This window comes from Vicugna pacos, chromosome 15 (assembly GCF_048564905.1).
Source record: "Vicugna pacos chromosome 15, VicPac4, whole genome shotgun sequence".
NCBI lineage: Eukaryota > Metazoa > Chordata > Mammalia > Artiodactyla > Camelidae > Vicugna > Vicugna pacos.
The window spans coordinates 4,902,407-4,972,679 of NC_133001.1; the positions used below are offsets into that span (position 1 = coordinate 4,902,407).

Here is a 70,273-nt window from a genome sequence, read left to right on the forward strand (position 1 = left end):
GTTTTGGAGATTTCTGCTTTGCTAAAGAGAGCTATTTGGTCTCATTCAATATCCACCAGCCCTCTTTCCTGGAGATTTGCGGGCTACTTGTCCCTGCAGTTTCTCAGTCCAGAATTTACTGCTTCCATAAGCGACTTCAGCTAACTGGATTTATAACGGATCGCTCCCACCGTCTGGAATCTGCTCGTTTTGCACAATCCATTTGTAAGTGGTCATTCCCACAATTGCTGTATCTGTAGGAGCCACTGTACTTCCTTTTGTCTCTCAAGTTTGTAAAACAGTCAAAGGAACTTTTTCTTTGAAATTTTATTTTTTTAAAATTTTCTTATGAGTTGGATATTACAGAACCGAGAAACATATGTATTTGGTTATTGAATAATTTCTCTTTTGTCGTATTTGATTGTGTCACTCCAGTTAAAATAAAACCACCCTGGTGAAATGACAAGGCAGTTTCTTTGCATCTGTTTATCTGTCACAGGACCCGGAAAGGTCTGCCACCTCCTCTAAAGGCCCTTTGAAGCAGTTATAACGATACCTCCATTTCAAGGATCGTCTCCTCCACGCGCAGGAAGAGCGCCCTTCCCGGGGGTGGACGGCACTGATCTGTGCGGTCAGGCTGTGCACGTTCCCCTTAAACACAATCCACGCCAGAAGCACAGGCCCAGATGCTGGGAGCGGTTTTAAAGAAACCCAAATATATATTATGAAATGATTGATTTGACCAAACAAATGGGACTAAAAATTTTAAATGTGTAGAAAGTACACATGAGGAAAAAAATATCAAAAACCCTCCCTCCCTTTGACTTGAGAGAATGGAGTTCCATGAACTCACTGAAGATGTTGACTACTCTGAGCAGCGCGCTACGGCCCGGGACAAGTCAGTCACAGGCACCGCGACACAAAATTCATCTATTAAGTCTGATCGACAGTTCATGTAGATGTTGCTAAAACAGCAAGCCGATGCGACTGTGTAAACAGTAATAAAGTGCTTTGAGTGACCAGGCAATACCCATCTTATTGGTAAGAATGTGGCGCTCTAGCTGAGCTGCCTTTATAAGAAAAATGGCAGAACATAAATCATTTCGCAGCAGTGAAGTTCTAAATAGGAGGGCACTAACACAGCACTGAAATGAAGACTGGTTTCTCACCTAGAAACCAAGCAAGGCTAGGCTGAGGGGGTCCGTGAGATCTCAGACATCACATGCAAACATATTTATGCATATGCATTTGTGCATTTTTGTGGGATATGGATTCATATTCCATATGTTAGATTTCTTATCCCATGTTTGTTAGATTTCAAAAAAGTCCATGCAGGCCTCCTCATCACCCCAAGCCCCCGCTCTCCAACCCCCACCACACACACACACACACACACACACATATAAAGAACTTCCGTCATGGTAACACCCTCCCGGGAACAGTAAGGGCTTTTTAATTTCACCGTAGAAAAAAAGTATTAATATTACAAGCATGCCCACAGAAATACCAGTAATTGAAAAAATTCTAATGTCTCTAAATCAGCTCAGACTTCTTTTCATTGACTACGACTAAGAAAACATGCAAGGTTAAGAAATCGTATTTATTGCTTCTTTGGTACAACCAGAGGTGTTACCTCAAACCTTTAAAATAAATAGCCTCATCAATAAAACTTATGATTGGCAGGATATTAAAATTCCTTTTTTGCTTTCACATAGAAGAGCCCGAAATATTAACAGGTGGGAGATGCAATACAGTTTGAAAAAATCCACGCCGACTGTGAAAACCACCACAGCTGTAAGGAAGTCACTCCATGTGGTCCAGCCTTCCCTGCAACTCCCGAGAGCGCACACTGACGGGGAGTTTGAGCACCGATTCTATCATCCCTAGTGGGGTCTCCTGGTACCTAGTCTGGTAATCCCCTACAGCGCTGAAACAACATCCAAATAAAGAAGGAAAGTAACTACCGCAGCTGAGGCGTCCAAACCGTTGTCCTTGTTTCCTGGCGCAGTGGTCCGCAGCGTGTATAGCACGCTAAGGCTTACGGTCCCGGGGACAGGACTGTAAATTTGCTTCAAGGGAGGGGTTTTGTTTGTGTCACTGACGGCTCTGCTGGCTCCCGTCCACAGGAAAGGGAAGAGGATTTCTGACTGTCAGGTGGGTCTTCCGGAATAAACCTGAAGGTGAGGCACTGTCCGCTTGCCCTCGCTTCGGGCAGTGCTTCTCTCCCAAGCTTCCTCTCCAAGTGTGGTTTACGCCGACAGCGGCGCAGCGCTAAGCCTTTCACTAGTCAGGACCTTCGCTAAATGCCCGCTGACCAGCCTGCACGGTGCAGGAGGCTGGCTCGCAGAAAGCAGGAGGGCCGGGAGGTCCTGGGGGGCCAGGCACACCAGGGAGGCCCGCCACCCCTGAGGGGCCTCGCCCACCATCCCGGCCATTCCTCCCATAGCTGGCAGGACCCGGGTCACCTGAAACACACAAAAAGTTGCACACATGAGCAGGACACCCCTCGTGGCTGCAGACTGGCAGGAGGCACTGGACCTCCCACTGTCCAGCAGCGTGTACAAATGGCCTTAATACATGTTTTTGTAGGGGGCAGGGCATAGCTCAAGTGGTAGAGCACATACTTAGCATGCACAAGGTCCTGGGTTCAATCCCAGGTAACTCCTCCAAAACATAAATAAGAAACCTAATTACCTCCTCCCCTCCAAAATAATTTTTTAATGCTTTCTTAAATGATAGAGGATGACTAAAGATGATGATGGACGAAGATGATGATCCTTAAAGCTATTTGTCTGAGGTTTTGCCCTGTAAAAGTGGCCAGAGGGAAAAACTAGCCTTCCCATAACAGCTTATCAGCTTCTGGTGAGCCCTGACCTGGGCTCCAAGGTGCTCGGAGACTATTCTGTGGGAACCTAATTTTGGGGTGACACTAAGTCACATTCAAGTTACTCAAGAACTCCATTAACAAATATCTAAAAACTGCTTTTCAACTCTTGCGAAGAGAAAGCCCAGATCCAGAGTGTTCTCATTCTGCCTTGCTGGCCTCATGGGTGTGTTAGCTACACTAGCTGCCTGATGATTTTACAGTTTCCCAAAATTTCAAGGACCTATAAAGTGTTATTGCCAAACATTTCGTTTTTCTTAAAGTGAACATCGGTGTCATTCTCTGTGCTAACACTAGAGGGCAGTCGCGTTACACTGATGAAGGCTCAACGTGCCAGGACCCTTCCGAGGGCTCTAATGACGCTGCGGAATCACAGGGGCTGTGCATACAGGCTTAAAAAAACACGGATACATTTTCAGCATTAATTAGAGAATTTCTTACATGTCTCACTTTGTCCTGAGCTAACTTTTGTGGTGTTAGACAAAGCACACATGTTTAAGGAATTGGGGTATTTAGTGGTTTGCTCACTTAAGATCCCCAGGACTGAATAAAACAGTGGAAATTGGACAGCTGTGGAAATAGGATAAATGACTACTGCTAGACTTAAGCTTCAGAGGTGCCCTTTGCATTGCGGGATTTTTTTCCCACTCAACATTCACAAGCACAGCTCACCTAACTGCAGATTTTGCACAAGAAATCTGGCCCCGTGGCCTGGTATGGTGAACACCACGTTCCTGGTGGTCCACACACGACTGTCACTTAGCTGACCCCTCTCCCCGGTGTTTAAATGCACAAAGAGAAGTCAAGACCCATCCTTAAATATGTTTTCCTAAAATCCCCAGGGTGCCAAGGAACTGGTCCCCAGTGGACAAGTTTGGGGCAGCAGGCAAAGAGTAACTCTTGATGGGACAAGTGACGCCACGGAAGGTTCTGGTGAGAGATGGAAGGTAGGGGCAGGGATCGGGGTCTAAAGCCCCACAGATCCCGCTCTGTGCGTTCTGCACAGCTCTGTGGGAGGCAGAAGAGGAATCAAGACACTGAGAAGCTATGGGACACGCCAGTCAGATGATGCCTCAGATGGCAAGACCAGCTCATCATACACCCGCCCAGCCTGCCCATCCTTTCATCCACAACGTGAACCTGGACATACGCACATCTGCCTCTGTCACTCACCCGAGACCTTTGTCGGGGCCTGGGACCTGTGTTACGTCTGTCTCTCTTCAGATATAAAAGGAGGAATGACAATAGCGGTAAGAGCTAAATTCGCAGAACGTCTGCTACAAGCCAGGCACCATTCTAAGTGCTCTACAGGTACGAACACACCCACAGGTCCTCCCGAATGAGGCCGGACAGTAGGTGCGGTTATCCTCTCCCCCGTGCAGAGAAGATGCGAGCGCACTGAGAGGCAGCGCAGCTGAAAGTAAGTAAAAGGGCAGCCGGGCTCGAGTCCGCACTTCTCACCTGTCTGCCCTCCTCCCTCTGGCCGCGGGAAGCTCACTCATGGTTTCTGTTGACGTTAACACAACAGAGCACGAAGGCCAAAATGACAGTCCACACAATGGTGATAACGATGCCCTGTGGTCCGTATTCGGCAACGGACCATCACAATCCCAAAGGGCACGTAATCTTTAACACTGAACCAACTATGGGGTAAGGAGGAGAGGCAGAGAACTAAACTGTCCAGAAAGAATGAAGGAATTCTGATCACTGGATAGATAGTAAAGGTGTCAGTGCCATTTTTTCAAATTCATCAGCTATATTAGCACTAAGAAGGACCAAATGGTCTTCTCACTCAACAGGCTGAGTCCCAAATCTAACAACAGGGACAACAAAGAAGGTCGCAGAATACTCTGTTCTGCAGGCTCTTTCCTCGACATGAGATGTATATGTATCTAGAAGGTTCTGGACAAGGTCCTGAACAGGGCCCTGCTGAGGGTTCCCTCAGGTCCTGAAGTCCCATCCGTTAGGTTTGGGAGAGACCAGAAAGCACATTTAATCCCATTTCAAGCTCTAACAAGGAAATGAAGAATGGCCCAGCCTCTCTGAGGACAGTGAGCTGGTGACACGATCTGCTGTGACCTAGCACTATGCATTTGTGGGGCGGAGCTGGAGATTTCGCGGAGGGAAGGTCTGAGGGGTCGGGAGTAGCAGCATCTTCCCGCTGAGCGACAGCCAGGAAGAGGCCACCAGGGCTGAACCAGGGCCCAGCTCTGCCCACCACCCACCTCCACACACAGAAGTGGGTTTGCTACGTTACTAGCAGCACCACGCATGAACCCGGACTGCGCAGGGGCGGTGGCCAGCAACCGCCCTAAGCACGTCAGATGGGCTGCCTCCTTCCCTTTCATTCTCAGAATTACGCTCTCTGGGAGATGGGACTCTTGACTATCATCTCTTTGGTAAGTGGGGAAGCTGAGGCACTGAGCAGTTAAGAACTTGTCTGGTGTCAGGAAGCCAGTTAGTGACCGTCAAGATGTGAGCCAGGCGTCTGGACTGTGGGGCCCAAGCTCCCAACAGCCCCGTTTCAGAGCACTCGCTTTAGGGGAGAAATGGCCCCCAAAACCCTTGCTCAGGGACTTGATGGGTTGGGAAACTGACAGCTGAGCATCTTTTCGTGCAGACAAGGGGATGTGAGCTGACAGAAAGCCGAAGCCCCAGCTGGGGCCTCCGGAGAAGTGAGCCAGTGTGCCAAAGCCCTGGGGAAGTGGCATGCTTCGGAAAGCAAGCCGTAATTTAAAAAAATAATAGTAATAATCTGTAATCTGGGGCAGGGGAGGGTACACTCAGTGATAGAGTGCATGCTTAGTGGGGTTCAATCTTTAGTGCCTTCAAAAAAAAATAATCTGCTACTCCGATTTTTCACTAAGTGACGCCAAATATCCTCTCAATGAAAATGTAACCAAAGCCCCCAAAAGGAAGACCAGATTTCCGAGTGGGACCAGGAAGAGAGGGACACGGGCTGGTAAAAGGCAGAAAGGAAACCCAGAAGGGAAGGTGTCGGAGTCCTGAGATGGGGAGTCCATGGAACTTTTTAACAAATCAGATTTAAGTATTAACTCCAAGAGCGGCCATAACAAAATTTTTTTCATCAAGGAGACAAGATTAGGGCCAGGGAGAGCTGCCAGTGATGAGCTTGTCCTACCTTACCGTCTGCCCACACACGGATGGACTGATGTGCTAAAAAAAGCTCATCAGCGAAGCCCCCTCCCGGCACCGCACAAACCCCAGGTGAGTGGGGGGTGCAGGTGGGAAATAGCGCCCCTCGTGGCGGCCAGGGGCACTGCGCACATGCGAGAGGCTCTTCTTTAATCTCCCCATTCTTAAACTTAAAACGTGGCTCATCCACAGGTTTTTTTTTAAACTAAGGGTCACCAGAAACAATCATATGTTTTTGATAAAGTAAAACCTTGTAAACCGTGCACGTTGCTGGTCCAAGAACAGTTAAGTGATTTGTTAACAAAATGGGAGGAGAAATTGTAAGGCTCTTGTGGGATTTATAACCCACAGATAATTAAGTAAATTGCAGTGATGCTATTGCATCAGCTTTAAAACCTCCTATTCCTACTATTGATAAAGGAGAGGAGCACTCAGCAGTCTCTTTCCTCTTCTCTCTTCTAAAAGTCCATCAATGAATCCAGACTCTATAGTAAAATCTTCTCTTGGCCTCATTTAACTCCAACCACATTTTCTTTCCTTTTCCAATAGTAAAAGCCTCCCTAGTGATTCCAATCACAATCATCGATTTGTGAAAACGTCTTGACAGGCCCATGAATCAGTCTTAGAAAAGCAGTGTTTGAGCTCTCTCCAAATGTATTTGTATTTTTTAAAAAAAATCTTTTAAATGAGAAAATCCCAAGGTGCAATGAAATGGATAATCAGAAAGCAACGATGTTTGGGGTGGCAGTTATAACCTTGATTGAATATGCAAGCCATCGGCAGAATTAGAGAACCATCTTTTCTTTCTCTAGATTTTCTTTGACCGAGTTTTCCAAATCCACTGTGGGAGTGTGGACCACCCTCCTTCCTCCTTCAGCACAAGCCCCCTCCCCTGATTTGCCTCCCCGGGGCTTCGGGGACCTTCCTGAGGCACGGCCCCACAGCGATCGGGGAGTTTGCTGGGAGGCTGCGTGCCATTCACACTCTCAGGCTTCTTCTGTGGTTGGACCTGGAAGCCATCGCCCAGTGGACGAGCAAGCGGCCATCGAGACTCCGGCCACAGAGCAACCAGTGTGGAAGGAGAACAGACGCCCAAGGTGAGAATCTGGGCCCTTCACACAGAGGCTACTTTGTCACCTCAGCTGACCCAGCTGGGTATGTACTTGTGTGTGGCTTTTGGTGGCCAGGGTTAGAAATGTCCAAGTTTATTTTTGCATGTGGACTTCCGGACCGTCTGTACGTTTGAAGGAGAAGCATTTAAAATAAATTTCAGTTAACTCCCTGGGCAACACAAACAATTGAAACTTGGTTTCATTTTCCTGTCGCTCTTTTTAAACAAAGAGGAAATGAGCAGCTGGGGTAGAAATTCACTCAATTTCGTAACAGGTGCCTTGTGGCTGGACTTTGACACTATTTTTTTCAGTATTTATTAAAGAAAGTTACGTGTCAGGTGGGCAGAGGGTATAGCTCAGTGGTAGAGCATGTGCTTAGCATGCATGAGGTCCTAGGTTCAATCCCCAGTACCTCCATTTTAAAATAAAATAAAATAAAATAAAAAGTAAATAAATAAATAATAAATAAGCAAGCCTAATTACCCCTAAAAAATAAAGTGCTGTTTCAAGCCCTGACATGTATTCTCACTCGAAGAATTCAGACATGATTTACAGATTATCTAACTCTTCATTGAAGTTGGTCTTGAAAAATTGATGCTAGCCATTATTATCACGTGATAAACTCAAGTAATCAAAGAGCAATTCTTTGAAATATTATTCTAGCCAGACTACCCACTTGCTACCAATTTCCCCACCTCATACTTACTTGGGAGACCTGTAGCTCTGGGCACATCTTTGGGACATCTTCCTGGAAGGCCATGATCACCCCTTTCTCCCATGTCACCTGGATTTCATTAGAGAAATGTTATTTTTCTATGTATCTATAAAAATAAAGTTCCATATTTTTCAACTTAAAGCAAGGCCTACATTCAGAAATCAAAAAGTTATGATGTTGCTACAAACTAGATTGTAGTAAGTACGTAGCAAGGGAAAAATCAAGTTAATTATTTTAAGAGGTCTAAGGGGAAAAATCAAATGATTATATCCCTAGATGATGAAAAGACACCAGACAATTAAACATGCGTTCCTGATACAACATTCAATAAAATAAGAAGCTAGCTAATTCCTCAGCATGATAAAGTTTATCTGTCTCAACCCCTTGCTGGTGTGATGCTTCACGTGAAACACAAGCAGCAGCTCCACTCCAGTCAGGATGTTATAAAGACGCCTACTTTCTTACTATTATTTATTATTTGGTGTAAGTTACCCTTGTTCTCGGTGAGGCAGGAAGCCCCATAAAAAGACCAGCAGGACCCCCAGTCAGGGCCACTACTCTCCTGCCAACACCATCCAGTTCCCTGGCCCAGAGGCTCTATCTCACTTTTTGCCTCTGAAATGGCTTACTTACCCCTAAAATTCTATTGGTTCCCTGAGCTCACTTCTGATTGATTACTTCCTTCACTCCTGATTGGTTATTACTCTCACTTCTGATTGGTCCACTTCCCTAACTTCTGATTGGTCCATTTGTAGTACTTCAGTCACATGGAGCTCACTCCTGATTGGTTATTTCTCTCACTCCTGATTGGTCTATTTCCATAAAGCTTGTTCCTGGTTGGTCAACTTCTGTTATACTTTATTTACATATGATGTTGCAAAGTGTAAAACTGGCAGCCTATAAAGGCCTGTGCAAACCTACAGACAGAGTCCAGAGCTTGGAGTGTTAACTCCTCTGGGTCTGCTGGCATAATAAACCTGAGTTCTCCAACTCTCCGAGTGCTGCTTGGTTTCTCGCCTGGATCCAGGTTGCTGTCACAATTGAGCTGTAACACATTTTTCTGCAACATCAGGTGATATGACTGTTGATCTTACACCCTAGAAAACCAATTCAAAATCTACGAACAATAAGAGAATTCAGTAAAGGAGCAAGGTACAAAATTAATATATGGAAATCAATAATTTTCACATATACAAACAATCAGGAATAAGATGTAGTGAAAAAAAGATCCCATTTGTAATAGCAACTAAATTATTAAATAACCAGGAATAAGTTTAATCAGAAATATGCAAATCCAACCTGGAAAAAAATTTAACAGAAGATTAAAAACAATCTAAGTATCAACTGAAGGGTTAAATATATGGTGGTACTTTTTTATAGAGTAGAATGCTATGCACCTGTGAAGAAGAACCAGGAAGCTCTTTGACATGATCCCCAAGACATTGTTAAGTGAAAAAAGCCAGGGCCAGACCACTTACTAAAGGACAATACAATTTATTGAAATGATATAAGAAAAAATATGCATTCATTGATCATCACAGATATGGATATTTAGGAAGCTAATAATAGTGATTACCTAATAGAAAGGATAAAGGAATCGTGGGAGATGGGGCTGGGAGAGACACGCTTCACTGAATATCTTTTTATACACTTTAAAATTCATGAACAATGTACATTTAGTATTACCAAAAATGAATTAATGAATTTTTGAAATTTAGAGGGTGCTGTCACAAGGGAGTACATTTCAATTCTGCCTCATTATTTACAGGGAATAAAGGAAATCTGGATTGCAACCAACCATGTGTCTTTGCAAGACAGCTGACTGAATTCGGGGATCCAGCAGCCACAGAACAAAGTTGAATTAAACTGGCCCCTGCAGAGACCAAACCCACAACCTTGGCCTCATTAACAAAGTGCCTCAAAACCTTAGTTAACTGGTCCTAAATGACTTCTACTGCTCCTGGTAGGAGGCATTACCTGTTTCCCCACCAGTATAGTATTATATTGTTATTTTACTACATTGTTAGAAGATGCAATGGCATTTTGCAACAAATTCTATACATAATCATTTTTTCCAAATATTCATATCAGCTCAACCTCATCCAATGTTATCAGGTTCGTTATAATTTTAAAAACTAAGCCACATACACAACAAAAATAGAGTATCTGTACAACCATATGCACATTTGTCAGTCAAAAATCTCAAATTATGAAATGAATCTTTAAATAGTAACCATACTTCAATTTTTAGCTGTGAATTTCCTTGTGTGAAGATTTTTTACCATGTCAACCACCTTTTCAAGACAAAGTTTTATAAGTATTGTGTAAGGATTTACAGCTCAGCTTGAACTCACACGAACTAGTTATTTTTTACACTCATCACCAATACGGCCTTACTGCATTAGGAAGCTAAGACAACTAGCATTTTTAAAACTAACAGCTTAAGCTCTCTAGTTAACTTAGCAATTTAAATGTCATATCACTGCAAATCTCAAGGCTGGCCATAGACTGTGCCTCATTTTCTGAAGAGATGAGATGAGCAGAGAAAGTTAAACTGCAGCTTTCACAGGGATGGTGCAATAGGGAAGAACAAACCTGACTCCCTATGAGATCTGTTCCCTTAGCTCTAGCCCTGTGCTCTGTGTCCTGGGCTGAGCCATGCTGGTTCTGCACCTTTTGTAAAAGCATGTTGCCTAGAGCCTGAAATAGACAGGAGAGCCCACTCTCCAGGCTCTGACCTTTAAGGATGAAACACTCTTCCATTCAGATAGAGATAAAAAGTTGAAGAACAGAGAATAACATTTGTCAGAGGCTTGAGACAAGGCATAGCGACATATCTACTTGACTCACACTAAAAAATTCTAAACATACCCACAGCCTCACTCAGAGACTGAAAACTACCCCAAACCATGAACATTTAAAAAGTACTTATGACATGAAAGACTGACGTGATCCTAAGCAAGGTGAACACTGGGCCAGTCGGGGGTCTCTCGTGTTTCTGCTCCAGTGTCACATGACATGAACACACATGAAACAGACACACAACAAGTCTGTGGCTCCAACGCGTTTGTGTAAAAGCGTGTAAAGCATGATGATGAAAGCCAAAATACACATCAACACGACTTAAGCTTTGAGTATGATCTGAGGCCTGTTTCTACGAGTTCCTATTAAAAATGTTCTGCTGTGTTTTTCAGAGTAAGTTTTTAGAAAGAAAACAGTGATTTGATTAAGACATAGCCTGAACTATTAGTAAAACTTATCTATGTAGCAATGTCTCTGGAAAAAGGCTCTCAAAGCATCTCCATGGAAACCAGCACCTACACCATTCCTTCTTTATTAAGTGGGGGGGAAAAAAGGCAACAAGAGACAATGAAACACATCTCTGATCAGAGGAACAGTTAAGTTTCAAATGGTGGAGTGTTTATTCTCAAGAAAAATTTGATCTGTAACCTTTGGGTAGTAGAACACTACGTGTTTTCAACTAAATAGGACTTTTAGTGTATGTGATGGACAAGAAAGATTCAGTCCACTTATCAAGAATCTTACATTTCCAAATTGTGACAGTATTGACTGATAAGAGTCCATCTGATTATTCCTTTCTGTCCACGCCCCACATTTTAAGAAGTAAAACTGAGAGAAGATACTGTTTTAAAGGAACCCAATGCCAAGAAAGGTATGGAGGAGGGTGGGGAGAGAAAGTTCTTTAGGAAAAAAAAAAAAACTCTATCACATCCAGATTCTAGGCTATGTCACAAATACTGCAGGAAGAAACAGTCCCTTATATGATCAAACTATGCCTAATGAATGAACTTACTGCTAGAGATCCTTTCCAGGTTCCAAATATAGAAACAGATTTTTCTTCCTTTCAAAATAAGGTTCACCTGCTAGGGCCAACCCAGCCCAACCCAGACACAACTCCATGCTCCAGTTCCAAGCATCCCAGGAAGTTTCCAGAACAGGTCCCCTTTATTTCCAGTGCTTCTCAGCCCTGGTTGCACACTGAAATCCCCTGGGGAATACTGTGAAAGCCCAATGTAAATCAAAACCTCTGGGAAGGGGACCCAGACATGGATGTAGCCCAGGCTGGAGAGGCAGCCCTCTGCAGACTCTCCCAGGGAAGCAGGTAGACAGACACTTTCCTTTCTTAGGGAATAAGGTGGGACTTCAGAAGCGGTCTTTACTAAGTCAAAGTTAAGCTCTGTCCCAAATATGGAGACTTCACTTTAGCCACAGAAGAGAGGGCTGGCAGCCCTACAAGATGCTCCTTCTCAGTGGGAAGATGGGTGACGTCCCCCACGGACACTGCTGCCCTCACTGCAGGGTTTCTGATTCAGTGAGTCTGGGCCAGCAGGAGAACTGCTTTCCTAACAGGTCTCTGATGATGCGGACGCAGCGGGGGCTACTCTTTGGGAACCACGGCTCAGCAGGGAACTCAGGAAAGCATGGGCTCCGCCACAACACAGACAACTAAGCCAGCAGTCCGCCCGCAGCGGTGGAGTTTCCTCGAAGAGTTGACACAGGAAGCAGGGCCCGACCCTGGGGAGAGCACCTCTGGTCAGAATTCCTGAACTGAAGGTAAAAGCAGGACCAAGGTGAGTGGCCATGGGATTCTTTCAAACACCCGGTTCTCTTTAAGATGCACTCTGAGCTCTCTCCATGTTTGATTGTGTTCAGCCTCTGAAAACTTGGAAATCTGCCAGGTTGACCCGGGGCCCCATTAACACACCGCTCTGCGCATGCCAAATAGGAAATAATGAACAACGCTGTTCCAGCTGAGGGTGCAGTGAGCCGAACGTGTCAGCAATTCACAGACAGATCCCAAAATGCAGCTGGCTTGACTTCTGACCACTCACACCATAATGTTTATCCCTAATTGGGGCACCCCTGTTTAAAAAACACACATCCTCTCTTGATTTTGGTGCCATGTCTTTCTGAAGTTCCCCGGAGAGCTGTCAGTCCCTCCTTGTGATACATAAACTCCTCGCTCTCAGTTCTCTCTGTAAATTACCCGGCACACTCCCACCCCAAGCTGACAGACTTACTCAGCTCAACTAGCAAACACCACTGGGGGCAGCCAGCCCTCCTCCAAGTTCTGCGGAATACCTAACCCATTCATAAGCCTATTCCCCTGCAAAATAACTGGTCTCAGGGGCTTAGCTTGCTTTCAGTAAATGGAGAAGAAACAAACTCTCTCACAGTCTCTCATACCTTAAATAAGGAATAAAGTTAGACTGAATTTCAGAGCTGAACAAAAAAAGTCCCTCAAATCTGACAGCCAGTGTCACTCTTTAAAAGAAGAGGGAGGCAAGAAAGTGGGGGGTGGGGGAGGTCACGTTAACTCCTGATGTGACCTTTCTGACGTCCTAACAAACTGTTGGTTTAAGTTAACACGCACAAATCTTCAAGGGCTGGTTGCCATCTCAGAACAACTCTATGATGATTCTAGGGGGTCTCGATAAAAATAAAAACCTGAATGATCCTTTACCAGATCCCATGAGGTTTATTTTGAACTATGGTTAAGGCAGACTGTAACTGAAAAACACTGGCACCAAAAGGCAAGGGACCTTAATTCTGGTGTTTGGTCTACTGTTGTCATACACCAAGGTAGAGAAAATATCAAACAACAGTTTTCCAGTCCTGACCATCACCACTGTGAAAAGCGAGCAATCCATCTTACCGCGCAGACGGCTGGCGCTTGCTAGGACACGTGAATTCATCTGAAAAAGGGCAGTGTACGTCCCTGGTTCCACGGGGGCAAAATGCCTTACCTTCAGGTCCCCTCAAACCGAGAGCCCCTAGGGGACCCTTCATGCCTGGGAGGCCACGATGTCCCTTATGGCCAGGAAAACCATTCTCTCTGGGGGTCCTAGGGGACCGGGGGGTCCAGGTGGCTCAGGGAGGCCAGAGGCTCCCGAGTCGGGACGCTTGAGGCTAGCAGCCATCTCAGCAAAATGCCCTAGAAGATAATAAACAAAAGAGCCCAGAATAGTCAGACACATGCAAGTGATTCAAATGAAAAGAGAGGTATTTCAAGTGTGTCTTTTTCTCAGCGTGTCACCACAGCTTCAAAACCGGCGGTGAGAAATAAGTAAAGCGGGGTCATTTTTTTCACAAGCTTTCTGCCAGGAAGCTTCACTGGGGATACTTTTCTATTCAGCCCTCCCTGGATAAACCTGGTCCTGCTGCTTTGAGACACGGGGGAGGGAATAAAAGTCCTTAAACTGCAGGGCTCTGGGCTAAGCGGTGCTCCTCAGGGGTGAGGGTCTCACCTGAACCTGCTGGTTATCTGAAAGCCAGGAGGAAAGTGAGTTTCTCAACATGGGTAGGGAGTGGATGTCCAGGAGCTTTCTGAAAGCCAAGGACATCATCCAGAATTAGTACCAAGACACCCTTTGAGACCCAGGCTTACATTTTTAGCTTGAAGATACTTAAGTCACATGAAATATCCAGAGAATTCATGACTTCCTATTAATAATCCTTCTCAGAAGTTTTTTCATGCTTGGAACAGACACCAGACATTAGTGCTCGCTCCCTAAGAATGGGCAGTCCGTCTGAAAAATTAATAACTGCATAGGCTTTTCCAGGAATCATTAAAGAGACTAAGAACCATCCACAGTAACCATGGAGAACAGGAAAACGGTCCCATTAAAATGCTCTCAGGGAAATATTCTAGTGCAGTGTTTTTAAAAAGCTTTTAGAGTGTGAAGGAGAATATAAATTGGAAACCCATTTTTTAACCAAGATTTTAAAGTTGTTCAAATACGAGTGTCCTATGCTGGCCTTCTTTAGGTAAGAGTTAGCATAAAGTCATAATATTCTCAGTGTGAAATATTTAAAATTGAAATATCGTTTCAAGATAAAATGTCGACAGCAGTGGTTTTCAAATACAGAGGTGATGATTCCATTCTGGAAAACTTGATGAACCTACTAGATAAACTTACTACCTTATGAATGTACGAAAGAACATGATAATTAATAGCATTGCCATAGTTACAGATGAATTTGGAAAAAAAGGCTAACATGCAAAAATATATCACTACTTTAGTAAAATTCTAGTTATTGATTTTCTACATCCATGGTACCTGAGTAGAAGCAATGTCCTTATGCTTCCTAGAGGCACAGAGTCTGCCAGTTACTTCTCACATAATCCACAGAGAGAGTCTAGGTCAGTGCCAGGTACACAGCAGGTGGTAGGATGTTAACAGGAGAAAGGTTCTGAGAATTTGTGTTCCAAAGGGGAAAAAAATGTGTGTCTGTGTGTGTGTGTGTGTGTGTGTGTGTGTGTGTATGAGGTGTACTTTCTTGTAAATCAACCCCATTGGCAAAAAAAAAAAAAAATCCAGGCTAACCCCAAAAGGTAATATTTTTCTTTGAGGCTATAAGCTATTGCAAATGGCAACAAATTGGATAAAACAGAATTGAAATTAATGTTATTCAAAATCTCCCACCTTTATGTCTGTGAGTCTTATGGTTACCAAAGGGGAAGGGGTTGGGAGGGATAAATTGGGAGTCTGGGATTAGCAAATACACACTACTATATCCAGAACAGATAAAGAACGAGGTCCTACTGCATAGCACAGTGAACTACATTCAATATCTTATAATAACCTACAATGAAAAGGAATCTGAAACAGAAGATATGTGTAACTGAATCACTATGCTGTATACCAGAAACTAACAAAAACATTGCAAATCAACTACATTTCAATAAAAAAAAAACTCCCACCTTTAAAGCATACAAAATGTCAAGCCATTCTGACGTATTTGTCTTGCATGACTCTCATGCAAACCTGCTTAATGTGCTGATCTGTGGGTGCTCTACCCTGGGACGGAAAAGAAAACAGACCGTTGTATACGGAACCATAAAGGGGACACTGTTAGATGAGCAAGTGTCAGACTTGGCAAGGAGCCAGATCGTCTGGATTTACAAGGGAAATGGCCCAGCTGCTGAGGAGCTGAGGTTTCGTCCTGCCCAACTGCCCCTCTGCCCCCACCCGGTACTGTGGGATGGAGTTGCCAAAGGGAACCCCAGGGACTGCCCATCACTCACTGGAGGGCCCTGGATACCAGGCAGGCTGGTGGCACCCTGGTCTCCCTGCACGCCTCATGGTCCAGGTGGTCCTCGAGGTCCTTCCTCTCCAGGAAGCCCCCGGCTTCCTTTAGGCGCCCTCAAGCCAGACTCCCCAGGGTTACCTGCCTGGAACACAACAGCGCACTGTAAAACTGGGCCACGCACAGGGAATGTGTCTGCTTAATACCAACACAGGCACTGACATGAAGCTGCGGGTTGACTTAAGCTCCATTACCTAAGAGGTATTTGCTCAGAGGCTGCGAATCCTCCAGGTAAAGACACACAAGGCCACACGACAATGCTGCCATCTCTTAAAATTCCAGTTCAAGTAAACTTTTTAAAGATCTGTCTTTTTGGTATGGTTATTATTTCAAAATGTTAATTGGAACAATCCATTTTGAAACCACATTCTTCATACTTTGATCCACTTCTAACAGCAAGGTAGTTTTTAATGAAACATGTTAACTTTTCCTGGCCACCAAAAGACCGCTGAGTTCACAAGACACGTTACGTGGTAGATCAGCAATACAGAAAGCATCAAATAAATATATTTCCAAGAACGTAAGTCATTTAGCCTTTATAATAGTCTCTGGAGCATTTGGAGAAGTCACATGTGTCTGGGAATTATCAAATACTAGCAGGAACTAAATCGATGTATTTAAAATACCCAAACAAAAAGTGAGAGTCCATAATTTAAGTGCTGAGGAAGTTAAAAATCTAAATATTAAAGATGTTAAAAAAATAAACCAATTATTTCTTTAGCACAAAAGCATACACCAATTAGATTTTTCTTCTGAAAGCAGACTACTAAAAGCATTTTTAAAGTCCTCATCTACAATGATTGCTTTAAAGGAGACTAAATTTATTCACTTGTTGTTAAACCACCTCTAGTGGAATTTGTGGCATACTAGTTCTGGTGTACAACTGTTCACAGAATAAGAATGAGAGATAAAAGGGCAGGAGGCATCGAGGGAATGCTAGTGCTCAAGACATGAATGTTCATAAAACAATGCAATCCTGCTTCTGTTTCATATGCAACATTCGTCTAGAAAAAGCCTGCTCTTTCCAACATTCAAATGTTTTAAACTAAAGGAAAAAAGGTGGTGAAGCAATGCTTTCCCTAGACACATCGAAATGAAGCTCAGGGAGTGTGCTTTTTCCCAATCTCTCTTTATGCAAAAAAACAAAACAAACAAACAAAAACCCTGACACTCATCAAGTCAACCTGTCAAAATTGCTTCTTTGAATAAATTACGGCTTAAAAGACTTCCTGAAAGTCAGGGTCAGTGGGGAGAGCTGAGGATGGAATGAAGGCGGGGGACCTGTCAGGTGACTAGGATGCAAAACCACAGCAACTTCTAAAAAAATAAAATAAAACCCAGAGAAGAAACCAAATGAATTCAGAATGCACTAAGAACTGGCAGACACATAAGAAGGAATGTGAATGGTCTTTAGGAGAAGAGAGGGACTTTCAGTTGACAGCCAGTGGCCTCAGGAAACAGAGACTTCAGTCCTACAACCACTAGGATATGAATGAGCTCAGAAGTGGGTTCTTCCCCAGAGCCTCCAGATAAGAGCTTAGCCATCCAATATCCTGTTTTTGGCTTTTCAAGATTCCAAGCAGAGTCCAGTTGAATCAACCCCAACTTTTACCTGCAGAATTGAGATTTAGTAAATGGCTTTGCTCTAAGCTGCTAAAAAGAAAGAAGAAGAGGGAGGAGGAGAGGAAGGAGGAGGGGGAGGTGGAGGAGAAGAAGAGAGAAGAACAGAGGAAGAGGAGAAGAAGGGGAGGAAGGAGAAGAAGGAGGAAAAGGAGGAGGAGGAGGAGAAGAAGGAGGAAAAGGAGAAGAAGGAGGACAAGGTGACCACGACGATGATGATGGCGAAGGAGAAGGAGGAGAGGAAGAACTAGAACTAGGAGAAAACAAAGGAGACCAAATTTGAGGGTGATACCTGGCTGGCAATGTCTGCAATATTGCTAGAACAAGGGGCAGGCAGTTTCGATGAAGATGTCAAGGGCCAACATGGCCAGGACATCACAGGGGTCCCAGGTCTTTGGGAAAGAATTTATCAGTTGAGGAGTGGGCTGCTGAAATAGAACCCGGGGAACAGACCTCACCCACTTGCCAGGTTTGTCCGGGCTGAAGTCACTGAGGAAAGGGGAAGCCTTTCTCTTAGCAGCCATTTCCCCTGATGCAGGGGCTGTACTTCAGTTTCATCGGTGTTACTTGGGAAGTGTCGGGAAAGACAGGGCAGGAAGGGTGGCGATAAATCAAGAACTAACTCCTAGTATTATATCCAAAATTAAATGAAATGAACTCATTTGACATCTGCAGTGCTCACCCACATTTTTCTTTTATAACTTGAATTATCACCGTTGGACATCAGTGATTATTTCTAGACAGTAAAGGAGGATTTCCATTCCCAAATTCTACCCAAGTTCATTCTTTACATTGTTCTCAGTCCTCAGCCATGTCTGTCAGGGAGTCCTAGGCACAGAGGTGTCACCTGAAGCCCGAGATTGTCACAGGGCGTTTAGAAGCAGCATGCAAGCAGCTGAAGTGACACAGTGTGATCATTTCCATCTCAGTGCTGCGTGATCAGCCCAGGGCAGCGCACTGGGACCCAGCCTGGGCGGGTCCCTCTGGAGAACATTGGGCTGAGGATGGTGTTAAGCGCTTAAGTAGGAGGCACTATTCTAAGGAAAGAGGAAGAGTGCTCCAGGCTGGGAGAAGAGCACACGGCATGAAGAAACATTTAGCTGAACTGCAAGCAGATAAAGCTCCAGAGAGGTCGGAGATGACCCTGGCGAGGCAGGGACCGCTTTGCTGAAGGCTTTGTGTGCACTTCGCTAAGGCTGTGGTTTTACTCTATGAAGTGTTGTTCCTGAAGGGTTTTAAGCAGAGGAGGGACAGGCTGTGGGCTTTACCTTTTTTTTATCTAGACGACACTGGCGGCCGTGAGGATAATGTGTTGCACAGGGACAGAAGGGCTTTGGTGGGGAGGGGGTGGTGGATTCCAGAAACAGGAGTGACTTGGAAATTAATGGATCCTGCTGGTAGCGACACTTGAGACTGAAGTCAGCTTCATCCTTTCTCCTTATATTACCCTAAATTTCTTACTGTAATAAATCTGCACAACTTTTAGCAAATCATCAGAGGTCTGCTACTGATTCTCTAATTCTGAACTCATCTCATCTCTAGGGACATCAGCTGAGTTTCTGTAGAGTGATCAATTGAATGAGGTGACCATTTTCTACCTCTAATAATTATCTGTATTTTCTTAAGCACAGTGCCTGTGACTTACTTCTGCAACTAGAATACGCAGGAGATTAAGAAAATTACTGAAATATTTGCAGTGATATCACTGACAAGGAAATTGAGTTATCCTCTCTTCACTGCTAAGCACAGTTCAGTTCTTGTAAAAGTGACTTATTATGGAACAAATTACAACATATACTCAGTGAGCCACTTAGGAAAAAAAAACTTCCCTTGGCATGGTTAGGTCAAAATGCAGTTCCATTTACACTGTTGTAAGGTTTTTTTTTTTTCCTTTGCACTAATTCATTACTTAAAAAAAATAAATTTAGACATTAATTTCCTTAAACGTAAGTCCTTTTAGAATTGAATTTTACAGAATGATTTCATAAAGCAGAACACTCTATTTTCTACAGTTTTATTGATATTTTTATTTTTATACCGTAACTGTTTGTTATACTTACAGATCCCTTTGGGCCAGGTAACCCTATATCTCCCTAAATCAATAAAACCCAATTATATTAGAAGAGTGTATTCACATCTGATAGTTCAGTAAAAATATTTCAGAGGGATTGTGCTGCTGAAGTCTACAGAACACCACAAACAAAAGAACCCTGGCCCCGCAGAAACACATTAGATTCAAAATCTCGATTCTGGTCCTAGTTCTGCTACTTAACTTTATGACCGTGTGTGAGCTTTGTAACCTCCCAGCCGTGGGTGACCTTGTCTGCTAAATACCAGGGTTGAATAGGAGCTCTCCAAGGCTCCATCCAGATCTAAAATGCTAGGTGTTGAGAATTAAATGTGTAAGTCAAAAAATATTAAACTACCATGTTGTTATATATAACACAATAGATATTTAAACCAGGTGGCTTCAGTTTTGAAACCCTAACAATATTTTCAAACTTGTCCCCAAAAGTCTATCCGAATAAATATGCATGCTTTTATGCCTAAAAAACAAACTTGAATATCTCCCACCATTGGTTCTAGGTATGAATTCAGCTTGTTTTAGCATATCAGTGCATCTCCACTACAAAAGAGAATAATTTAAAACATCCTCTTAGTGGAGAGGGTATAGCAGAGGTCCTGGGTTCAATCCCCAGTACATCCATTAAAAAAATAAATTAAATAAATAGATAAATAAGCCTAATTACCTCCCCCTCAAATTTTTTTTTTTAAAAAGTCCTCTTAGCTTATAAAATGAACAGTTTGAATAGAAAATAGAATTAGAATAATCCTTTTGTCATTCACTTAATTGTTAGGAAGCTCAGCCTAATTCAGATGTCACACTTATAGTAACTCTAAATTCTAAAAATCTGAATCAAGCAACATTACCAGAGTTTTCTCCTGTGCTAAAAGCTCTCTGAAAAGATTTTATGAGAACTCTGTCACCTCCCCACCCCAAAGCACCCAGTGTGCTTCCACACCAGGTCACGTTACATTGTGTCAAAACCAGGCAGCTGAGCCCGCAGACCCAGCAGTGCCGGCGGCAGCAGCAACTTGCTCTCATTCTCACTGCCTTCCTGGAGATGCAGCTGCAGCCTCCTCTGGGGGTGGAAGTCACTTCTTTGGAGGGTTTTAGACTCAGGAGAATGGCCACCAGGGTCACACTCGTGAGCCACAACTTTCCAACTGTAACAAAACTTTCCTTTTCTTTCCATGATAAACACTGTTCATAGACTTTCTACAGTCATGTAAGAATCACCTTGAATGTCTAGATGGAAAGTGACTGAAAATTTGCCCCCTAAGGGGAACACTTTGCCCTCCAAGTGCTTCAGGCTAGGTCTATTGATCTGCGGGTGTTTCCCTCTGCTTTACTTGGTCTTGGCTACAATTCTAGGGGGTCATCTGCCAGCTATATAAGCAACATCTTAGCCTTTAAAGAAGTCAGCAAGGATAGCAGTGTCAGCGAGAAGAAAACATGTATGCTTCTAATAGAGTTAAAATCAGGGAGTCTCCATCAATAACCAGAAAAAAAGCTCTTACGAGTTCACCCTTCTCCTGCTTCACCTTCTTCCCCAGAGACACCCTAAAAAGTAAGGCTAAATGTCACATTGTTTAAAATTCTTAGTCCCTTGGCTCAATTTTCACCAGCCAATACTGCTAAGCATTCCTAAGCCCCCACAGCGCCCCCTAGATCATGCAGAAATACACAGTGCTTTCAGCGGCTTTCCAATCTAGCTGTCAGAGGCTGTTCCCAACCAGAAAACAGCCTGGAGAAAACCAGGAGGTGAGGCTGAGTTTCTGCTGAAGTTAAGGATTATTGACTGTACCAGCAATTTTGTAATTAGGGAAGGGTTAGAAAGGGCTCTGACAGCAGAAAGCAAAGAACAGAGGGAGGTCTAACTCTAATTCACCTGCATAGTTTATTTGCTAAGGTCTTGGGTAAAGAAAAAAAAATGGTATGGCTCATGAGGGCATGATCAGCCTGGAGTAAACCAATTCAGTGAATAAGAGAGACAGGACCACCCTCTTCAAAGGCAGACAGTGTGTAGTCTTGAAGGCAAAGCCTTCATTAGCTCCAGCTTGTAAAAACAGTAGATCAAGCTACAGACCAAATGAAACCCTGGGCGTCACTCACAAAGCACATTCAGAGAAACTGCCCACAAATCGGCCAGTGCTGGTGAAATTCATCAACGCACATTAAACCCTGTATTTCACACTATTCGGACGATGGAGCCTACCTGTTCACCCTTTGGACCAGTTTCGCCAACCGAAGAGAAATGCCATCTTCTCACCACCTAGCAAGTGTCAGGAATGACCTGGAGAAACAGACAACTGTCCAAAAACTCACTGGCCACTTGAAGTGATCTCTGACCACATTCAGGTAAAATGTGGCAAGTAGGAATGTAAATTTACAACTAAATAGGAAGTGTGACTACAGCTAAAATTTTTACTTTACTTGGCTTTTATTTCTTCCCTTCTAAAAAGTTATTGCATTAGTAGATGTCTGGCTTCTTAACCTCCACTCTCAGTACTTTAGGATATCTTTCTGGATAGATCTCTATGATAATTCCTAGAAAAATTCTCCACTGGGCCCAAAGCAAGCCTGGTTTCTCAACATAGCAGAAATCAGCCTTCCAAACAAGGAACCTTCTGGACAGCTTGAGAGCTTACCCCTGTCACCTTTCATTCTTGGAAGTCCAGGGGGGCCAAGAACGCCGGGGAGGCCAGCGCTACCGAAAGAACCCTGAAGGACAAACACAGAGTCCCCAGAAGCACAGTTACTGCAACAAAGAAAACACACAAGCCAGACACGGCCTCAGGTGTGTTGACTCCTGTCTGAAACAAATGTGCTGGGCTCGGTTTAATCCTGCTCCTCCAATCTGCCACATTCTCAGGAGAAGAGAGCCCATCCCCTCTCCCACCACCCCACCTCTGAGGTCTTCAATTCCATGCTTTACGCACCTTCCCAACTGTGGGCTCTTTCAGTTGAGTCCCTGGGATGAGGACAGCCCCACTCGCTGTGTAAACAAGCCTGCCTGAGAACAAGGCAGCATTCACACACAGTCCTTTCCAATTCCAAGAACCAGCAGAGGCCACACGGAGCCCTCCACATCTCCCCAGTTTTAAAATAAATGCTACCAGCCACGTAGATTGAAATACCCTCTGGGGGTCTCCTAGATTTAACTGGAAATCTCACATTTACCTTTTCACACACTCACCCAGGAAGAGAAATCAAGGGTGATGAAATCACCCTCTGTAACTTGTTTTTCTCTCCTGGCTTTTTTTTTAAATTTGTTGCATTTTATAGGAAGCAAATAAGCTGCTGGAGACTAGAAATATTACTGACCAGTTTACCTGGTGGTCCTGGGGGTCTGACTGGCCCTACTTCACTTCGACTGCCCTGGAAAAACACAAACACGATGGTCAACTGGACAGTCTACCAAAACGCACATGTGTAATCCCTGCGTCAGTAAAATAACATTCGACCTAGGTTTTTGTTTAAGTATAAAAGTCATCAAGGTATTCTCCCCATCCTCAACCGAAGGAGAACCTTTATATAAAATGCCTGCAGCCCCCTCAGTGTTCATCCTTCCATAAATATTCGAGGGCTGTTCACTGTGGTACAGACTTTTCAACAGAAGTCACATCCCATACCCCTACAGGAAATGGCAATCAGGAATTTCCAGCGTCTAAATCACAACCTCACTTAGATCATGGTTATTTTGTGTACATGTTTTATCCTCTCGTTTAGACTTACGTGTTTGAGGTATAGAAATATTAAAACTTTGAATTCTACTTTTATGTCTAAAACACAGAGCAAATTTCAGGTCTACAGTAGGCTTTAAAGCAGTATCTGACAAATGATCTTGAACCTCAAAAGAGTGAAAAAAGAGGCACAGGACAGAGATGTTTCCCTATAAACTACTACTTCAAAAAGACACAGATAGTAGAAATGTGTCAAGTTTCTGAAATTAAAAATGATTCATTCTATTCGTGCTTGTTCTAAACATGCCTTAAAAGGTTAAACATATTTTGGAAAGTACAATTTATAATGAAGATATACCAAAAGCGACACTTTTGTGAGCCAATTTCAGTTTTTTATTGGAAACTCCAAGCCCTCTGAGTAAAGGAAACACATGAACTCTTCCATTTTTTAACCTGAGAACTTCATACACTTCTATGCAGGCTGATAAAAGCTCGTTTATTATTTCAAAAGACTATGAAAGTAGTCTTTTGAGTTTGTTTTCCTTGTAAAGGACATAACAATTTCATATTAATGCTTAATATTTGTAAATGCTTAATATTTGTAAATGCTTCTGATAAGATTATCCTGACCTGACCCATATGCTAGTCATTTATCTATAAATAGAAGGAAATGTCAAGACCCATAAGCTTTCCAAAGTTTCAACTGCTCTAAAGGATTAAGAAGTGTTTGTCAAGTTGTAAGTCTCTCACTATGAGCTGTCATTTCATGGCAGTTGATTCTTATGACTTACAGGTGATTTAAACAAGATGCTCTTGAATGCTTTTCAAAATCTTTTATATACACGTTCCTGCCTAATATATGAGCCTGGATGATGACATTGGTCCTTAACCCTCGTGAGCAGCTTAGGAGCCAGAAGCCACGCCTGACAAGGATGGATGCTGGGAAGATGTCAGTCACATGGAAACCAACCTTGGTGACAGATTCTTCAGTCTGTCTCTACCCATAAAGACTGGGTTCCACCGCATTAATTCAACCCAGCACTTCAAAGTTCAAGACAGAGTTTCTCCAGTATATCTTCTCTGCTGGCATTTCCAAATAATTTCTGAACTGCATCATGACTGAAATCCTAAATGTCACTGTGCTAATGTGACTTTAATCCACAGAACAATTAATCGTCCTTGGCAGGAAACATCATTAATCAAATCAAAAAAAGAAAGCAAAGTTCTTTGCACAACCTCAAGTATTCATTACTAAACAAATGAACTGTTATGCCATCGATTCCAAAATAAAAATGATTAATATAGTTTTTTTCTCTTCCACAAACCAAAGAGCTAAATTAAAATAAAGGATTTTATAACCTTTCATTCACTTTGGGAGAGATTAATTTTCTTCCTAGTCAAAGGCATAGATTTACTCTGCTGGAATCTCATTTTCTCCATCTTTCATGAGCTCTTACTATTCAGTTCAGAAGTCTTTCCCAACCCCTGGCAGGCCCTTGGTAACACCTATGAATGGCTCAAAACCCAGTTTAGACAGCCTGCCCTGCTGAACTTCTTCAGCCACGACACTGCCACACACACAGGACCAGGGAAAAGACCGGTGAAGTCATGGGCATTTACTCTGCCATCACTGCACACAGACAGCATGTGGGTCTTCATTTTTATTTCACTTCTATCCTATAATCCTTGGCTAGTATTTCTATAGAAATCAACTTGCTGTGAAAAAGGGGAATGCTTATTTTCACAACAATAGTCAACTAGCTACGAAAAAAGTATTAGGACAAGATTTTTCTGATGGCCATCTTATGATTTCTATATGTTCTAAAACCATGCATATTCTTTCTCTAAGTTCTGGAATCCCACGTGGAACTAAGGTGAACATGAGGAATCAAGACATAAATAATAATCTCTGAAAACGTACATCCAATGAAATACGTCCTGCCAGGAGCAATTCACCATAAACTGGCAACCACAAGTGTGCTAAATAAATGATAAATCTCCTATGTTTCAATAGCTGTGGTGAAACCATATTCTCAGATGTGGGCAACAGAGGCTGGTGGGGAAGTGGTGATCCTGCCCAGTGGCTAATATTTACAAATTCCAGGACAAAAGTTTTGATCTTTAACAAGAGAATTGGAAGGAACCAGGAAAAAAGGTAAAATCGTATTAAAAATGTGAAGACCATAAGAAATGCTCTATTTTTCTCTTGGATGCTCTGTGTCACCATGTATATCCCCAACATGTTCAGACACATCTGCCAACATTCATCCCTATTTCAGAAGCCAATCAAGGCTTTTTTAAAAAAAGATGCAGACCCTCTACCAGTGATTCCCAACTCTGGCTGTGCACTGAAATCCCCTGGGGAGTTTTCAGAAATACATTTCACTGGTGTCTTCCACCCCTCCTCTCTCTCTCTCCCTCCACAGCCCATCTCTTTGCCCTGATCCTGATTCAGCAGGTCTGGGGTAAGACCCAGGGATTTGTTGGGGCTGATGTTCTGTTGGTGTGTCTTCACTAGCTCCACTTAGACTTTTGTTAAATGCTTGTTGTGAAAGTTCCATAAATACTGACATTCAAAATTTGTGAAAGATGTTGTGTGCCGTTAGAATTTGCCAAGCTAACTTCAAACAAAAAACATTCAGCAGAGACTTGACTTGTGGAGGCATCAGAGGGTGGAGAGGAGGACATGGACCCAGAGCCCTGTGGCCAGGTCTGAAGTCTGGCTCTGCCATGCAGCAGGGAACTCCAGGCTCACAACTCAGTCTCTCTGGGCCTTAGTTTCTTCATCTGTAAAATGTGTTTTTTCGAGGATTACGTAGTCACATGATGCACTTAGAACAATGTCCAGCTCATAGCAAGCACTGCAGACGTGGTAGTTATGTTTACCCAAGGTTTTATTTATTCTATCCAAGGAACAGAGAAATCAATCAAAATCACGTGATTTAAAATTTGTTTTGTTTTGTTTTGTTTTCTGGAGGAGGTAATTAGGTTTATTTATTTGTTTGTTTACTTAAATTTAACAGACGTATTGGGGATCAAACCCATGATCTCATGCATGCTAAGCATGCACTCTACCACTGAGCTATACCCTCCCCCTCAAAATTATGTTTTTAATCAAATGTTTAACTGAATGTTCTTTGCCTTCCAAATCTCCCAAAACTCTTTAAAATCACAAATCCTGCTTGCAAAAAACAAGTCTCTAGACCTCAATTCTTGAGCTTCTGTCAAGATCACTGATCACAAGAAGGCACCATATTTGTAAACAAATACTGAGATCTACTTTGTAAAACTGATTTCAGTAAATACAAATACTTCATTGTGGATATCTCCCTTTTAAAATGGAACTACTATATATATATATATACACACACAAACACACACACATTTATATACACATACATAAGTGAAAAGCTTTGCTGTACACCCGAAACTAATGTGGTAAATCAACTACACTTCAATAAAAAATAAAATTAAAAAAATAAATAAACGGAACTTCTAAAATATCACAGAAAGCATAAACTTCATTATACTTGTGTTGTCATAATTATTTCACCAAGAGAAGTGAATTTGATTTCACTGGGCCCTAGACTGTGACGTCTGATTGTCATTGCATTTGCCTGATTACCAAACATGCTAACCAGCTGAAGAAGGAATGTTATCCTTACTTAGCACCTCGCCAACTTTAGAAGTGGTTAATTATAAATCACTGTACTTAGTCTGTATTATACACTGAATGCCTCTTTCTGGCAAAAAGGATGTTCAGCCCAGAAGGTCAGTTATGATTTCTATAGACTGTTGCTTCTACAAAGCCATTTTCATATTAACACTGGAAGATCATATTAGTCCTACTACAAGGATGCTTTTTAAGTTTGCCACAAATATGTTTTAAAAAGCGATCCGATGTTACAGCACTGTGTCGTTTGTATTTCCCTCTGGTGTAGGGTTACATACTCCCTCTCACACTGAGGCAGACCACAGTCTGTTCGCACCATAACCATCGCAGCTGCATCACAGGTCGCTGACCAGGGAGCACTCCAGGGTCTGGTGGGGCAGGGAGCCAGCTCAGGCCAGCAGCGGCACGCCAGGTGGGGCCTCTGAGTTGAAGCTGCTGGTGACGGGTTTGGGATGGGGGGCTTCAAGAGAAACGAGAACTCCCGGATGTCCCAGACCCCGGGGGTGTATAACCTTCAGAAAACCGGGGGTCGATCAGCATGGCACTCATCTCAGTCAAATCACAGGAGCAGAGCAAGCACAGCCCACACAGCAAAAGCCCTGGCAGGTTCTGAGAAGCCCGGAAGAGGAAGATAGGCCAGGAGCCATTCCACGGTAGCAGCAAATCAGAGGCTCCAGCCACCTGCCAGCTCTAAACCAGGAGTCACCCAGACCCAGGTGTAAACCCCATGGAGCGTGATGAGGAAAACCAGAAGCACAGTCCAAATGGCAAAGATACGTGCTCACAGGTAATCACTAGAAATGCCCAAATGCCAATATGTTTTGCTGCGTCATTGGCAAAATTTGATGGATTAATGGTGGGGGGGGTCACACTTAATTTCAAAGATGTGCTTCAGTTACCCTTGGCCCTTTAGTAGGACACCTTAGAAGCAGGTTTCATTCCTTCTACTCAGCTTCTCAAACTGAGATTTGCAGGAAAAACAGATCAAACTCGTGATGAAGAGTTGAAAATGTGTGAGCTTAGCTACTAAAAGGAATTTAATGATGTAAAACGAAAGAACAAACGTATCTTTCAGAACGGAGTAGATCTGCTGTTAAAACTTCACTCTGGAGCTATATATATAACCTCTCATGACACTTCTCTGAAAATTTTATAGTAGGTGAGAAGTCAATTATCATGAACAGAGGCAGCATAGCAGGATTCACTGGACCTCCCATTCAGTTTATTTCGAGGAGTATTTCTTGAGCATGACCTTACGGCAGGACCGAGGACAGAGATGCAGGGAACACAAACGTGGATCAGACTGTCCCTGTCTCCCTTCAGTTTCCACACCACAGGGCAAAAAGGGAGGTTCCGAATAAGGAGAGATCCCTTCTCATCTGGGAGACAGCGTGTGATCAGGGATGGTTTCACTGCAGAATTAACATTTCAATTACATCTAGGAGGGCACAGGAGACTTTGAGTAGGAGAAACAGACAGAGGCCATCTAAGAGCAGGGTGTGGCAAAAGCAAACAGGTGGCTGAGAAGCACAGAAAGTACTGAGCACAACCTCCAAGGCAGGCAGAAATGGGAAGTAAAACTGGGGGATAAATAGACAGCTCTGTCTTCTTCATTGTCAGTGGAAATCCGCTGAAGATGTTTAAACGAGGAAGCAAAGGGACAATGGAAGCTGTACTTGGCAAAACCCAGTGTGGAGGTATGAGCAGACTGGGAGCACGAACATTCCCCAGACGTTTGCGTCTGTCACCAGGACTGTGGGAACATGGCTGCAGTTCTAGGGGGAGGTCACAGATGGCAGGCATCTGCTATTTGCAAGAATCCTGGAGAAAAAAGAACTATCCCAGTCCAAAGATCAAAACTGCCCTGCTGGGAGACACAGGTACAAGAAGGACAGACGGGAACTAGGAAGGCAATGATCAAGCAGCAGTGAGCTATCGCGAGAGCCAGGGAAGTGAACGTGGGCTGAGAAAGGAAGAATCAAATCCGAGGCTGTAAAAGAGAGGAGGTAAATGACTAACAGACCCAGGAAAAGATGCTCAACATCGCTAATTAATAGAGAAGTGCAAATCAAAACTACTATGAGGTACCACCTCACACCAGTCAGAAAGGTCATCATTCAAATCCACAAAGGATAAATGCTGGGGAGGCTGTGGAGAAAAGGGAACCCTCCCATACTGTTGGTGGGAATGTAGTTTTGCGCAGCCACTGTGGAAAACAGAAGGGAGATTCCTCAGAAGATGAAAAATACACTTGTCAAAAGCTTTGGATCTCGGGGGCAGCCTAACAAGCTCCCAAAGGCCGGGCCTCGCCCCTTCTTCTGCCGCAGCTCGCCGGTGCCCCACAGGGTCCGGGGCGGCCTCCGCTCCCAAGGCGGGCCCACCCGCGCGGGCAGGCCGTGGCCTGAGGGCCAGTCTGAGGTGCTCCGGGGCCGTCCAGCGCCCTCCCACCTCCCGGGGCTGTTCCCACACTCCAAAGCCCGCATATGAGCGGCTGCCAAGAAAGACGCGGGGTTCAGTGAACACTAATGTTGGGGGGGCGCCCCAACCAGGGCGGCGGGCCTGGGGCCCGCCTCAGGGTCCTAACGGGCCACGCGGCCAGGACCTCACCTACCTCCGCAGCCCTCCCTGTGCGCCTCCCCAGCTGCACAGCCCAGGCCTCACCCGCCGGCTCCCGACCTGCGCGCCCCCACCAGCGCCCCCTTACCAGCCGGGCGGCGGCAGCAGAGGCGACAGCAGGCGGCAGGCGGCCCAGACCCCAGGCCGCGTTCCTCTTCAGGGAGCTGGTCCAGGAGCACGCGGCTCCCGCCCAGCTTCCCCTGGCTCTGGGGAAGCCCCTCCCCCTCCTACCCTCAGCGCGGACGCTAGGCTGCGGCTCCCGCAGTAGGGTCCCCGCGAGTGGGGCGGGGCGGCCCCACTCCGCGGCCAGGGCTGGCCAGGTCCCCAACCCCAACGCCCCCACCCCGCACCCCACAGGGTCCCAGCACCCAACTAGAACGACCACCGCCCCGGGCCAGGCCACATTCCCCTGCCCCACTCCCCCTGCTCGCCGACCCCAGCCCACTCACTGCCTCTCCACCCCCTTCCAGGCCCGGTCCCCGGACTGATCGGACCCCCAAGACAAGGCTCCTTCTCACCCCTAAGTCCCCGCCCCCGTCTGCACCCCACTACCTCCTAAGCTACAGCCCCCACAAACCAAGCGGACCTCTCCTGCGTCACCCCTGGTCCCCCCACCATCCAGAGGTAGTCCCCTCACCCTTCATCCAGGAATTAGCCCCCAACCCTCAGCCGAGTCACTTCCACTCCCAGCGACCCCTCTCCCCTCTCAGCCTGTCCCCCCTCCCCGCGGGATCCCCCACACCCGGAGTGCACCCATACCCCAGCGGACCCCCTCACCCCTCACCTCGCGGGGGCGGGGCGGTCCGGGTTCTGATCACCAGGGCGACAGCCGCCAGACAGGGATACCGGGCAGAGTGGGGGCACACAGCCCTGTGTCCCAGGTTCCCGGCCTGGGTAGGCGGGGCTGCAGGCCGTTCCAATGCCTGCCCGGGTGTCCGACCCCACTCCCACGCCCCCACCCCTCCCCCTGTGCCCAGTGCCTTCTCAGAGCCCACGGGTCAAGGTGGTCCTGGGCTGCAAACCTCTCGCCAGTGGGCCTTGGGTGCTTGATGGTGCTGCCGGGAGGGAGGGGGCAGCCCGGCCCCGGGAGCAGGCGGCGGGCTGCCCTGGGAGAGCCAGTGGACTTGCTCCCATCTCCCCCGCTGCCTGGCTTGGGGGCAGCCTCTGCTGCCCCAGCTTCCTGGAAAGAATTTCTCTCTGTCAGCCTGCTCCTGGGAGGCAGTCGGGGTGTGCTCAGGAGATGGCAGGTTTGGGGCTGCCCCATGCTAGAGCGGGGATTTGCTCCCATTTCCCACTCCCGGTGTCGCTGCCCCCGCCCATGCATAATAGTCAAAACAGTTTTCTTAATATAAATATCCAACTATATTAAATCCCATGCCTAGGACTGCTTGGAACAAATATGAGCTATTTGAAAACAAAGAAGACTATTATGGAAATAGAAGAGGAGTCTGAAGGGATTCAGTTTCTTAAGGGCAGTGGAACTTCTATCTTAAGGATTGACATCTTAGAACCCACTGGTAAGAAATGTGAGGGCCATGAGTTGACAGGTTACTATGCTTATAATTAGAATTTTTAGAAAAATTAATTTATAACTATTGTGGAGCCTCCTTTACTGAGGTATGTAGACAGACTTAATATCTTCCTAGAAGGTTTAAAATTACACCTCTGGAGAAGCCTTATATCTTTACATGTTGTGAATGTAAAGCTATACTTGGTGGGTAAGACTAAATATGTTTTAAATTTTTTCAAGTTTTTTTATATAATGTCAATAGATGCATCATTAAATTAATTTTATCAAAATTCTGTATGTTAATAAAATATATTTGTGCTTTCCATTTAGATATAGTAGTTTCTGAGCTCAATCACGGTGTTCTTGGATTAGGACTGGACACAGTAGAAGAACAAGAGGAAAAGGAGCAATTTTTTGAGAAAGGCTTAATATCTTCCACGGATTATTCAAGATTAAATAAGGAATACGTGCATAGTATAAGTATAATATACACTAATCATTAAATGATTTTTGTGTCTTTCTGTATTTTTCAAAGGCTGGTCTATGCATGGACTTAAATGTGTTGATATTTTAACAGGCAAAAGTTAAATCTTATTTTTAACTCTCTCTGTTCATTATTTTGGTTGGAGTTTCGTGTGTGTGTGTATACATATACATATATACGTATACATATATACATATGGAACATGTTGATTTGTATTTGTATTTGAGAGCCTCTAAATATCTGAAATTTCATGCCTGAGATACTGTTTAATCTAATAGCGCTTTGCCAAAAAGACCTAACTAGGAAAGTAATTTGTTAAGTGATTTTCCACAGATAAGGTAGATAAGAGAACCCAGGTAGCTTTTGTAAACTCAGGGGAGATCAGACCAGAAAGGGAAGGAGGAACCAGGCAGCGAAGACTGACTGGGCTTGTGTCCTGCCTTTGGGTGTGGTCGGCCCTGACGCTGACCAAGAGGCCTCATCTGTCTTGGGAATCCTGCTAGCTGACCGAGCTGGGGCTCTACAAGTGCCATAGACCTTTGGCAGTCTCAAGACTTTGGTGAAACCTGATCTCTTTAATTTCCTCAGTTTCAGTTTTTCATTTAATTTTTTAAAATATAAATGGAAGTCAGATTACAGTTTAAGATTTTAAGAACACCTTTAAGAACACCAAACTATAATTAGACAAAGTGGCAGGAGACTCACAGCCTCCGGTTATTAGAGTGCCTGTTCTCAAGACGCGTAGATTTTTTACACGGTGGACAAAGCAATGACTGTCATGAACTGTGTGGGGTCTGAGGTTTTTACTCTTCTTCCAAGCCAACAAGTCAGCCTGCCAGTTTTGTGGCTGCTGACAGCAGATGCAAGATTTCTGGGGCAGAAGCAAAAGGATTTTACTTCTTACCACAAAAGAAGTACCAGGATGTCACGGTTTTTTGCCTGGGTTTCCCATGCCCCGCAAGGTTTGCGAGGTCCGTGGTGGCTGTCCACCTGTGCAGTGGGCTGCTTGACAGGAGAGCGTCACTGAGTCTGGGCATCTACTGCTTTATTTCAAAACAGTTTCCTCATAGCTTCCAAATATTTAGCTTTTGACAGGAGTGCTTGGGAGGACATTTGTATTGTTAGAGACATTTTTTAAATTTACACAAAGGATTGCACGGAAATGTACTGTTAACATGCAATGCTCAGTTAAGTAAATTTGTTTTAGTAATCAAGCTAACATGGAACTAACTGAAGATAAACAAGAGAATGAATTAAAACACTAAGAACTGGCAGGTAATTTCATTGGGTTTAAAATTTAAAGTATTTGAAAAGACAATATAGCTTTCAGTAAGGACATTGATAAGTGAAAAATACTTAAAAGGAAAATTGTATTACTTTGGAAAGAGCTTGAACAGGTAGGATGAGTTGCCTATGTTACAGGCTGAACTACTAAGGAATTGTAAGTGCACTGCTGCCTCATCTGTTGGGAGTGGGTAATAGACCCATGCAGAAGACAGAAAAAGGATTTTTACGCTGGGACCAGGGGAATCCGTGAAGCCAGGACAAATATTTCCAAAGCATGGTTGGGGAGGGGTATCTTTTTCCATCTTCCAACTTTTAATGTGTCTGTTTTTATATTTAAATTGGTTTTCTTGTAGATAGCATATAGCTGAGTTTTGCTTTTATATCCAACCTGACAATCTCTGACTTTTCATTGAGATGTTTATACCCTTTGCAAAAATATACTCACTGGTATGGTTATTTCCTGTTTTGCCATTTATTTTTTATCTTTCCATCTTTTTTTGTTATTTCTTTTGTCCTGCATTGTTTTGGATTCGTATCTATAGCATTCCATCTTAGCCCTTGTCTTGGCCTGTCAGTTGCACTTCTCTGCTCTGTTTTCTCTTAGTTGTCCTTTGATTCACAATATGCATCTTTATCTTATTACAGTCTAATTTCAAATAACACTATACCACTTTATATGAGTCTTACCAACCATCAACTCCCTGCAATCTTTTTGCTATTTTTGGCATACCTTTGTTCTATATATCTTAGAAACTCCATGATGTATTATTATTATTATTATTATTGTTTTTAACAGTCTGTTACCATTTTTTTTTTTTACTTTTAAGGAAGATTAAAAGTTTATGCTTATATAAAAATTTATATTTATCCACATATTTACCATTCCCAGTGACTTGCATTCCTTCACATAGATTTGAATTTCTTCCTTTTTTTACTTTTTAAAATAAGATATAGTTGGTTTATATAGCATTGTATTAGTTTCAGGTGTACAATATAGTGATTTAATATCTGTATACATTGTGACATGATCACCCCAATAAGTCTAGTTAACATCTGTCACCATACATAATTACAAGAAAATTATTTTTTCTTGTTATGAGAACTTTTATGATCTATTCTCTTAGCATCTTTAAAATAGTTGCTATCTAGTATTATTTTAAGTTTCTATCTAGTATTTTTCTTCAGCATGAAGAACCTCCTTTAACAAGATTTCTTATAGTGCAGGTCTACTAGGAATAAATTTTCTCAGTGTTCATTTGTCTGAAAACATATTTTTGCCTCTGTTTTTGAAGAACATTTTTGCTTGATTTAAAATATTAGGTAGTTTTTTTTTCTTTGAGCAACTTTATGATTTCATTCTCTTGTCCCCTGACATTATTTCTCATGAGAAGTCAGTGGTAATTCCTATTATTGTGGTTTTGTACATATTACGTCTTTTTACCCCACTGTTTTGAAAATTTTCTCCTTATGCCAATTTTTTGACAGTTTGATTATGATGTATCTTGGTGTGCTTTTCTTGCATTTATCCTGTTTGGAGGTGATTGAGCATCAATTGATCTGTGAATTTATAGTTTCCATCAAAATGAAAAATGTTTTTGCCATTAATTCTTCAAGTATCATTTGCTTTCTGATCCTAACTACAAGTATGTTAGAAAGTTACATTTTTCCCTCAGGTCACTAAGACTTTCATTTTTTTAAAGCATTTTTTCCTCTTTGCTTCAGTTTTTATTGCTATGTCTTCAAGTTCACTGATTTTTTTTCTTTAATTTTTTGTTAATTCATTGAATGATTCTTTTTTCTTTCTCTGTGGAAGTTCTTTTGGATGTTTTTTCCCATCTCTTTAGTATGTTTGCTCATGTTCTTTTTTTTTTTTTTTCAGGTCTTCACCATTTTGCACATTCTGCTGATCCCAGTATTCGTTCATTTCTGGGTCTCTTTCTATTGACTGCTGCTCCTCTTAATTGTGGTCCCTTTCTCCTCCTTGTAATTCTGGTGATTTTTTAACTTGTGTGTTGTATGTATTGTAGATTTTTACATTGTTGAGTGTCTAGATTTTATTTCCTTCTTTTAAAGAGTGTTGAGCTTTGTGCTGGCAGGTAGCTTGATCCTTTCAAGTCTTTCCTTATGCTTTGTTATGGGAAGTCTAGAGTAGTTTTTATTCTAGTAGAACTTGACACTGCTTCCAACGCATAGCTTTTTAGAGGTTTCTACTGAATGCCTCTGCTGAACAACAAGAATTTTTTTTCTACTGAAGCTGGTTAGAGCTTCAGAGTCTCCTTACCCTGTGTGAACTCTGGGAATTGTCCAGCCTGCAGCTTTTCAGCCGTTCTTTGCTCAACTTGCGTATACATGACTTAGTTTTCAGGAAAGACTCAAGGGGACTCCATGCAGATTTCTAGTGCTGTTTCTACATAGGTGCCTCCTCTCTTTATCGCTGCCCTGCAGCTTCTCATCACCTTATCTTTTCTGTACTCTTATCTCTGTCTCCTTAACATGTGAGGCTGTCCTGATCTCCCCCTCCCTGCTCAGCGCTCCAGAGAATGCATACCTTCAAGTACTCAGCTCACTGGTTTATCTTTGCTTAGGAATCATATTTTTATGCTGCTGGTTGTCCAGTGTCTGAAAGCAGTTGTTTCATATATTTTGTCCCATTGACTCATCGTTTACAAAGTCCTTGAAATTCAAGATGGCAGAGGAGAAAGTCCTGTAGATTACATCATAGTTAAATTAAAATTTTCAGCCAAATTTTCCAACAGAGAATGAAAAATGTTTCCAAGTGTATCTTTTAGATTTTTTACATTGAGTTTTATTTAGTTATTTACTATTTATGCAAGTAATATTTTCAAAGTTGCAAGGGTATGGAATATAATAGTAGACACAGTACCTTGAATGGGTGACAGCTTCCTGTCAAAAAGATCGGAACAATAAAAATTAATACTCTTACTATTTCCCAGTGTGGAAGAGCTGGGTATTATTATCTCTGTTTCTCATATGAGAACCAGTTTCTTAACTGGATTTTTTGGTTTCACTTTTCATGTGAACACAGCTTGCCTTCATATCCCTTTCAGACTCTCTGACCCGCTGCTTTCCTTCCTTCTGTTTCTTGTCTATCTCATTTCTCTGTGTGGTGACCAATGACATTTTCTTGCTTCAAACCTAGCTTATTCATGATAGATTCCTGCAGAGGGGTTTGGTCATTTATACGTTGGACATACAGTGTTTGCCTGTAGACTGTTTAGTTACTAAGTGCAACTAGCAAAATACAGTTTTAAAAAGTGTATATTAGATTAACACTTTACTTGTCTTAATCGGAAGTAGTATTTGGCTTTATTAACTTTTGATTCAGAATAAGTGTAACACATGTAATAATAATACTAACAAAGATAATTATTATTACTAAACATAATTGGCAACCCTCTGAAATATATACTACGATCATCCCCACTTTACAGATGGGAAAAACGAGGCAAAGAGGGTTTGTGACCTGCTGACGGTTCTATAGCTGAAAGTGATAGAACCAGGAATTGAATCCAAGCCTTCTGGCCCCTGGTTAGTCTCCTAAGCATTTTGCTGTCCCACCAGAGCTGTTCTTACACTGCTTCTTTGTAGTGACACAAACACTACCTCCCCTTCCATTGACTTGTTAGTTCCCAAACCCTAAGTAGTTGTCTGAGTTTATGGTCATACCCTCCCGTGTCTCCTCTCTCCTTGTTTATTGTCTTTACTTAAGCAAAACTAATCTCTGAGGTTCTTAAAATTCAATGAGTCTCACCCAGACTATTAGAATCTTAATCATTTGACATTGGTCCTAGTGCCTAGAATTTGTCTGATGCAAAGTAATTTCTCGGTAACTGTTTTGTGAATTTAATTATGTCTGCTGATACTCAGAAAACCCCAGGCAGTGTTCTTCCACATATGGAAGAGAAACGGAGGTGAGCTTCTCAGCCTCAGAATATAGACATTGACATACTTAACCAACTACCCTAGCTCACCCGCCTAAGTCGCAGTGCCCGTGCTGTTCCGCCCTTGTATTCCCTGTGAACTAAAGTGGAGATGTTTCTGTAAGTAGGTCTCACAGAAAGCATCTGTATTTAACTTACTCATTTGCAGACTTTCTTTGCTAATTACACTCAAGTTGTAAGATTCTAAGAGAAGACTGAAGGACAGTCATTCCAGAAGCAGACTCTCTAGCACCTCCTGCAGTCTTTCTCCCATCAGGCCATCCTATCTCTGAATGTGATCTACTTTTTGAGATACAAGTAAGATTATGTTTATTTCTAGAATGATTAATTTCAGTCTGAAAAGGCCGTTCCTCATCTACAGCCAACAGCCCACTTCAGTCTCAGTCAATCCTTTGATTGAAGGGCTATAAGCAACAAATTAAAACTGGATGAAGAGGTCCTGGCCGGATAGTCCCTGCCCACTCTCACCACAAGTAGTCTGATGGCATCATGTTGACATGGACACAGCTTCCCCTTCTGCTGCAAAGCCATCGAGATGTAAGCTGGGACTTGAGCTGAGAAGTGCCTGGGAATGGTGAACAGTAGAGGTCATTTAAGGCTCGTATTCACCTGAGAGAGGGGTCAGAGACCAACTTTTCATGAGCACTGCTCACAGGTTACAGTAGAGACACCTATAAAGACCCCAAAAAATCAAATTAAAAAATAAGCAAAATCCAACCTTTTGTTTGAGTGTCTGGATTTCACAAAGTGCTGCCTTTTGTAAGTAAGCAGTATGAGATTTTTGTCTTTAAAAATCAAGTAATGAATGTGTCTTTTAAAGATATGAAATCTTTTAAATAACCCTAGGAATTTGTAGTTGGTTAATGCAAGATATTAAAAGATATAAAGCTCATAACTATTTGAAAGTACCAGACACAAAATAAACCTAAATCTTTATAGCATTAATGATATAAAACATAAGTTCGTCTTGTCCAGGGGATCCAGTGTCACTTCATGTTACGTTGCACCCTTCATCTCACTTTCTGTTAATGAAATTGCGGCTTTATTTATATTCAATGAACACATAAGGGTTTAGCATACATAACTGAATAAATAAAAAATAATTTTTAAAAATTAGTGACATTGAGATTAAGACTTTTAAAACTATGTGTATGCTTGATTGCGTTAGCATCAGCAAAAATATAAAATTTCTTTGCTCTGTGTTGACCATGTTCCTTGCAAATTTCAAAAGATTAATACAAATAAAAACTTGGAGGAATTCTTACAATGCATAGCGAGGCAGGGTATCTTTTTCTCATAACAGCCTTCATAGCATGGCCCAATGTCAGTAGGTACATGTAAAAAGTGTTTTAATTGTGGTCGTTTATAACAAGCTAAGGAGATAAAATGCAAGGTGTCCTACATAATGCTGACGCAATTAGTAACCATGCTTAAATTTTTTTGAAAAATAATGCATTGGTCACCTCACCATCATCAAAGAACATGCAGCTAAAAGAATATTAAGTTTGATAAGTAGAGTTATTGACAGAAGCTGCAGTTTTGTTCTACTGTTCACCATGAACTATTAGTCTTACACTTCACATTCCTCATATCTCAATCTCAGTAGTTCCATTTTTAGAAAAGCCAATATTTAATTCTTGCTGCTTAAGTAAGTCAGTAAATAGGCAGAACCTAGTCTATGTTAATTAACAACTATTTAGTCTAAGCAACAGAGTCCAAGTATGTGGAAAGCATCTTTATTTTCAAATATATTTAAAATATTAATTAAGCACTCTAAGCATAGCAAAAAGCAAAGGTTCCCCCTAAAAATACATGTTTTAGGATGACATTTTAAACTGAAGTTTCTAGACAAGGTTTCCCCACCTTCAGCCTGCACCAGGAAGCCCGCCCCCCAGGACGCTGGGGGTGAAGGCCAGGGAGCCTACTTTTGGGAGAGACAGAGGGATGTGGGGAATAGAGACCCCACTCTTAAAGGGCACACTCAAAATCTAACACCCTGAGACCCAAGGCAGAAGCAGTAGTTTGAAAGGAGACTGGGTCAGACTCATCTGCTGATCTTGAAGAGTGAGCTTCCTGGAGAGGCCGGAGGCAGCTGGAGTTCTCCCTGGGGACACAGACTCCAGCGAGAGCCATTTTGAGGAGCTCGCTCTACCATGAGGACACTGGCACTGGCTTAGAATCCTCCCTCTGGCTTATTAGCCCCAGGACCCAGACCTAGCCACCGGCCATTCCGTACCAGTACTGGGATGGCTCAAGTCAAGCAGCTAGCCAGGCAGGGATACAGCTCTGCCCACCACCAGGCCAGCTGCCCGGGACTCCCTGGGCACCCTGGGACCCTGCCCCATACCTAAGAGGGCCCGCCAGCGTACTGTCAGTTGCCCTGGCAGGCCTTGAGCCCTGCAGCCATCCATCAGGACCTGGCCCACCCACCAACAGGCCAAGACCACCTCCAGGACCCCTGGGCCCTGCAGCCAGAGACCTCAGATCCCAGTCTACCCACCAGTGGGCCAGAACTAGCCTCAGGACAACCACAGCCCCACAGCCTTCCATGTCAGGATCCAGTCTACACTGCCAGCAGGCCACCACCAGCGCTAGGATGCCTTGGGCCTCTCAGTCGCCCCACCAAGGACCCAGCCCCATCCACCAGCAGATCAATACCAACCTTGGGGATCTTAGACCCTGAATCCAGCTGTGTCTGTAGCTGGTGCCACCCACCAGTGGACCAACATCAGAATGGGGCCCCCAAGACTCTGTAGCCAGATCTTCTGGAATCCAGCTCTGCCCACCAGCAGGCTGGCACCAGCTTCAGGACACCCCTGCCAGGCCACAGTCTGGCCCACCATCAGGCCGACACCAGCTCCAAGACACCTTGGACTCCTGATCCAGCTGCCCCAGAATCCATGCCCATTAAACAGTGACCTGACACCAGCTTTGGACCTCCCAGGACCTCACAGCCAGCCCCATCGGGAACTGGTAGGCTGACACTGGAGCTGGTAGCCCCAGGCCCACAATCACCCACCCTGGAACCTGGATCCAGCCACCAGTGGGCCAACACTAGCCCTGGGACCCCTGGCGCTCTGCATTCAGCTGCTTCATGGCCCAGAACTGCCCGCCAGTGGCTGGTGCCTCTGCCCAAGGGTGAGCATCAAGAAGCAGCTGAGTCATTTTTACTTCAGGGTAATGTCCATTGTGTAAGTGTACCAAAAGATGGTTACTCCTTACGCTGATGGAAATGGGCTTGTTTTTAGTTTGAAGATGTTGTGAATAAAGCTGCTCTTATCATCTTTCATGGATATATGTAGGTGTTCTCCTGGAAATACACTTATGAGTGAAATTTGGGGTTACAGGGTAGGTGTATATTTAGCTTTATGAAAAATCTGCTGACTAATCTCTAAAGTCATACATCTTTCATTCTCACCAGTGATGTGTCCAACTGTACCACCTCCTCACCGACACCTGGTGATGCGAAGCTTTTCATTATTTTTCCTACACAGTAGATAAATAGAGGTATATAATTATGATTGTAACTCCTATTTCCCTAATGTCTAATAACGTTCTGCACTCTTTAATGTACTTGCTGACCACTCTTATATCTTTTTTGTTGAGCGCCTTTTGCCCATTGTTATTTTGCTTTTGTGGTAATTTATTACTGAGTTGTAATATCTTATTATATAGTCTGGATATGTCATTTTCTAGGTCTATATATTATAAATGTTTTCTTTAGCCTGTGGCTTGACTATTTATTTTATGAATGATACATTTTGAAGAGCAAAGGTTTTTAAAGTGAAGTCAAATCTATTACTTTTTACTTTACAGCGAATGCTTTCACGGTTCTGTGTGAGAATTATCTGCGTACACCAAGGTCACAAAGATACTGACCTTCCCCTTCCATATTTCCTTTGGAAAGCTATACATGTTAGATGTTACATTTAGGTTTATGACCCACATCAAATCTGTATTTGTGAATGTTTTTAGGTAGATCCTGCTTTTCATGCTTTTCAATATCCAGCTCCAATTGTTAGAAAAGCTTTCATTCCCCATTGAAATTGCTTTGGAAAATTGTCTGAAAATAAACTGAACATACACGTTTTAGGTCCATCAGGATTTCCTCATCTGGTCAATTGGTCTATTCTTAGCAGTATTATTAATGTTGTTTTTCACTATTATCACAGAATCAAATACTATAGCTGTGTGACAAATGTCAAAATGTGGTTATATAGGTCTCCATTTTTTTTTCTAAATTATTTTGAAAACAATTCAGAATTCTAAATTTTTCATAGAACTTTTTCATTTTAGAAAATTTTCATAAATTTGATTCATTTCAGAAAAACTTTGTAAATTTAAAATATCATACTTTTGTGATTTTAATGGGTTTGGACTGGATATAGAAAAAAACCTGAGAAATGCCATCAAAATTGAGAATTTCAATCCAAGTATTTCTAGAATATTATTCCTCCCAGTACTAAATATAGTTTGCCCTCATTTTGGAGACACATGGATAGAAATTTTAAGCCCAAGATAATTAAGGAGTTTTAACCATACAGATATAGCTACTAGATTGGCCACAGCGTTGAAAATCAGAAGACCTGTTTTAAGCCCCAACCCCAACCTTTTCTTTTTCTTTTTTTTTTTTGCTATATGATTTCAAACTCATTGAATCTCAACTTCTTTCAACTGTAGAATGGGGACATTGTGGGTAATTTGTACTCTATCTACTTGGAGTGCTACTTTGAGTGTCAGATGGCACGATATGTCTAAGAGCAATTTGCTAAACCAAATAGTACTTCAAATTGCTTCTCTCTATGAAAGCACTTATCACAATGTCTGGTAATTATCTGTTAACTTGTCTGTCACCCCTTCTAAATCCTTATCTCCATGAAGGAAAGATAAATGAAATTTATGTAATGTAATGTAATGTAAATTACAAGTTCCAGAGCCAATAGAAATATTACACTACTAGAAATTCAAAAGATTTTCACACCGTGCTGTGCTTTTACAAGCTTGTTGCTTCTTGCTTAAATTTAGAAACAGTTTACATAGACTCTGCTCCCACTTTACTTTTTCTCTCATTGGTTTCTTAAGTATAAAATGAAAAAGAGTTAAAGGAAAGCATGTGGTTGTAAAAACCTCACTGTATAGGCAATGGCACGTATATAAGAGAACATGTAAGTCATTAGCAATGGAAAGCAAAGTGCTTAAACCTTACTTGTATTTTAAATAAAACTATGATTTTCATATTTGATATATTTTATAAATAATCTGCCCCTGTATAATTTTGGAGAACCTATATTTAAATACAATAATTCTTCTTCTTATTATTAAAGAACTCAGAACAAAAAAAGGGGAATTATGCAATTTACAGTGATACAGATGGAGTCATTTCTGCATTCTTGGTTATAGAGTTGACCCTTGAACAACATAGGTTTAAACTGAGCAGGTCCACTCATACACAGATTTTTTTTCAATAAATATATTGGAATAATTCTTGGAGATTTGAGATAATTTGGAAAAACTCACAGACAAACCACTTAACTCTCTCAGAATAGAAGAAACAGCATATTCAGTCTGTCATCACAGAGTTTTTTTAGTGAACCCAGTATTATATTATGAATATGACTGCTGAAATGAATTCCATAAAAATTTTATAATGATTTATTCATTAGTGTATATGCTAGGTTACCATGAAGCAATCATATCAATTATATTTGGCTACTATACAGCAATCACAGTGCTGTTTCTTCATTATCAATGTGTGAATTGATACATCTGTAAATAAATATGAATGACTTTTTTACATTATCTTTTCTTTTTGATGTCTGCTATTAGTAATATGTATAGCGTCTACAGTGTTTTCTATAATATCAGATGATATTGATGTAGAAACTGAGAAAGACTCTTCCTCTTGTAAACAGACCCCGGAAACTTACAGTAGTGGTAAATACAGCATCACACTGTAAGTGTATTTCCTCTTCCTTGTGATTTTCTGCATGACATTTTCTCTAGCTTATTTTACTGTAAGAATACAGTGTATAATGCATAAAACATTCAAAATATGTGCTAACCTACTGTTTGTGTTATCAGTAAGGCTTCCAGTCAACATGGTAGTTAAGTTTTAGGGAGTCAGAAATTCTACACTGGTTTTCTACTGGGTGAGGGTCAGTGCATCTATACCCCCCACGTTGTTTGAGGGTCAACTATAAATCTTCTTTCAATTTTTGTTTTAAAAGTGTGTTGAAGTTACTTATCACCTAGAATGAACTGAAAACATGTTATTTTTAATTGGAGATGTTATTGAGGAAGTCACTGCCTAATTGATTTTCAGATTAAATAGGGTTTATATGAGAACCTGGGAGGAAAATTCTTTCTCATGGTAATGAATAAAGTCAGTAATAGTATACTCTAAATCTTCCCTTTTGTTTTTGGCCAAGATTTGAAGAAAGAGCCCTGGAAAGCATTTGTGTCATGAAACATACCTCTGTGTCTTTGGCATAAATGATCACATTTCATTAAAACTGTAACTTTAACAAAAGCAAGTGACTAATATGTGTCTACAGAGATCTTGGATGGCAGTTGTGAATAGCAAGCATATAGAACAATTATATGGAGATGTAGCAAGTAAGTCATCTTTCTGACTTTTCATTTATCAAATATTCATTGAGTATATTTTATACCAAATACCGTGCTAGGCAGTAAAGCTCAAAGATGAGCACAATTATTCTGAGAGCATCTTAACAGATGCATAGAACGTAATGAAGCTGGGAGTCGGGGTGAAACAAACATAGCCAGAAGGTTGTATAGAAAGAGTTTGTATTCTCAACACCAGAGGCCCTGGGTGAGAGCCCCACATCTTTTATTGACTAGTCCTCTGATGTTGGTCAAGCCATTTTACCTCTCTGAATTTTCCTTATCAGTGAATTCTAGATGAAAATATTATCTTCCTCACAAGGATATTAGAGATATAATTTGAAATAACATGGGTGGAAGCGTCATATCCCAAATGCTTAATTACTACTATAGAAAAGGAATTCAGTGTAGATTATCGATCACAGAACTAGAGTCACCATTTAAAATCCATTACCACCAAGATAAAGTCTTCTGTGTATTATGATTAGAATTACCCATCCTAATTATGGAATTAGAATTATTAGATATTATATATCCATCCTATAATGTATGGCATGTTTTCACATTTCATATATTTCAAAGTACAGTCCACAGCTTTTCATATATATTGAATTCTATTTTTTTATGCAGAGGAGATAGGTGATCAGAAACATTGCTTAAATTTAAGTGGCACTGAGTCTTGTGCACATATCAGTCAGCAGTGTGCTCAGAGGGAGTATAACATGCTAGACTCTTGAAGATGAAGTAACAGAAAAAGACGGTGTTTTGGCTCCCACATTTTGTGTGTGTACTTAGAAAAACTTAGAATAACATCTAGTCTCAATTTTCTCATCTATAAAGCAAACTTAATATCTTGCTTTATAAGATATTAAACTTATCTCACAGTGGTTTTTGTTGTTTTTTAAGTTTGTGCTGTTCAACGAGATGTACGTCTCCCAGAAGAGTCTCTGAACAAAGTGAATATGCAAGGAATACAAATGACAAGTTTGCAGTAGTAAACTTGCCAATGCTTCTGTCACCATTATTCAGTACATACAAGCAGCCTGGCGGCGTCATCATCCAGCCTTGACCCTCCTCCCCCACTGCCTGGCAGCCGGCAGGTAAAAAGCAAGCCAACAGCTAACCCACTGACCACAGACTCCAAGCACAGGTAATCGGGATGGTTACATTAATAAACATTACCCGCCTGCATGTCACTTATCAGAAATGTCAACTGGTATCCTGCCCAAAACAGGGCAAGAACCACGTCTATGATGTGTTCTTAAATCATTCTAAACACCAAGCACTTTTGTAATTTGACAACAGTAGCTGACATTACACAGTGATATGGAAACCATGCCTGAGGCCATTAAAGAGTTTAAAGCAAAGCCCAGGTTGTTTCCAGTCAGGCACAGAACCTGGTAAATGACAACAGAACAGTAACATAGCTTCGTGTCTAGCGCGCTGGAGAGGACCTTCAACTAGAAGTCAGTTCTTCAGTTGTCTCTACCCTCAGACAGCCGATATCGTTTCTATAACTCATCTTACTTTCACAACTCAAAGCAGAGCTAGAGACAATTTGCAAGTCCAAAGTGACAAGAAGCAGGTTCAGCAACCCCTTTCTAAAAGTCTGCTGGAGCAGAATTGACTTCCGCAAGTAGCAACAAGTCACATTCTTGTTAACAACAACACGGAAATAGTATTATTTGACATAGACTTGAACGTAAGGGTTCTATACTAAGACAGAACTCTGACAAAAGTCAGGATATTTTTCAAAGAAACAGTCAGTTCTTCTACATGACAGTGACCAGCAGGAGGCCAGCTAGCATGAGGCACAGACAAAGGTGTCCAGGAGACAGCGATGTGTTGTCAAGGGGTAGGAGGTAAGAAGAGAACCAGGACAAGATGTCCTTGAGATATTATTTATATGCAGTAGAAGGCACACTTCTTAGAGGCGCTGCTCAGTGAATGTTTACCTTTGTATATACCAGCTTGGACCCTACGCATCCAGCTTAAGGTATAAAATATTTTCTTTACATCAGAAGCTTTATGATCTTCTGGTCCGTATCTTCCAGAGGTAGCCACCATTCTGATTTCTTGGGTCAGAGCTTGATTTTGTTGGTCATGGAACTTAATCAGAGTGAACTGATAGATTCTTAAACAGGGATTTTAATCTATGGCATGTTTTCACATTAGATTTACTGTTTGCTTTTTTACAGTGTATTTGCTACTATTAACAGTATGGATTCAGCTATTTTCCATGAACCATTTGTTCCTGCTAGACTTATAAATAATATGCACAATAATTATGTGTGCACCGTTAACAAATACCTGTGAATCCAGGTGAAAACTGCAGGCAAGGAGAGGCCGTGTCCCTGTGGGCAGACCAGGTAAGCGGCGGTCATTCCATAAGGAGGGCCTCCTCCTTGAGCAGAGTCAGCGTGTGTGCCGTGTTACTTCTCAGTTCCCAGAGCTCTTTTACATGAGTGTTTTTTTGGACACTTGGTACCACCCTACAAAGTAATGAATATTTAAATGCATTTTATTGGGGATTACGAGTGGTGAGTTTCAGAGAAGTGACAAGATTTGTTATCCAAAAGGAGTCTTCTCTCTCTCTGTTATCCTGCACTGCTTCCTCCTTGCCTGTAATGATTCCGATCACGCTAGCAAAGAGTGGTTTCTTACAAGCACTGCACAGAAAATGCTGGGGCTTTAGCTCCAGGCTGGACCATAGCATGGTGGTCAATTTTCTTTCTCTGTTTTCTTCCTTTTAAAGATGTTTTTATGGATAGGTGAGCAAAGCAAAAGAATATTCTGTTTTTGCTAAAGTAAAGTTAAATAATCATAGTATTGGGGAGAAAAAAAAGACATGGAAGAAGGAAGGTGAGACAGAAAATTTGAGAGATCTGATCTCATTTGACAACCACAGAGTAAGAATGCGTCAGGCACATTAACCGAGAGTCAACTCGATTGCTGAAGATCTCCCAACGAGGGGTCAGGGTGGCTTGTCACTGAATCTTTTCCCACTCAATCTGGAAGGATCCTTCCGGAGTTCAGAGCCTCTTAGGTTTAGAACACGTGTGGATTATACTCATCTCTTAGAGAAGTTTTATGTTCAGTCAATCTCAGTAGAAGTTGAGAATAGACTATATTACATTTTAACATTCCTTCTAGCTGAGGGTTTTATGGTCCTTTGGAGATTCGTAATTTCCAGTATCTATGACATTCCTTGGTATTAAGCTGAGTTTTTCTAACTTACTGCATCACACTAAATGGTGCCCTAGAGGTCTGAAAAGTGAATGTGTGCACCCAGCCCTAAACACTGTGTTTAGTACACTTGCCACGATTCCTCTCTTCTTTGCATATTTTCATCTACGATTATCTCTTGTGAGTGGGGAAGAAAATCTTTGTCAAAATGCAGTATCAATTGAATTGTGTTCACCATATATTAGTCAGAAGTTTTCTCACTGCATAAAATTGGGATATATATAGATATATATATCTATATATATATGAAAATTGGAATATATGTAAATAAAATACTTCCCAAGGTCCTAAATGGCTTGAGGTCAACAAAATTTCTAGCCAAATATCTCCAACATATGATAAGAATTTCTAAATACTAAATATATATATTTATATACCCCCTCTCTACATCCACTGAAGTCCAGTTCTGAATGAACTTTCAGATTATTGTCTCTGCTGTATGTCTTGTTCTCCCCACCTCATGTAACACGATAGCCGCCTAGCTGGTTTTCTCCCGTAATTTATGATTAAAGTGTAAAACGCAGTGTCAGAATGCAGCTGCCCGACTTCAGTACCTTTCAGCGCCACCCGGAAGCTGCGACGTGGAGCCCAGTTCGCTGTGCGCCGCCCGCAGAGCCGGCGCAGGCTCGCTCGGCTCGCGCCCTGGGCCCCGCAGCGCCGCTCATCCGCCCCCTCCAGCGACCTTAACTGCCGCCAGCTGTCGGCCATTTCCTAAATAAGCCGTTCACGTGAGCCTCTGACACCCTGGCCTTCTGTCTGTGAGGTGCTCACCCACTTTTTCGCTCATAAACATCATTCTTGGTTTACTTTTCCGCCTTTTAATCTCCCTCCTATTTTCAGGTCTGTGAACTGAAAGACATTGAGTTTGTTTGGTCTTATTCATACATTCATCAGTATGCTTAGTGCTTGACACACAAGAAACACGCCATTCACATTTGGTTTAAGGTCAGCCTTAAATGTTTCCCATCTGTTTTCTCAGCAGGAATGAAATCATGGAGAATACATTTTAAATGTACATAAAAATGAGGTCTATTCCATAACCAGCATAGTAAGAAAGCAGTCATTGTTACTCAAAAAATAGTACAAGCCCTTTTTTCAACCTTCTTTCCATTTTTGTCCTCCTTTTTAAAATTTTTATTTCCATCCTTTCATTTTTCTATCTTTCATTTCTGTATCAGGTATTTAGTAATTTTTTTTTAGTGAAAAATATACTATGACCTGCAGGAAAGGCTGATTTAAAGAAAATGAACCAACGAACAGAGAAGCTCTTTCCTTTAAGGGTAGCTATCTCGTACACATGCCTAGGAGCATATGCGGGCAGCAGGTGGTTTTCCTGGGAGGAAGAAAGAAGCAGAACAAAAAATACAGCAGTGATAACAACCACAGCAGGTAATGGTTGACAGAAGGTTACTACTCGCCAAGAGCTGTTCTAAGCACTATACACGTATTACATATTTAACCATCACAGTAAAATAATTTTATTTGAATCATAAAAGAGGAACTTGGAGGGTTACACAGCTGCAGATAGGGAGAAATCATATTTATCTAGAGATAAGATTGTGTAATATTTCAGCAAGATATAACACTTGAATCTGCAATTAAGGGATGGATAATTTTGTGCTGATAGAGAAGCAGTAGGTGAGGAACTGATTCTCAAACCAGACAGTACATACTTGTCACTTGGAAGTTTCTTATAGAGCTTCATATACTTTTGAATCAGAATCTTAGTGTGACTCAGTTATGAGGAGCATGGAGAGAGGTAAAGGAATTCCTGTTTTAACAAACGACCTCAATAAAGTGAGCAATCTACAAGTCAGTGATGCTTGCAAGCCTCTGGATTATGAAATAACCTGAGATGAGGCTTGACACAGGCTGCAATTGTAGTTAGTTGGAATAGAAAGCTTTTAGGTACATATAAAGAAGAAATGGTTGATATCTCTGAAAAGATGACTGTCAGAGAATGAAGTTCTTGAATATAAAGCTACTACTTCCGGTATTTATTTAAAAGATTTTTTAGAGCCAAATGCTATTCAAGGCTTTATGAATCCAGCAATAATCAAGTAGATGTTTACACTTGTGGAGTTTGCGTGCTTATTAGGGCAAACAATAAGCAAATATGAAAATAAGCAAAATTATCTTAAGACACTGAGTGCTATGGGAAAGATGGAATCAGGGAGGGGATGGACTTGTCAGTACAGTAACTTTTAGAGAGATTTTAAAAATGAGAAGGAGCCATCTGTAAGAAGATGAGAAAAAAAAAAATCCAGGGATGGGAACAGAAAATACAGAGGTCCTGAAGCAGGGACCTACTTCACATGTTTGAGAAATAGAAGATACTTATTCAGTTGGTAATAGGTCTCTATGAAACACATTGATGAGGGTTGACTTTATTGTGCTCAGAAGATTAATTTGGAGGCAATATAAAAATTGGAGCATGTAGGGAGGGTACTGGAAAAGTCTAGCTGAAATTCGTTTGCAGTAGTCAAGGTAATAGGTACTAACGTCCTTCCCAAAGCAAATGACCTTAGGAATGGCCAGGAGATTAATGTGCACTTTAAGAGAGATTTTGGAGATGAAACTGACACGACTCATCCCCCGAGTGACTTGGGCTGCCGGCGTGAAGGGAAAGGGCGAAACTGGCTTCCGAGCGTTGTCTGCGCGACTTCGCTCAGCAGTCCTACCACGGGCAGAAAGTAAGGCCGCTGGGAAGAGAAGGCAAATGAACGGGCTTTTACAGAGTTTGTTCTGACCATGTTAACTTCATCTGTGGAGAGTGGGAACGATGTCTTCTACCACTAATGTTGGGCGTTTAAAACTTGCCTCAAAATAAGTCCTCAGTGTATTTACTTCATTAGACAAGTCATCGTTCAGTTTGTCTGGATGTCATATTAGGCTTTAATTTGACCTAAAAAAGTTCTGAATGAGAAAGTCTGACGCCAACATTCTTGACATGTATCGAGCTCTGACTGTACAAACTTGAGCAAGTCATTTTTCAGATATTCAAAATTCTAATTAAAAGGGGAAGGATGAACAATAAATCTTGGTTTATTCCAGCTCTAAAAATGTGTGATTTTGTGATTATTTTGATACTTTAGTTAATTTATGAGAAGTTTTTCTCTTTAATGTTCTGTAAGTATAAATTAATTGCCTTTTCTAAAAGCATGTATTTATTCTCCATCCTTAGTGATTAAATACTCTCAACCATGCCCACAAACACAGAAATAAAAATTAGAATTAATGACCAAGGAAGAGAAATTCATGTGGCTATTCATAGCCATTTTGTATATTTTTAAAGGTATTTTGATTTAGAGATAATCCTCTTTCATCATGGGCAGTCACTAGTAGAGTTAAGATGTCTAATCAAGATCTGTGTTGTACTCCAATGCTTCACACAGGCTGCTCATAGCATTCAACATATATTTAAATCAATACTCATTTCCTCTGGTGTTAGAGACTGAACGTTTGTATCTGCCCCAAAGTCATACGTTAAAATCTAATCCCCAATGTGATGGTGCTAGGAGGTGGCAGTTTGGGGAGGTGATTAGGTCATGAATGAAGTTAGTGACCTTATAAAAGAGGCTCCAGACAGCTCCTTCACCTTCCACCATATGAGGACACAGCTAGAAGACAGTCTTGAACAAGTAGCTTGACCTAGATCTTGAACTTCCCAACCGCCAGAACTGTGAGGAATCAAATTCTCTTCTTTATAAACCACCCAGATTATGGTTTTCTGTTATAGCAGCTGGAAGAAACTAAGCCATTGGGTTACACTTCTCCTATAGGTATCACTGGCTTGAGGCAATCTGATTTTAAAAGTTAACTCATCCTTTGAAAATACTGGAAGAAACTGTTATGTCATGGTCAAGGATCAGGACGAAATATCAAAAACACTTCTATTTGCTTCTAAGCCCTAAGACTTCAGTTAGCAAATGCATATAATGCTGACACAAGACAAAGGATATATTTCATGAATTAAAAAGTTGAGACTAATTATAAACGCTGCCAAATACCCTGGGCAAACCATCGATGTTAGAGCGGGTCATTCTCCTTAAAGGTAAAGCAAGGATAATTGTCCCTATCCCCTAGCAACCGCACAGTAAAGTTAAGAGGATTAATGATTCAGTCTAGCGCTTTGAGGTCCTCAGAGAGCGGCCCTCGGAAGTGAAATGTGCCGTCGTTAACCGGGGCCCGTGGCATGTATCTTAACCTCTCTTTTATCTTTGCTCCCTCATCTGCAAAATGGGGGAACGAATAACCTCCTGCCTTATCTAATTAATCTCTATGTGGATTAATTAGTAAATGATGGCTTTACACAGCTGATGGAAGAGAAATCACATTACTGACTAAAGGATCTACAATAAACTACAGTTTTCTAAATAAATGCTCAGACTCATTTCTTAAAGTGGGTGTGCCCGACACTTTGTTTACCACTCTTTTCTTTCATTTTCCTCAATGTATCATTTAATAGGAAAACTGCAAATTATACACAGTGTCTTAAAATTTCTCATCACAAGAGAAAAAAATTTTGTAACTGTCAATGGTGACGGATGTTAACTAGACTTATTTATAGTGGTGATTGTTTTTCAATATATATGAATACTGAATTATTATATTAGATACCTAGAGCTAATATGTTGTAATGTTGTGTGTCAATTGTACCCCAATTTAAAAAAAAAACATAATTTCTCTGCATTTGTATTACTAGTTTTTAAAAACTTTGCTTGTGACCCCAATTTAGAAATTGCATTACTAAATTACATTTTCTTAAATGTGCACTTATGTTTATTTTGCTAATATAAACCAAAGAGTAATAATAATAATAATACAAAATATAACAATAATGTGTGAAATTATACATATTTGTCACAGTGTGTTATTATATTATATTATAAAAATATTTTAATGTTATTATGAAACTTCAAGCAAACAAAAGCACAGGACTGACAGTCACTCATGTACTAACTAGCCAGATGGAGTAAATGTTTACATTCTGTCATGAGAAGTGAGTATTTTTTCTATTTCCTCTTCAAATATTATCACTTTAAAGTAAATACTTCTTCCACATATGAAAATGACAAAAATAAAATCTCTCTCATTTTCAAATTTTATGTCAAGGTAACTAGACATTTCCACTCTTGAAAAGGTCATTTCTGCTAAGTAACACTGTTATTTAGTATATAACTGTTCCTTTGCTTTCCTGAGATTATACACCTATAAAAATATGATTTTTCATTGAAATCACTAGTGTTGTATCCAAAAAAAAAAAGTTTTTATGATTGAATTTGTCTTGAGTAGCATTTAATCTTGCTTTTTTTTGGTGTATAAATAAAACAACTGACATTTATTTTCTTTCACATTCTCATAGAGTATATAAAAATTAGTTACCTATCAAGAGAGGATATTATGTCCTGAAACGTTTGCTTTGGCCGGGGCATGGAATTGCTGAGGGCTTTTAAGACCTTACAGGGATGGATTTACCTAGGATGGAATGTGGTTCTGCAGGGGCCCTGTCGTGTTTCCACATTCATAATTAAATGACTCCACATCACCCTAATTACATTACATTGGCTACACGGACAGAGTAAGTGTTTTCCTTCCATTTTCAGAGTCAAACTGGCACAGTAATTAGATTCACTAGGCAGGGAGGCCTTAATGTTGAATACATGCAACTATTCTTCAGATAGTTTTCAGCTGATGCTACAAGAACACTCACCTGAGGTAAAGAACCATAACTCCAGTTTTCTCTTTGCTCTCTATCCCACAGAGCTCACCAAGAGAGCTCTTCTTGAATCGGTTCAGCATATTCAGAGTTAGATTAGAAGTAGTCCCTAAAGTACCAAAAAAAGTACATGGGACATACAATTACTCTGATTTTACACTATGTCCAGTAAGTAGCTTGAAGGACATCACTACACCAAAAGAAGGAAGAACAAATCCATGATATCAATGCTGGTGTTTATATCAGAGATAAATTCCTATTTAATATTGAACAGATAGTTTTTGAATGAAATATTTCATTCAATTTGAAGATTGCTTTTTGCTTCTAAGAACGAGTCAGTCTGTCTGATCCATTGATAGTTTCATGAAGGTGAGAAGTATTTTATAAGGTCGGGATACTAATTTAGTTGGTTACAGAAAATAGAAATTGGCTTTGGTTAGCCTAGACAACTCGTGTGTGTGTGTGTGTGTGTCTGTCTGTCTGTCCCACAAAGCAGGGTGGGGAGTTATAGAATCTAGGGAATTAATGAACAACAAAATATTGGCAAAAGTTTAGCAGTGACTCAAAAAAGTCATTTATATGTTTCAGAACAAGAGTGTTTGAATTTGGGGGAGGAGGCAATTACCAACATGCAATAAAGATTTCAGATGTGTCCTCAGTATCTACTCGCCTAAATGAGGGGATTTGTTTTTTTCTGTTTTGTAAAAGAAAGTTTGCTCTTTTGCCAAAGTGTGTTTGTTCAGTTGAGATCCGCAGAGTTCAAGCTCAGTGTTAAATAGCTAAAATGAACTGGCCCTCAGAGTATCGTATTCAGTTACTCTGACTTTGTCTCCCAACTACAAAATGAGATCAGCTTTGCCAACTGCCTCAGAGCTCAGCGACTGAAACTAAAGTTCACTTCGTTTGACCTTCACCAGGGTGTCTTGTAAAAATCTTTGAAATTCTCATTTCTCCAGAATACACATCTGTAGCTGTTCTCAAACTGGCACATTTTAATAAAGTCAGGAGATAATGTCCTTGGTTGTTTTTCCTCCTTCCGTGTTATTAAATGAAAGAACATGTATCTGTATTAATTAGAAGATACATCATAGCAAAGATGTGCTATTATAGAAGATACAAAAAAGCGTCAAAATTTTTACATATTACATGAAAATTAATGATTACAAGTAGACCAAGTAATATCAAATGAAATATACAAAGTCTGGTCTTATTACACATTAAAATTGGTTTATATGACTATTTTCTATATAAGAATATGTATATTTACACATGTGTGTAAATATGTGATAGGTGTCTATAATGTCATATATCAAGAAAAGTAACAGTAGTTGATAAAAGGTGATTTTTAAATTGTTCATTTGTGGAATTTCTAAGTTTCCTCATGCATATATAATGCTTTTACAGTTTCTCACACACATATATATGGTGATATATATTCTGAATGCATAAAATTGTATCTTAATTTGAAAAATCAACTCACTCCAGCCTGTCAGGTTTTTTTGACTAGATATTGTCATTGATGCTTACATAATGTTTAAAACATAATTTATTTTAAAAAGATTGAAAGAATTTTAAAAAATGAAAAGAAATGAATAGTCCAAAGTATTTTAAATTCAAGTATTTTATTATAATAGCTAATTGCACAGCTTTATTTCCCTAAAGTTGAGATTCAATAATGTATTTTTTTCATGGTAGGAGTAAGCTCTAAATATTGCTTGCATGATGTTGATTCATGTTTGATATCAAACATGTTTTACCTTTTAGACTTTAGCCAGAATATTAAAACATTTTATTGCCATATGTTCAACTAGTGGAAGAAAATATGTTTTTTGTATTTCTTGAGAAAACCAAACTTGGCATTGGATACAATTTTTAAAATGAGAAAAACTATGTCCACACTTGTGAACTCAGCCAGCTATGAGCAGTGATGCCTCTAAATTAATCAATTTCTCTGTAACCTATTATAGACTGACGTATAGCCGATCAGATGTAGAAGGATGCAGTGATAAATTTCCTACAACCAATCAGTAATTGGCAATATCTGGCAAGACCACCCTTCTTTAACATTTCTAGAGCTTAAAATGACTATATGAAGAAAAAAGCTAAATCCTACATTTCAGACTTGATGAAAATATAACACAAAGCACGTAGTTAAATTAATGGAATAAAAAAATCAACTATCTGTAAGTATGCACTGCACTAATTTCTTAGTTAGGAAATGGTATGAAAGTAGTCATTTGGAGGATGAGAGAGAATAGAGACTCCATTCCTGGTACCAGAACATGACTTTGAAGTGCTCTGTAGGGCCAGACTACCACGCGATCCAGTCGCCCTGAACCAGATTCTAGCAATACTGCCCAGGGGGGATTTCACAATTGGATGGACATAGTCCATGTCTGAACTATTCAATATGGTGGCCGCTAGTCATAAACAGCTACTGAAAGCTTGAATTGTAGCTTGTATGACTGAGGAGCAGAATTTTTAATTGTAAAAACTTAATTAAAATTTACCTTGTCACCTGTGACTAGTAGCGTCCAGATAGGATCATCCTGCAGTTACACTTCACTCTTTTGGGTTGAAATCTACACTTCTGACTCAATATGTTTCTTTGATATCATCATAAACTTGGTTAAAAAGTAAAGGAATTATTCATGATGAGTTTTCTGATGTTCTTGCGCTGTTGATTAGTCATGCTTGTGAGGTAAGAATGTATCAGTCACCTCTTTAAAATACCTTGGAAGTTAGCCATTCAGATCAGACCAGAACTGGGGCACCCAAGCAGCTGGATAAACACTCTCTGGCTCACCTGGGTAAACATATCAAGAGCCTGAGGGTGACGCCTTACTGTCTTCTCCTCACTGTCTGAATGTGTTGGTGGAGTCTGAGAATCTCTTAGATACATTTATGATATTATCCCTGTTTGAATATTATATTTTAAACTGTTCAAGTTGAAAAGACAAAGTATGCTTGTCTTGTTTACTCTTTAATTATCATTCAAAAGCACTTGGGCTCAGTCTAATCTGGCTTCAGAGCTCTGCCCCAAGTGAGAAGTGTTTATTTATTTGATAGCACACAGAGCAGCTCTTGGCAGAAGTGATATACAGCCAGAAATGAAGTGAGCTGACTTTATGATTGTGTTTGAATTTTCAAAGTAAAATTTATCTCAAATGTTTTTCCAAACAAGCTGTCTCCATATGCTCAGTGGCCTTAACTGCATCTCGCTGGAGAAGATAAAGGGGAGGGAAGTCGGGCCAGGTCGTTCCCATTCACTCAGGCCCTGAGCGTCTTGACCCTTCACGGCTGGCCCATGAGGAAAAAAACAGATCATGCAAAATATTTGATTAACTTTTAATTCCTTCTGGCATTTTGTTTTTGTCCACTTGCTGTTTTACTCATTAGTATCTGAAGACCGTTTCAAACAAAACTAAAGTCAAATCTGTGGTCAAGTTTCTTAGAAATCTCGTTGGGCTTGTGTCATAAAAGAAGGTATATTATGTGAGTTTCCATTAAGCTGTAAAATATTTTGATTGTAAATGCATTTAGTTCTGTTGTGAGCCTTCCAAATCCATTCTTTAACTGGGATGTGGAAATAGAACCTCCACAGATTATGGCTTAAAAAAGAAAATGGCTTAAATATTGAACAAGTACCATATGATTAATATTTTCCTCTTTCAAAATCATCACCAAACCTCAGAAATGCACATACTCTTTTGTTTCATTTCCCACCCTTCCCATAATCTCTTGGAGTTTTGTCGTTTTTCTTCTAAATTCAGGTTTCCTTCAGGATTATCATCACACTGTTTTTGTATTACTCTCCAAAAGTTAGCTCATGGCCAAGTCTCATGGGTGCTGACGTGACATCTTCAAACTGAAGAAAGTACTGAAGCAAATAAAATCAAGACAAATGTCATAATTTTAAAATAAATGAAAATATAAATATAAAAATATGATCCCTTGCTATAACTGTTACTGGTCTTTTAGCTTTTGTAATAGGTTTCTGAGGATATAAAAGAACTTTTAAGTTTGTTGAGGACGCTAAATTATGTTAGTGTTTTTTTCCCCCTTCAAGTAATTTTTTTTAATTCAATTCATTTAAACTTAAAAAACAAATGAATTAAAAAAAAAAACAAGTCTTAACTCTGCTTGGATATAAGTAATTCATTAATGGCTATTAGATGAATATCTTTTTTAAACCTTTAGATACAAGCATGATGTAAGTCAAAATCATTTTGCAGACAAAATCATTAAAAATATCCATGATATAAAATAACCTTTTTGTTATAACTGGTAACTGGGGCTTTGTGCTCACTTTGGCAGCACATTTACTAAAAAATAGTAAAACACAGGGCTTTGTAAAGGTGATCTGTACTCAGATTCAAAAAGGCATGTATGGAGGAGCTTGGGGGGTATTTATCATTATTAAAATTAAAAAAAGTGGGCTCTTGATGTTTTGTAAAGAAAAAAGAAGGCATTAGTAAAGAATATTATCCAAAAGCTTCCCAATTACTTGTGTACATATTGATGAAAAATCGACATTTTCTTTGTTAGGGTAATTTTTACGGAATATAAAAATATATAGGGCCTTAGGAACTTACTCTGACTTTTTTCCTTTTTGATGTTCCTCCACGTTATTCACCTTTAAAAAACTGGAGGATATTTATTTTGCAATTTTGAAAAATACATATAAATTATTGTTTATAATTGGCTTTCATCTGGCAACAAAGTTAGAATATCCCCTTTACTCTATAATTTAGAATGTTACAGGTGAATTAAAATTGTAAAAAAATTTAAAAGTTTATAAAATACAGAAACATGGATTTTTTCTAATCATACAAATTAAATAACTATATTTATAAACTAATATGGTTGGAGATTTTGCTAAGCAAACAGGAAACTGAAAGTGAACAAAGGAACAGAGACACAAAAATAACGATAACAGCAAAAAGAATGACAAGAACACAAGAATGTGGAAAATGTAATTGCAACACATTTCATGTGCAAAGAGAAGGTATCACCTGCTGGTATCGCTCCAAGGAACCCCAGACTTCCTGCATCCAACCATGGCTTCACTGGGGCGTGCGGTCAGCATCTCAAGCTCATCCTGCCATTAACAAGACCTCTGGTCCTCAAACAAACAAGTTTGAATGCAGCATCAGAAATCTTAACACTTATCCGCTATACCTTCAAATTACACCCCAAATTCAACAGTTTTCTTATCCTCCACTGCCATCTAGGTTCAAGTCACCTTCATCTCTTTTCCGGATTGTTGAAGTAGTCTCCAAAGTTATCTTTTGCGTTCTGCCTTTAACAAACCTCCCCCCTATCTGGCCAAAGTTAACACTGTCAATTTGGCAGCCAGGGTGATTCTTTAAAATGAGTTAGATCTTGCCACTCCTCGGATCTTTCTAACAACATTCCATTTCATGCAGAATGAAAATTAAAATTCTTAGAATGTCCCCCTGGGTCCTACATGATCTATAAGCTTCTACCACCGAGGACTCACTGAACTCATGGACCACTTTTCTCACGCTCTGCTTTCCAGCCACACAGGCTTTCCGGCAGCTCAACCACCAGTCAGAGATGCTCACCGAAGGGAACGTGTGCTTGCTCTTCCCTCTGTTTGGAATGCTCTTCACAAGGTACAGGCATCACTTATTTCCTAGCTTAGATCCTTGGATCTTTGCTTAGCTATCACCTTCTCTGAGCATTTTCTGACTGCTCCATTTAAAATAGCAACTCCAAAAAATATACTTTGTTTTGCCTCCTCCCTCCTGCTTTAGGTTCTACCATCTAATACACCATGTGTTCTACTAATATGTTAATTATCTCTGTAGACTGAAAAAAAATGCACAACCTAAAAACTGAGACTGATGTTTTATTTGGCAGATATTTCTGAGTACTTAGGCCCAGGATGACTGCCTCTCTGATCGCCCTGGGGACTGCTCCAAAGTGGCAAGGTAGAAGCCAGGATATATGAGTTTTTGCAGCAAAGACCAGGTAGTCAGAACATCAAAAGATTATTGCTAATTAAAGAAAACCAGATACCTCAAGTTAAGGAATTCAGTGCTTTTCTATATATGGGAAGGTACAAAGGTCTGGGCGCATTGAAAGCATTCCTTTGAGATGCACCTCGCTATCTAGGGCCAGTATCCTGCTCTTTCCCATCCTGAATTCCCTTCGGGGGGTGGGGGGTGCCATTGGGGGTGGCTGCAGAGGCCAGACTGCCTGCTTGTCTGCATCTGGAATTCCCTCGCCTCACTGTCAGGGGGCTGGCGGCAGCAGCTGATGACTTCATGGCCGCAGCATCCTTTTTTACTGACATGGCTTGCAATATTTTTCATTCACATCTCTAATCTCTAGAATGTGGGTTTTTTTCAAGAAGGCAGGCATTTTTGCCTATTTTGTTCTCTGGATCCCACTGCCTAGGACAAAACCTGTTACATAGTGGGTATTTGATGCATATTTATTGAATGAATAAATAAATGAATGAAATGAGTGAACATTTAATATTCAAAGCAATTTTAAAGCAATATAATAAAAAAAAAGTTGGCAAAGGCTATGAACAGGCAATTCATAAGGAAATCTAAACAGTCAAATAAACATTTGAAAATATGAAAATATCAACTCAACACAGTAAAAGTAATTGTAAAATTTTTAAAAATGAGATTTCCAGTTTTTCCATCAGATTTAGCATATTTAAAAAATATACAAGAGCAGAGGCTGAGGAGGAATGGATTTCTCTGACATATTTGGATGAGATGCTGGCTAGCTTCCCTTCGTTAACTGATTTCACCCCACCTTGACATGGTAATTGAGGGGATTTTTGCGATCTCTGTAGGGGGAGCACAAGTATTTCACTGGGACAGAGGGAGGACCAGCGCTAAGGGCACCGAGATAAGTGCTGGCAAGGCTATTTTCCATCCCTTCCTCTTGCTCCATTCTCCACCTTTTCCCATCCTTCTTTGAGATTTTGGGAAACTTACCTGTAGAAAAATTACATTAACAGGATCCCCATCCCTTGACTTTCTTGGTTGTATTCAGCCAATGAGGAGGCTCCAGCAGAAGATGAGAAAAAGAAGGAAGATTGAGGTCAGAGTATGTATCTCATCAACTCCCTACTGTCAGGCTGTCTGCTGGCCAACCACAGCCCTCAAGGATGGCTGAAACCCCTCTAAGGCGGCCCCTGCACACATTCTGTCTGCCTCAAGGGCTTTCTGATCTGAAAGTGGTAATTCCTCAGTGTTATGAGCACTAGGGAATTGAACCATCCTTTGTATTCTCTTTAAATCCTGCCCAATCCTTTATAATTGGTCCTTCTATTAAACTCTTCTCAAATCTGATGACTTTAGTCTGTCAATGTTTCATGCTGGGAGCCTAAATGATACAAAAAGCAATCTGACTGTACATTAAAGCTAAAAATATATGTAATCTTCCACCAGCAACTTTTGAAAATCTAGCCTATTAAAACAAAAGCACCAGTACTTAAAGAATATTACAGCATTAATTGTAACAGCAAAATAGCTGGAAATAATCAGAATGCCTTTAATAGGGGAACAGCTATATACATCATGGTTGTGATAGTATTGAGGTTGTTAACACAGTTGTTAAAACAAAAACTACTTAGAAATATATATTAATTTGGAAAGATTATCATGATACATTTTAAATAAGAAAATTATGAGTCAAAGCTATTATATAAAAAAACCCAGTAATCCTCCCTCTATGTGTGTACGTAAGAGTCTGGGGAGATATCATGAAGCTATTAATATGAAACAGGGCTGAGAGGAGCTAGCTTACATTTTTCTCTAAAATATTTGCATTGTTTCATGATGTAAAGTGAACATTTATTACTTCTACTTTTGAAATTAAAAGATCATTAAAAAGTGTTGAGTAATAAATATAACTATATTTCTACATGCTAAACGCTTCTCCACCTCCTCACTTAGACTTTATTTCCAGCTCTTTCTAACTTTCCTGTAATCTCCCCAAAGAAATCAGAAATCCTCACTGAGGTAACAAGCCGCAGAAGGAGGCAAGGGGCTGTGTGAGGACCCTCTTTTATTCTCTCCTGCCCTGTCCTGTGGTCTGAAGTAAGGCCACCCACTTCCCTCTGCCCTCTGATATGGAAATATGGGAGTTTTCCTTTTGCTTTAATGTCTTTTATGTCACTATAGTATGTTGAAGAGAAATTGGGTAATATTTATTTTATTTTCAATTTATTATGGAAATGCTAACGTATTGTGTTGAGTCAGAATCTTATGGGTTCAAATCAGTCTCACCACTGTCAACTTAATAACTCTAAACTGAGAAGTTGTTCTTGTCTAAAGAGTGAAGATGATTATAATTGCTTCCCCCCAGATGTCATAAAGTAATATAAAAAACATTGGGCATATTATAGATGCTCAACTGAATAGTAGCTCCATTTCCTTAGCAACCTTTTCATAACCTACTTAATACTGATTATTTAATCTCCAGTTCAGATTTAATCAGTCTTGACTGAGTCAACTCAAAGAGGAAGTTTGTATTGCAGTTTAGAAATAGGACATAAAATAAATTCAGTTCATCTTCTGTACCAGAAGCTTTGCCAAATCTATTTTAAAGTATTTTTTCTCTATAATACTTCCATCCTTTGCTTTCATAATTCATCCTCTTTTCTAGGCACAAAGTCTAAGAATGCAATCACTTAGCATGCACATTAACTTCTACACTTGCACTGGTATTTATTTCTTAAGTTTTCTATTCCTACTGTTCAAGATAACATGATTATATGTTGCTACATGTTCTAATAAGGGCTAGGAAAACAGCCTCAGAAGCATGCATACATATAATATAAAGAATGCTAGCATCTTCCCTAATGCATGCTTTTGATGGGACCAAAGGCTGATAACACCAAGCTATGTGTCACATGGTGTTACTAGTTCAGAGTCTGTTTCCCTGAGCTGGTCTGACACCTTAGAAATGACATTTTCCAATGAGTACCTGAACTGAGAAAAGGAGTGTAGGATGTCTAAGCTTATACAAGATGACTCTGTACAAAAAAAAAATCAAAACCACAATAAGACATCACTTTGCACTTGTTAGAATGGCTATCATCAAAAAGACAACAAATAGCCATTGCTTGTGAGGATGTGGTGAAAAGGAGCCTTATGCACTGCTGGTGGGAATGTAAATTGGGAGAGCCATTACGTCAAACAGCATGGAGCTTCCTCAAAACATTAAAAATAGAACTCTCATGCAACCCAGCAATTCAGCTCCTGGGTATTTATCTAAAGAAAATGAAAATGCTAATTCAAAAGGGATATATGGACCCCAGTGTTCACTGAAGCATGATTTACAATAGCCAAAGTTGCAAGCGACCTAAGTATCCATCACCAGACGAACGGACAAATAAGATGTGGTACATGTACGATGGAATATTCCTCTACCATAAGAATGAATGAAACATTGACATTTGCAACAATATGGGTGGAACTGGAGGGTATTAGTGACATAAGTCAGACAAAGACAAATACTGGATGTTTTCACCTGTATGTGGAAACTAAGCCACACACACAAAGTGAACAAATAGAACAGAACAGAAACAGACTCACACATAGAGAGAATGAGCTAGTTGCTGACAGGGGTGGAAGGGTTTGGGCGAAATAGGTAAAGGGGATTAAGAGTTATAAGCTACAAATTATAAAATAAATAAGACACAGGAAGCGATGTCAGCACAAGGAATATAGTTCATAATATTATAATAAGTTTGTATGGTACATAATCTCTAAAAGTTCTGAATCACTATGTGTACACCAGAAAATAATATATTGTTAAGTCAACTATATTTCAATTAAAAAAAAAAAAGAAATCCAATTCGGTGATGTACAGTGAGAAATATAAATAGGAGGAAACCTGGGAAAATTTTATTAAATGACCCAACTTTTGAGAAAACAAATGAAGAGAAAATATTTTTCTGAGACACATGAAATCAGAATATAAAGCCGATTTGTCTCCTGCAATATTTTCAACAATCAAAGGCAGTCTAGGTAGGCATCTCTTAGGCTGCCTAAAGGGACAGTGACTTTACTAAGTTTAGAAAGAAAATATGGGTGATATCTTCACCAAAATGCTTTAACATTTAATTTTCTAGTGGTTTTTTTTTTTTAATGGAGGCGCTGGGGATTGAACCCAGGACCTTGTGCGTGCTAAGCGTATGTTCTACCACTTGAGCTATATATTTCCCCGCTCTTGTTTTCCTAGGTGCTACAAGGCCACTAAACTTTTGTGTATGTTTTCATTACCACCTTAATTATCTTCATTTCTGTGACAGCCTACTCCATCCACGGTATGTAAAGTTCCATGGTCTTCCCTCCCTGTCCACGGCATTTCCCTCTCTGTGTCATTCTTTTCTAGATCCTTCACATAGTCTGAAGAGACTCTCTCATCTGCTGGTCATTTACCTTTTTGCACTGATTTAAAGACAGCATAAAGGGAAGCATTTTCTATTGTTTAAAATTGTCTTCCTTGCATCTAGAATAGGTGCTAGGAAAGCACATTTTCTATAAAAGCAAGAAAAGTTCAAAGTGTAGGAGTTAGAAATTCATTGTAACTTAGAGGCTGTAGGGAAAAAAATTTGAACCAGATAAATTATATCCTGTTCATGGTTTTTATTTCAGAGGGGAAAAAAATGGCCCATAGTATATCCAGATCTACGTTAAAAATAGGCTTCAAAGGCGGTTCTATGTGCATGGAAATCTATTAGAATTGTAAAACCGCGCCTTGAAATAAGTATGCCATGTAAGCAGCCTCAGTCTCATTTCAAACCCTTCATTCCACATTCCAAAGGCATCTAAATAAAACATTAAAAATTGTTATAAATTGTTTAGCATATGACCTAGATAGAAGATACAGTCTCAGTTATCTATGAAATTTACACATTGATAGCAAAGTTGTCATTTCATTAAACACATTGCAACTTGCATCAGAAAACTGTATTAAATGTGTTTATAAATCAGATAAAATGCTAAGCCCTTGAATACAGTTAAATGATAAACACATTAATAATAGGAAATGGAACTGAGTAGCTACATAAATGAATCACAGATAGCTTCCTGCAGGGGCTGAGGCTCATATCTAGACTAATAAGATTTGTCAAAGAATTATTCTGGTTAGATTGCTAGCGTAAATAATAATGAAATGGGTTTCATGATCTCAGCACTGACCCGTGATCCCGTATTAGTCTCACCCCCATGCAATAAACAGTCCCTGTTTGGATGACAAGTTTAAGCGAAAGTGAGGACCAAAAAATGCGTGTGTCCAGAGCGCCGTTTAAATGCCGTCAAATGGCTCAGAGAGATTTACGTGAGATTGACTTTACAGATCTTATTTTTGGAATGTTATGGATATAATGCAGGAGATCAAACATTTAACACTTCCACTTGCACAGGAATTCAGACCAGATCTCCCTCCTTCCTCATGGTTCAATAAAGACTGCCTGGGGTTTAATTAGAAAGCCCGCAGTGTGATTCTTGAATGTTTCAATACAGCTATTTCTGTTGTAGACATGTTTTCACAGGCCAACAGAAGCTAACATTGGACAAAATATTTTCTGTTAAAACAATGAAAGACAGAAAAACAAACATCCTCAATAGTTCTAGACATGGGTACCTATCGATAAATTTTAAAACATAGCTTAATCTGAGAAAAGGATCTGAAAAGTTCTGAATACATAATTTGCTCAACTATGGTACAAAAGCCAAAGACACACTTCCTTATATTTAGAATAACATCTGTATTCCCGCCGCTAAGCAGGGAGTTCTCTCTAGTAATTAGCCAGCCACTAAAGCTCTCGTGAATCTATTAATCAGCAGTCCTGCAAATTTCTAGTCTCCCAGCCTCCTCTTGGTATGAATCTGGGTGATGAGTTACTGCCACAGCCTCATTTCTCCTTTTGTACATTGGAAGTAGCCTGACTATTTCCACATCTCTTCATCAAAAGCACATCTGCAGTAAAAGGGTTCACAATACCCTGAATCCATACAACCACTGGCCCCCTGGCACAGGTCATTTTATTTGATCCCGCTTGTTAGGAAAGGTAACCACACACCCCAGTTTGTCTAGAACAGACCTGATTATACTTGCTAACTAGACAGAATTATTCATAGTGTCCCGTTTCATTTTAAAAACTGTCCTGATTTGGAAGATACGCTGTGTAGTCACCCTACTGTCAGATGGAAAAGAGAGAGATTTTCCTCTCAGTTTACAGGGATGAAATATTAGACTCAAAGTTGTTAGTTATCTTTAGCGACACTTTGACCCAGTCAGTGCTCTTTCTACCATAACTTTCGGCTCATGGTTGCATAGATCTCTTAGTTGGGGGTGTTAGGGCACAATAATACACCCAGTATTAACTGTAAAGTAAGAAAAACCTCTCCAGCTCTGCTCCAGACTCAGTAAGTTGCGTGTGGACTGGGAAGACCGCGTGTGGCATTCCTGACAGCAGCGCGGCTTGCCCGGCTCCCAGTATCATGACGCAGAGTCTCAGAGAAGGACGCATCTTGACAGAAAGGATGGCTGTGCTTGTCTTTCAGGAGAGTCAAAAGTTTATGTTTTACGTGAATTAAAAATTGCTACCTACATGATTTTTCTTGTAAAATGGAGTTTGCCAGTGAAAAATAAAGTATTCATCCTTAGCACTGCAGCATGAATTTATCATGGTGATGTGTAATATAAAATCACATAATCAAAACATATCTCTGACACAAGGGACATAGAATTCTTTGAATTCATCTCCTCAAGCACCTAATTTTGCAAATGAGGATACTGTGTCCAAAACTCAGTAATATCTACACACACAGCAGTACTATGATGCTGCATGCTTTAAAATATGATATCACGAAGAGATAGGTTTCCACATTTGACAACCATTTTCTTCCAAAACCAGTCCTACAAGAGGCTTTGTGTAGAAAGATCCTTTGGTCATACAGGCCTGTGGAATATTTCATGCACAAAAGTAGTCCAAGAGCTCAGTAAAATTTTACAGTTAAGAATTCAATTTTTCTTCATGTTACTGAGCATTTCCAGAAATTATTTGTCTATGTACTCTTACTTTCTTCTATTCACTTATTAAAATCTATTAGGAAATGCTGATTCACAGAGATGATTATGCATCTTTCAAATATGAAGGCATTTTCTTTATTCAATAATCTTCTGTAATTTTAGTGTAGGTTGATCAAGAAATAAACAATGGCTAAGAAGTTATCAAGAACTGGGTAATAGTATCTTTGTTTATAGTAAAATAATTATTAATAATTACATAAGGTATTTAAATTACAGACATCATTTGAGATGATAGATACAATGGCTAGGTGGATGGCTGGATGGATGAATGGATGGATGGATGGACAGACAGACATCTTGATTCCCTTAGCTGACATTGTACAAGGAAGTTAATATAGAACAATCATCAAACTGATCATTCATATAAAGGGCACTAGATGGAATAAAAAAATGAGTAGGGAATAGGAAACTAAACCCTAAAGAGAGAAGAGCAATGAGATATGAACCACATGCTTCTTATTCAGTTTAGCTTGGCTCACAGGGGTGCTGCAGGAAAGAGTAAAGATGAATTATTCTTTATGATTCTTCCTGAATATTTGTCGAGAAAAAAATCCAAAATTCTGCATGCCTCTCTTGTACCATTTTATGTTCCAATGCTGATTCATTTCAGGACCGAAAAAAATCCAGAACTGCTTTACTGCATGTTGCTCAGCTCTGTTTCTTCCAGATGCTCCTGTTTACTTGAAAGGTTTGCGCTTCCCTGCTTTTGCGTTGTCGTTAATTTTCAGACATTTTCTTTTGTGGAAAATTCAAGGAACAGCTTCTTCAATTTTTCAGAAAATAAAAACACTAGTGTTTTGTTCATCAGGAACTTAAGTGAGGTTAGGTTTCATTATTTCCTTCCCCAAAGATCAAATATTAATTCTTGTCAAGAAATCACATCTTTTTTTAAAAAATTTATTTCCTTTTCTTCAAAATGACATCTTTTTTTTCCCTTACAGTGTCCTCTCAAGGACTGTGTACAAGTATTGCTTTTTATTCCAAATAAACATGCACTTCCTAAAACAAATCCAATAACCAAGCATAACTTTCATTTCTAAACATGCTTAAACATGCTTAAAAATATTTCTCTTCTTTGCAAGGTACTATGCATACTCAAGTTTTTCCCAAGATAAAGGGAAATGATATTAAATTATTAAAATTCTTCTTATAAAATATGAATAATAAAAGAGTAAGGCATCAAACAATTAAATTGTCTTCTTATTTTTTATTTTCTTTCTTTTTTTCTGTCCACCCACCAGCAAAGGAGAAGAGAGTGTTCACTCCACTTTCACCCTAGTTTAGGGACTTTCAAGTTTATCCTCTGAGCTATCAGCTCCTGGTTCTGAAATAGTCATTTGGACTGGGGCTGTTAGCAACATGCTGTGCTTCTAAACCCAAACCTTTGCTTGAAGAGCTTAGTTTCCTGAATGAAATGAGTTTTTAAAAGGAAAAGGGATGAACACTGATGCTGTTAGAACAGTCACGGAATACCAAGGAAATGGGTAGCTTATGCTTACTGCGCATTTACCAGAGGCAGAGAATGCTCTAACAGATTTCAACACATTATCTCATTTAATCATCAAAATAATACTGTGCTATTATACCCAGTCTACCAATGAGGAAACTGAAATATAAATAGCTTAGGGCACTTGAAATCACTTATTGAAGCTACAATTTGATGCAGGCAGTCTGATTCTAAAACCCAACTAAATTACTATAATTGAGACACGGATTATAAGAGTGTAGTGAGTTCTGTGAAAGGTAGAGAATATATAACATGCGTGGTTACCTGAGTTCTGAACGTTAAATATTACGGTCTTGGAAGCCAGAGCAAAGGCCCTACTGGGTAAGCTCTGCACTGAGAAAACACCTACTTGAGAAGCAGAGTGAAATCCACCACTTTCCAATCGGTCTACATTGCTTGCTTGGTCATTCATTATCAGAGACAGAGATCCACAGAGTTGGCTATTCTGTAGACCCGTAGTTGCCAATGTAAGTACCTAAGATGCTGTTGCCAAAACTGTGGTTCCTCTTTTGAAAAAATGAAGACAAAATCTGCATGAGTCAACTTCATGGCTGTCATGACAAGATACAAACCAATCGTTCAGTCTATGATTAGGGGGAAAATATTCTGTTCTAACTTCAACCTTGAAACTAAAATTTTCACCTTTCATCAGACTAAATTGAGAAAGGAACTAAGATCAAGTGCAAACAATGTGCAAAACAGACCACTGGGTGTTTCGTATTCCATTATTTCACTTAAGTCTCTAAAGTGATGCAATTATCTTAAGTTTAAGATGAGAAAACTGGGACTTAGAAAGATTGGGTAACATACCAGAGACCATGTCACTAACTAAGCTGCAGTGTTGGCGTTTGAAAGCAACTATATGGGTTAAATGGTCTTTCCACTCTACCAACATGCTTCCATAAATCCAGTATCTAAACTCTAGGAAATAAACAATAGAAAATAAAAACAAAAATCATCTCTAAAAATGAAATTTCCCTATGTTCCTCCAGGTTTCTGCAGACTGAAGATTCAAACACTAGGTCGTGATGATTAGAACACGCCTGTTTCTCAGCACTGCTCTTTGGAGCCCGTGCTCTTGAAAAGCGGTCTCCATTGTACTCGTATTCATGTCTTCATGTTTAATTCACTGCACAACCAATGCTGTGTGGCATTTGGCCCCCTTACTCCATGTCTCAGGGCACTCCTTTAAGTCTCAGGTCCGCAGGTCCAATGCCTTTTGGATGTCATTTATTGGATAACCTTACAGATCATACAAACTCAGCAGGCCCACATCTGAACTAATGTTTGTGCTCTCTCTATCCCCAAATTGACTATCTTTCTGTGATCTTTACCAAAGACTGTACCTCACTGCACAATTTATCTCATTGTACAAGGGAAAAAAATAAGAAAGAATTCTTGCCAATCACTTCTTTTTTATCCCTAATATGCCACCTATCACCACATCTTGCTGACTTGGCTTTCTAAATACCTGCACACCTACGCAACTGGGCTCTGTGGGGAAATGGCACGGACGCCCTGTTTTTACTGACTACCTCGCAGACATCTTTATGTGAAAGTATCTTTAAATTCTGCCTGTAGTGCCTTACTTGATGGATGGACATGTGTCACTTTGCTTCCATGTCTCTGCTTCTGCCTCTCAAGCCTTAAAAAAAAAAGAGAAGATCTCATGAAAATCAACCCAATAAAAATACCTAGTTCAAAACAGATGCCTTGTGTTTTTTAAATCTGTGTTTTGGCTCATATTAGGAAACTTAAAACATAGGTATAAGACATACTTCCCCAATACATCGGTTTAGGGTAGGATACTCAGGGTGTTGATTAACAGACAAAAGGAATTCTGTACCCTGCCCTCCCATATTCTTTTGCTTTGGTTCAAAAAAATAGAGGAAATTCTTGAGATATAGGAAAATTCTGTGACTGACACTACTTTTTGCACGACGGCATTAACATTGTCTAAAAAACTGCCCAGGTCCATCTCGAAGCACCCATGCACCCTGCTGCTGATGGGGACACAGGCTTATTAGTCCTGGCTGCCTGTCCTCCTGTCCTGAGCCCCTTGGCATCCTTGGCTTGCAGCAGGCCGAGAGCCGCAAGAGTTGGCTGTGTCAACGTGACTTGAAACAGACTGTGGCCCTCAAACTCCTGCTTCTCACAGACTGAGGATAGATCTTTCCTGGATGCTCAGGCCTCCTTACTTGAAGAAGTCAACCTCTGTGCTCGACCAAAGATGCAGATAGAGTTAATCACAGAAGCATTTCAGCCCCATCCCACCTCCCGTGGCTTCTCATTTCACCAGGTCAAAAAAACTCTCTTGACAAGTTGAAGCAATGACAAGGCACAGTTTGCTGACACTTCGCTGCATCCTCTTTTTATCTCTCTTCCCCATCATTCACCAAAATAACTGGTTCCCACTGGGCCGTCTTCCAGCCCTCACAAAACCCATCTTTTACACACTTTACCAAAGTTCTAAAAGCCAGTTTGAAACTGTGCTGAATTTTCTGTGGCAGATTTTGCTGCAGAAAAGTAGGAATACATATGTATTTTGTTTTGTTTTGTTTTTTTAATCAATGATATTATTAAATCTGAGGATGTAATTTCCCTACTTGCTCCAAAAGTATTCCAAATTCCTGAGTGTGACATCTTAAAACTTGCTTAATTTGCTCTCAGCCAAGGTGAAGGCATGAAGTTGTCACATGCTGAAGTGGAGGGAAGGTCATTTGATGATTCAAAGGTGTAAAGAGGGAAGTGTGAAGGAGACGTTGCCATTAGAAGAGTGGACGAACAGAAGCAGTATCTTGAAAAGCAGCTCATGGTAAAGTGATGATTTCTTATAAATGGGGAGGAGCAAAGACCTATTCCAGTTTCCCAAGGAATCGGGTCCCGTCTCCTTGACAACAGGAGTTTTCCTCTTTGAGGATAAAAAAACCTGCAACTTATCAATTCACATCAAGATGTTCATCACCTTTGGGGAGAAGGGTGTAGCTCAGTGGCAGAGCACGTGATTAGCAACACAAGGTCCTGGATTCAACCTCTGGTACCTCCATTAAAATAAATAAACCTAACCCCCCCACCAAAAAATAAATACAAATAATTTGTTAAAGATTTTTATCATCTTTTAATTATTGAATAATTTAATACCAATATTAAGCAGTCACTCTCTGTGCCTACTAAAATCCAGCGTAAGTCAATTTGTTTTCTTCTACAGCGTGTGAGCAACA

The 70,273-nt window shown here is 40.6% G+C and overlaps 1 long non-coding RNA gene across 3 annotated transcripts; it reads right to left on the bottom strand.

Moving 5' to 3' along the window:
• Positions 1-1,560: 1,560 nt before the first annotated feature.
• On the bottom strand, positions 1,561-29,826 carry LOC140685638 (uncharacterized). 3 transcript variants are annotated; one of them, XR_012058889.1, is made up of 6 exons: positions 29,704-29,826; positions 15,897-16,043; positions 15,573-15,669; positions 13,615-13,802; positions 7,838-7,915; positions 1,561-2,444 (listed from the first exon to the last, which is right to left on the bottom strand). It is a non-coding gene; the product is annotated as an uncharacterized lncRNA (long non-coding RNA). The 3 variants fall into 3 exon arrangements; XR_012058890.1 differs by lacking the exon at positions 15,573-15,669; XR_012058891.1 differs by lacking the exons at positions 15,573-15,669; positions 15,897-16,043.
• Between the last annotated feature and the right edge of the window lie 40,447 nt (positions 29,827-70,273).